Raw genomic sequence first — 72089 nt, forward strand, 5'->3', positions numbered from 1 at the left:
CAAACTATCCAGACCATGCCGCGGGAGAAGGAACGAGAGCAAATGGCTGGGGCACAGAGGCAAGGTAGGCAAAGCAAATTTGTTCCTTCAGGATGCACGTACCCAGGCCCTGTGCCTTCCCCCTCCCAGAACAGCCGCCTCTTAGAACAGGGCCCACTCCACTACTGCCTGTGTTTAGCACCTAAAAGTCCATGACCTAAAGCAGTCTGGGTAGTTAAATAAACTGAGGGTAGCTGGACAGTTCGAGGGCTTAAAAATTCTGGACTCCTGAGGGTCTCGTAAGGCCCCTAAAATCTCACTGTGATCTATCCTTTCTTCAACTAATATTTCTTGGAAGATTATCATGTGCCAGGCCTGTTGAGCAGGCGGGAATGGGATTGGAAGGAGAAACAGACACACTCCCCATACGCATGGCACTTAGAGCCTTGTAAGGGAAATAGAAATTAAGCAAATTATCACACAAATATAAAATCATAACTACAGTGTACAGTGTGAAGAAGTACAAAGTGTGAAGGAGTCTACGAAGGACACCTGCTAGTCATGATGGAACCGGGGAGACTTTCCGTGAAGATGGGGTTAGGAAGGCCTTCTCACAGAGGAAGCCTTTGCAGCCAAAAAGCTGTCGATTTATTTATTAAAAAAAAAAAAAACAACTTAAAAAAATGTTTATTTATTTATTTTGAGAGAGAGAGCTCATGCAGGAGCAGGAGGAGGGGCAGAGAGAGAGAGATAATCCCAAGGAGGCTCCATGCTGTCAGCACAGAGTCTGATACGGGGCATGATCTCACGGACAGGGGGCTGGCTCTTAAGAACGGTGAAATCATGACCTAAGCTGCAATCAGGAGTCAGCCACTTAACCTACTAAGCCATCTAGGTGTCCCAAAAAGCTGTAAATTTAGACTCTTGATTGTATGACCCAGTGAGGCTGTTCATATATCCCCAAAACCCCCTGAAAGGACCAAGAGAAGCTGTGATATGTTCCCGGAAACTTACTTTATGCTCAGTCCTCCCCATTTTCGTTGACGCCAGCTCAAACTTCCAGTGCTCAGGCCCACAGCCTCGGGTCATCCTTGCCCCTCCCTTTCTCACTTCTCACAACAGATCTACATCCATAAACCTTGCTGGTTCCATCTTCAGATTATATCCAGAATCAGGTGTCTTCTTATCACCTCCCCTGTGAGCCCAGTGCGAGCCCCAGAATCCCCCTCCTGGGCTACTCCACTCATCTCTTAACCATGCCTGGTGTCTGCCCTCACTCCCAATGGCCTGTTTCCAAACTAGCAGCTAGCATAATTCTTCTAAAAGCTATATCAGATTATATTCCTCATTTGCTCAAAGCCTTCAATGATTTCCCCATTGCACTCACGAATAAAAGCCAAAGTAAAAAAGTAAAAGCCCACGAGCCACCCCAAGCCACCCTCCCAGCATTTCTCTCCAACTTCATTTCCTCTTAGTCCTCATTCCCCCACCCCCCACACACACCTCAGAATACTGCCTCAGGGCCTTTGCACAAGCTGCTCGTTTCCCCTGTCTGCAATGCTCCTTCTTATACCCACATGGCTAACTCATCAGGAACTGTAAGTCCCTGCTCAAATGCCAGCTCCACAAGGTGTACCATGACTGCCCAACTCAAAACTACAACCTTCAACCCCACACACATTCCCGATCTCCATTCCTTGCACCCTATTTTTTCTATAGCACTTATTTCCCATGCTATATACACAATTAACTTAATCTATCCACTGTGTATCCCCTCCCTCTCCACTAGAACGTATGCTCTAGAGTCAGGGATTTTAGTGTGCTTTGTTCACTGATGTATCCTTGTATTGAGTTAAGGGCTTAGCCCTCTGCTTTAAATTTGCATTCCATGGCAATAGCAATTCATTCTATTGCTATAGTCCTTTATGAATTAATATTGGAAATAAATCTTACACTTACGTAATGGTTAACACAAATTGCATTGTGTTTTTCCATAAGGATGATAATGATATTCCAGTGTAAACATTCCAGATGTACAATTTTGTTAACTCTACTTGGGTATGTCTTCATTTTTTTTTTTTTAATGAACAGGGACCCTTTAAATATGGAAGCAGCAGGGCCCTGATGTCTGGTTTCCCTCACTAATAAATAAACCTATTCACAATGGTGCAGTGTTTAGAATCAACACGCTTCCAAAGAGGGTGGGAATATTTTGTTTTGCTTCAAAGCTGCCTTTTGCACATAACATTTGGTCATCTCAGGAGACCCATGAAGCAATCAGAAAGATCTAAAGCACGGGAACAGTATGTTCTTTGAAATCTCTCTGACAGAAGCAGACAGTCTCACCTCCCCTCAAACCGTCCTGAAGGGGAAGTGTGGCGACTTGGACAGTAATGAGATGGACTGGGAACTCCCCCTTCCCTTTGGTCTACTTTACAGGCGAGCTTCATGAGGGTGAAAGATGGGTCATTTCCATCTACAGATGCTTTAGCTTGAAGCCAAGCTGCCTGGGAAATAAAATATTGGAAAATAAGTGAAACTAATTATAGTCCCCTCCAAAACAGGATTTTGTAAAAACAAGTGGCATTAAAAATTGCCAACACTTAAACTCTGCTGTTTCACAGTATCGCCCATAGATGGCAGCACGTGATCCACCTTTCTTCACCAACTAGCGGATTCAACCTTAATTTTCTCTAGTTAAGTCCACTGAAAATTCTACTAGTTCTTGAACTCCTCTGAAGCTTTCCTTGTCATCAGATGGAGATTTGAGTGTGCAATAAAATCTTGGGGTTTTTGTCCTCCCTCACTAAATTAAGCTTCTTGGTGACCTCAAACCACAATCACCAAGTCAACGGTGGTACTGTGACCTGGAAAAAACAGGGAGGAAATGAGAGACAAAATAAAACAAAAACCACACTGAGCTTTTTAAGGGAGGATGAGATCTTGGCAAGTAGGCTGTTAGCAAACTAAGTTGAAGACGATTATGTTCAGAAAAGTCAAAAGTCAGAAAAACCCATTTTTGTGATTTACCTCTCTAGGGTCCCTATTACCAGACACTGGGAGCTTTCACATGAGCACAAGAATTCGAGTGATGCATACTGACCTGACCACTTCCAGTTCCGAAAATTTCTGATCTGTGGCCAAAAAAGTTTCAGGAGATAAGTGTCCAAGAGGATGAAATCATTTTCTCCAGATTCTAGCCAAGACTAGTATCTATATGTATTTTAACAACACAACAACAGCAAAAACAAAACAAAACAAAAAAAACAAAAACAGAAAAAACCTTCAGGTTAACCAAAATATTTCTTAGCAAAAAGGAAACCAAAGCCTAGTGGACTGGTCCACTAGGACAGTGTTTTTTAAAATATCAGTTGCAATTGACTCCTGTTTTGGAAACCAACTAGGTAAGCCATAACAGGCATTGTAGAAGAATAGAATAGAAAAGAGAAGAGAAGAGAAGAGAATTAGATCAGGGTACATCTCTGTGTACAGAGTTCTAAGGTTAAATTTCTTGCTTTGGATCATGGCCAAAGAAAACTTGCCAAATTCTGCCGCGGAAAGCTGTGTCAGCTGTCAACCTGTGTATTTTCTATAGTCCAACACCGATAAGCTCCTTGCTATCCAAAAATTTAATTTAACAAGTAGATTTTGGTTGAATGTGAGAGGCATTAAACAGCAAGCTAAATTAAGCTCTCCCCAAACCACTGGGGTATAGAAACAGAGAATTGTCATTTATCATTTATCATCACTGTTATACATATATCCATGCTTTTCCAGAACAATCCTAACCTCAGGCATTTTGTCGTATTCATCCATAAGCACATTCATACTCGTGATGTCATATGTCCTAAATTTCATTCTGGGAAAATCTAGCTGCTGGCTAAACCTATAGGCCAAGGATCAAAACTTAAATCTCTAAAGGAGGTAGGCAATGAAATGGGTGAAGCAGGACAGGAGTTGCAAAGGATTAACTGTGGATTTCACAGGAAATGCATAATTTTTAAGTTGATAAGTAGCATCAAAAAAGATATTTTGCTCAGCAGAAATCAGGCCTTCTATGGCCTGAACTCAGTGCCCCCACAGATTCCTATGTTGAAGTCTTGACTCCCAATGTGACTGTATTTGGAGATAGAGTCTTTAGGAGGAGATTAAGATGAAATGAGGTCATATGGGTGGGGCCCTAATCCAACAGGGCTGATGGCCTTATAGGCAAAGGGAGAGAGCTCCCCCCTGCACACACACAGGAAAGACCATGTGAGCACACATCGAGGAGCACACACCAGGAAGAGAGTCCTCACCAGAACCGTATCAGTCAGCACCCTGATCTTGAACCTCCCAGCCTCCAGAACCGTGAAGAACAAATGTCTCTTGCTTAAGCCACCCAGTCTGTAGTATTTTGTTATAAAGGCAGAACATTCTAACACGAGGCCTATGGCCCTGGGTGCTCGAGGCTGCAATACCTGATGTCGCTTTAAGTACCAGTCCTCACAATGGCTTTGAAGTCTCAGGACAACCGGGACAGTTGCTTCATTGAATTACTTCAAGATGCGTGATTACAGCTAGTGTGACTGAGAGTGAGGTGGGCAAAGGAAAAGCCACTCGGAGAGCAAAGAAATAAATGTGACCGTTTCCAGGGGAGGCGATGTCCCCAGTTTCAGAATAAGCACGACGACGCCCACACCCTGGCCGGGAGAGGGATTGGCATCCGGCAGGACAGAGGCTGCAGGACCTGGCTTTCACTTTCTTCATCTCTTCCTCTTCCAACTCACTGTCCCTCCCGTCCTAGTGCAGTTCACACCTTGTTTCACTTTATCGTCATGGTTTTCAGAATTGTATCCGTATTTCCACCTTTAGTTTTTAAGTCTTTACTTTGTACCAGGTGCACGTGCAGGTGCTGAGACACCTTGGTTGAGAAACACAGATGACAAATTCTCTGTTCATGGCACGTCTGTCCCAGTTGGGTGAGACAGACGATAAACAAAATAAAGAGCCAAACCATGAGACCCATTGGAAGGCTGTAAGGTGCATCTGCCATGTTGTTTAGGGTATTCAATTCAGCAGTAGAAGAAAACAACTGATACGGAGGGAACTCATATGTGAGCATATATAAATAAGAAAATTAGTGGTAAGCAAGGTGTGTTAGAAAGATGAAGTAGAACACAGATAGGAAGAAACAGCAGGGCCAGGATACCTGATAGTCACGATACTAAAATACGCGAACGATACTCAGTATTCGTGAGTTCTTAATTTGGCCACACAGCTAGGTAATGTGTTCTGGCCCTAAGTGACCTTTGCCCAAAGAACACAAAATCCTTGCTGCTCAGAAGGCTGGTTGACAAGCAACAGCCAGGGCCATGTAATACTTCCAAACACCCTGTCTGTCTGCTGAGACCCCATGATCAAAGTCAACTCTGGTCCTGGTAACTATCAGGGTACGGTAGTGTGGGAGAGAGAGAGAGAAACAGACATCTTGAGTATCGGTGTCGCTGTGGACCCAGGTACCATGGTTTTTCTAACCATGTGCTGTGTGAAGCATGTAAAGGAACCCCATCATTCTTTGTGTGAGTTTCAATTGATTTAATAAACCATGTGATTCAATCATCCTAATTGGATCTGCGAGCCTTTCCAGGAGAGCTTGCCTAGTTGTGGATTTAGAGGCTGTCGTGGCCCTGAAATAATTTCCCATGTGACAAGGATGAAAAGTCCTACAGCATCAGAAATAGAGCAAAGAGGGGAGGGGGAGGACTTCAAACAGAGTGGTCAGGAAAGGTCTGAGTGAGAATGCGACAGCGGAGCAAAGACTTGAAGGACTCAGGAGAGCAAGACAGGCAGAAATCCTGAGGAAGCGGATTGCAGACACGGGAACCAGACGTGCAAGGAGTCCAGCCGTGAGCTTTACTGGCCAGCTCTGGAAACAGGAGCAGCCAAACATCAAGGAGGCAGGTGTGGCCAGCCAGGAGCGAGCTGGCCTGTGGCGGACAAGGTGACAGGTCGCAGGGGCATCCCTACAAGGCCCGCCATGTCCTTGTAACACTGTTGGCTTTCACTCTAAAATGCTTTCCATTGGAGATTTTTGGATACGGGAGTGGTTCAATGAACATTTTCACAGGATCAGTCTGGCTGCACCGAGTGGACAGGAACAGGGACAGAGCGTGGCGGCCGGTTGGGAGAGAACTGCAGTGACCCAGGCAAAAATGACGGTGGCTCCCACAAGGAGGTAGCAGCAGAGGTGATGAGAAATGACGAGATTCTAGACGTTTTGAAAGTAGAACCGACAGGGTTTGGTACTGGATTGGGGGTGGGAGTGAGAAAGAGAGGAGTCCTTCTTGAATCCCAGGCTTTAGGCCTCGGTCCCTGGGATGGAGATGCCATTAGCTGTGGGAGCAGAAAACTGGGGAGTAGTATCATTTTACTAAGGAAGGGGCTGAAACTTCAATAACCTGCCCGAAGTCACACGGGAAGTGAGCTGTTCCAGCCAGGAATCACTTGAAGCTAGGTCATGTTTCTAAGCTGACGCTGTTTCTTTCACCCCCTGGGAAGAATTTACAGAGAGGAGTATATAGGGAGGGGGGGCGCGCGGAGGGAGGGGGTGCAGGGAGAAGGGGGCATGGGAAAGGGGGGTACACCGGGTGGGGGCGCACGGGGAAGAGCGTGTGAAGAGGGGGTGTGGGGAGTGGGCAGCACGAGGAGGGGGCGGAAGGGAAGGACACGAGGGGAGGGGGATGCCAGCGGGTACCCACCTCATGACATGCTTAGGAGGATAACTAAGCCGAGAGTTGTAAAGTGCTCAGAGCAGTGCTGACAGGGTAAGCGCTGCACAAGCACTTAATAAATACAATTGGGGTTCAGAAACCCTTAGAAGTCCTATGGCCCTATTTGCCAGAATCCACAATTGTCTTTGAAATCTCCCCCTGAACTCCGTGCTCTTGTCAGTTCATCTGGAATCAGCGGGATAACCGCCTTAAAAATTGACTACGGCTATGCTAGTCCGGTACCCTCACGCACACTCGTGTGCTGCACTTGCAAAAGCTCCCAGTAGTTTTTGCGGAGAAGCGCGGCGGGAGATTTGTGGCACCTGCAGCTCACCGTGGGGCAGGCGCGCTGGGCTCCGAAGCCGCGTCTGGCCGGCAGGCAGCTCCCCAGGCAGCTCCGTGGTCACGTAGCAGGCAGACAGGCATCGCGGGTCCCTCTCTGCGCATGCGCATTGCGTAGTGGGAAACGCTGCAGCCGCTCCGTGGTCACGTTGCAGGAGGGCGGGCGGCGCGTGTCCACCTCTGCGCATGCGCATTGCGTAGTTGGAAACGCTGAAGCCTCTCCGTGGTCACGTTGCGGGCGGACGGGCGTCGCGGGGCCCTCTCTGCGCACGCGCATTGCGCAGTTGGAAACCATGTTTCGTTCCTGCTTCTAGCAGTCACTGGATTAGATACCCGCTCGCTACACCTCGCAAAATTGCTGCAGTATGACCCTATCTTCAAGTGAGTAAGACAGCTTTGTGGGGTTATAAAGTGGCATTTAAAACCCTCGCAGAGGGAGCACTGCCCGTACCCTGCTGACGTTCCTGGGTGGGAGCAACGAGGCTGCGTGGGGCAGTGGAAGATGCTGGAGGTTGGAACCAAGGGCCACTGCCTGAGTGAAGAGCCGCTGGTGCTGCCAGGGGCAAGAAGCAAACTGGGGGGACCAAGTCCCTTCGCCCCGCTCCTGCCTTCCCGCCTCTCTCCAGGATCCCTTTGGGCAGAACCCTACAGGGAGGTGGCACAGGGAAAGTAGGGTTTCCAGAATCTCCGGCCAGAATCAGATTACATTAGATATAAAAGTACTTAGAGAATGGGCTATGCATTGAAAAATAACATTATTGAGGAATGCTGTGGGAAATGTTACTTGGTAGTAAAGGGTTAATTTTAAGTCAAGGATTTTCATATTCTTCTCTTTAACCACTAACATGTCTATATGTGAACAAGTAGGTAAAATTAACGTTAGCTTCGTGCCTTAAACTGTTTTGTTCCAGACACTGGTACCCAGAGGAAGAGATGTCCAATGTTCTGGCTATAATGGCTGCATATATAAGAGTACCCCTGACATGTGGGCAATTTTCCTAGGCTAGAAAAATCTCATGTCGTAGGTCTGGGGGGGGGTCGATATCTCACACTTGCTTCTGCTCCACTAGTAGCATGGAGGAAGTTGGATTATGTCACTGGAATGCACACATGTGACATTGCTGGAGCAAATCATCATAAAAATGTTTGTGTTTGTGCTAGATATTGGTATATACATCAACATCTTCTTTTCAAAAATGTTTTATTACTTATTTTTGAGAGAGAGAGAGAGAGGGGCAGAGAGACAAGGAGAGACAGAATCTGAAGCAGGCTCTAGGCTATGAGCTGTCAGCACAGAGCCCAGCACGGGGCTCGAACCCACAAACTGTGAGATCATGACCTGAGTTGAAGTCAGACACTTAACCAACTGAGCCATCCAGGTGCCCCTCGACATCTTTTTTAAAGTGATTTTCCCACATGCTTCCTCAAACATACTAATATTTCCATTACTATTATTCATTTCACAGAAACAAGTCTTGTATTAATGTGTGGGTGGCCCACCAGAGCTCACCACTAAATTATCATTGATCTTTGAGAACCCATGAACTACTTCTTTTGTTTTCCAGAGACACACCCATTTTGTAGTTCATGAGATGTGCATGTATTGCAGATTATGTTGATTTGCTTACTCGACAAATAATAACCAAGGCCTTACCTACCATAGACCTGACCCAATGCTGAGTCATCAACCAAAAGGTTATGGTCCATGACCTCATGGTGGTTACAGTCTGTCGCGAAAAGCCAGAGATAAATACATAAATGTACAAACAAAGGAATTCTATGAAGAATTCTAGGGAAACAAGGGTGAAGAGCATAGGAAGCTAGCGTGTAAGTTTAGAAAGGCCTCTTGAAGGAAGTCATATTTGAGCAAAGACCTAAAGGATGTGATGGGTGTGTAGGTAAGTGGGAGGATTTCTTGCAGAGCCGAAAACAGAAGAGAAGTCTGTGAAATGGAGAAGAACTTGGCCCACTGCAAGAACAGTTGGAAGCTCGGTCTGGCTAGTGTGCAGTGAGAGGTCTCATTGAGGCTGGAGAAAAGCCAGATCCCACATGGATTTGGATGGCATTCTGAGGCCAACCGGACAATGGAGTGGTGCGTGCCACTTTGACTTTGTATGAGGAAAGGATGGCTGAGCAGGAGTGAGCGGCAGGAGTTGAATGAAAGGCCCTGCAGCAGTCCAGGTGGTATCACCAGGTGTCTCCAGGGGTTGACATTCACATGGAGAAATGATGATGGCTGGACTGGAGGAAAGTCGTAAAGAAGAAGGGAAGTAGCTGTGAAATCTACATTGGAGGTCTCATCTGCAGGACTGGTTATTCATTGCATTCAGAAAAAAAATAGTTCCGGGTTCCCAGTCTGAGCAACTGGGTGATGGCAGACGAGGAACAAAAGACAGGAAAAGGAAGAGAGACAAGAGAAAGAGTGGGGAAGAGGCCAAAACGGATGTCAGGAGTGAAGAAAGCAATCTTTAGGTACGATTATGAAATCTTAAGGCACACATAAGGCACACATCCTCTGGTGTGAACTTGCTCGGCACAAAGTCATTGCTCTAATCTCTTGGAGAGGAAAAGCCTTTGTTGGAGATGATCCGTGCCTTTTCTGAGGTCATATTGATTTAGAAAATGGCAGAGCCAGGGGAAGCCACGAGCTGAATTCTTACAGGAATTGGGTCTGACGATCAGAATAATCCGGAGATAAACCACCACCTCTAGGCTTCATGTTCTGTGCTTTACTTTAACTGTTTGGATGTGGTCACAGGCTTTGCCAGAAAGCCTCTGGAATTTAGACAGATTAATAAGATTGTATTTGCAGGCACTCCTTCCACGATCTTTCCTGTAGACTCTTAAACGATGGCGAAAAACTTTCTACTCTAACTTAACTGCTAAGAGAAAGAAAAAGTAATCCCTCCTAACTTGATGTTAAAGGTATTTCCCCAGTTATGGGGATTGGGGCACCTGGCTGGCTTACTTGGTTAAGCGGCCGACTCTTGATTTCGGCTCAGGTCCTGATCTCAGGGTCGTGAGTTTGAGCCCCGCATGGGGCTCTGAGCTCACAGCACGGGGCCTACTTTGGATCCTCTGTCTCCCTCTGTCTACCCTTCCCCTGCTCACACTCACACACTGTCCCCTGCTCTCTCTCAAAAATATAAATAAATAAAGTACTTCCTCAGATTTAATACTGATAGATGAACTCATTAGCTCCTACTGAGGAAGGGGAAATATGGACATTGTCATTCACCGAACTTGACCGTGGAGTCAGTGGCTCTAACACTTTATTTTCATTGTCTCTGGGCTTAGGATAAATTATTTATCACATGTAAATCCTAGCTGAAGATGCCTGCAGGTGGAAAGAAAATAAGGCAATGAGATGTTGGCCTTTGACTTACCAGAGCTCTGTTCATGGGAACAATGCTTAGCAGTTCAGAGCACAGACTCTGGGTTTGGATTCTCACCCCTCTCCTACTGCCACCAGATTTCTAGCTGTGTGATCTTACGCTAGGTACATCCATACTTTGTACCTCAGTTTCGTTATCGGTAATATGGGGATATTAATTTACCCATTCCTAGGGTCTTTTGTGGATGAAGTGAGGTGCTTTTTATACAAATCTGACTATGATGTGCTATTCACGTGTTAGCACAAGCACACATACTGCGCAAGTGGGCTGTAGGTGGTGTGTGTTTGGATCGTAGCACTTCATAAACAAACCACAGGAGGATGTAGTGACTTGATAAATGGGGCAGCCCTAAAAGCAAATGTTTGTACTTAATTCTTTATCAAAGAATTCCTGGGTTGTGCTGGAGCTTCAACATAAAGAATATAAATAAGACTTAGCTTGCAGAAGAGTTGATAATATTTAGATCTTTGACTCTCATTTTTCACTTGTGGAAGGAATGCAAAAATCCGAAAATATGATAGCCTCCGGTGAAGTAGCTTATAGTCTTAGGGAAGAGGTGAGTACACATTCAGAAAGTAAATGAACCAAGCTGAGTGGTGGCAGTGTTGAATGTAAATAACTGCAGGTCACAGACTCAGGTTCCAAACTGTAATCCCAGAGTTACAGCCCACAGCCACTTTTGAGCCCTAAGAATATACCAGAAGCGGAGCATCCTTCCAGGTCCCAGAGCAGTGGGATATAGACAGGAGAACAGGTCTTACAGAAGAAACTGCTTTTGAATTCCATCAGACGGTGTGCCAGTGGTGGAGGGCCTACTTGGTGGGCTTTGTAGTGTAGAATCAGTTACAGGAGTTGTTTCTTTGGTACACACTGTATCTTTTAGGAGTTCATTGTTCCGTAAGAAAGAAGACATATGCCCAAAAAATGTATCCTCTCACTCCCTGCTTAAAACATCAAAGTCCTTAGCAAAGTATATAAGATTGTTCATGATGTGGTTCCTGCTTGTTGGTGTAAGTTAGGAATGCTTTCAGCTGCAAGGAATAGAATGTTCCATCAACAGTGGCTTCAACCAGCGCTTCTCAAGCTGTGATGTATCTTCCAATCACCGGAGCTTCTTATTAAAATGCACATTCTGATTTAGGAGGTCTGAAGTGAGGCCTGAGATTCTGCATTTTTTTTTAAGTTTATTTGTTTTTGAGAGAGAGAGCGAGTGTGTGAGACAGGGCACAAGTGGGGGAGGAGCAGAGAGAGAGAGGGAGACACAGAATCCAAAGCAGGTTCCAGGCTCTGCGCTGTCAGCACACAGCCCAATGTGGATATCAAACCCATGAACCATGAGATCATGACCTGAGCTGAAGCTGGACACTTAACCGACTGAGCCACCCAGGCTCAGATTCTGCATTTCTAACAAGCTCCCAGGTGGTGCTGATTCTATTGGTTTAAAACCTACAATTTCAACAGCAAGACTTTTAAAAAATGCAATTTTCCCGCTTTCATATCACAGGAAAATCTGAAAGTAGTTCCAGATTTGACTCAGATCAATAATGTCAGTGCTCAGGGATTGGCACATCGGGAACTGGCTGAAAAACCATGGCCCACAGGCCAAATCTAACCCACTGGCTATTAGAAATAAAGTCTTATTGGAACACAGCCATGCTCATTTGTTTATGTAGGACGTATGACCTCTTTCATGCTAGAAAGGCTGAGCTGTAACAAAGACCAGATGGCCCATAAAGCCTAAAATGTTTACCTTCACCTGGCCCTTTATGAAACAAGCTTGCTAACTCCTAGCTTATGCATTAGTATTCACTCAGCACCTGGGCCTATCATGTCCCCCAAACTCAGTGAGGACTGTTGACAAGGAAGAAAGGCAGGCAGTAACCGTGTCTGCAACATGGCTCCTCTCCATCACATCCTGCTGTCCCCTAACATGCAACTCATGTGCCCCCCGCCCCCCAAGGCACCAGGCTTCTTCACTGCATCTTCAGAAAATGCCAGATGTGTCTTGAGGACAGCAAGATCGCTGAATGTTTGCTAAAAACAAGGTGGTAAAGGACTGCAGCCTGGGCAGGCTGCTACAAGAGTGACACGGAGGATGGCCTCAGGTTCCAAGCTAAAGAGTTTGGACTTAGAAGTCAATGGGGGACCTTGAAGATTTTTAAAGCATGAGATGAGTTTATTGTTGTACGCATATAATTCTGATAACACGATGTAGGGTGGTCTGTTATATTAGTCTGCTTAGACTGTCATAATAAGTACCACTGACTGGGAGGTTTCAGCAACATAAATGTATTCTGTCACCATTCTGGAGGCTGAAAGTCCAAGATCAAGGTGCTAGAAAATTCAGTTCCTGGTGAGACCTCGCTTTTTCTTGTAGATGACCAATCTTCTTACTGTCTCCTCACATGTCCTTCTCTGTGTTTAAGCAGAGAGAAAAAGAGAGGTGTTGATAAAAATGGTGGGCAGAGAAAGGAGGGTGAGCTGTTGGGTCCCAGCCATGTTGAAATTCCTTATAAATAAACCACGTCACCATCCAGCAAGTGGTTTTGACTCCCCCGCCCAGCAAATCGTCCATTTGCGTTCAAGAAATTCAGGTCCATTGGCACAGCAGATTTCAAGGCTAAGAGAGAAAGACTCTGTTGGATCCCTGCAGGAAAAGTAAGCAGGAAAAAAGTTTCAACATGGAAAATGTCCCCCGGGAAAGAGAAGGAGAAAGGCAGGCTCCAGTGCAGAATGAAGAAGAAGCCCACCCTTTGGGAGGTGGTGAAGGCCAGGAGCCTGGAGGAAATATTAGAGTGGATTTGGCCCCACCTGCCCATGATGGTAGAGAGGATATGCCCAACAAGCTTGTCAATAACGTTGACGTGACAGATGGAGACACAGATGATACGGAACTTTTCACGGATGACATGAGGCGGCTAAGGAGGAAATCAGGGAGCTTCAGTTGAGGTACAGTTTGCCCATTCTTATAGGAGATCCCCCTCACCGTGACCATCATGATGAGTTTTGCCTTATGCCTCCAATGCTGAGATTAGTAATAATAACCCCCCTGCTTCCCGAAGTTGCATTTTCCTGATGTGAACCAATGGTGTTATGTCATTTTTCTGATTAGAGATTCCATTTTGCCTTACTCTGGAAGTTTTTCTGTCAGGGAAGTTTCATCAATTTGCAGGAAAAGATGTTTATTACATGCTGTAAAGGTAATAAAGCAGTTTAAGAAGCAATCTAAAAAAAGAGAGAGAGAGAGAGGTTTATTTCCTCTTCTTATTGCATTAGGGTCCCACCCTTCTATCTTATTGAACCTGAATTACCTCCCTGAATTCTCCGTTTGCAAATAGAGTCACGTTGAGGGTGAGACTTCAACATATAAATTTCAGGGGGACACAATTCAGTCCCTACAACCAATGGAAAGAAAAACTTAAGCAGGGAGACACATTGGAGCCACTTTAAAATGCTCTTTTGACTCAATGCTAAGAATGCCAAACACCTTTAATGATACATTGTGTCTTTTGTGAGCTGCAAGACCACTTACCACTCTGCTTTCCCTTAGTTGGCTTTGGAATTTCCTTTCATGTGTGCTTATTTTCAAGTGTGATAACCCTATCCTAGTGCCTTTTGACTATCTCTACTTCCAAATCAACAAATATTTATTATCTCCACATGATATGCATGACCCTGAGCCAGGTGTTCTGAGTGAAACAACTCATGAGACTTGCACCTTGTTCTTAAATACTGAAACCAGCAAAGAACAAAGACACAACACTTATGTGGCTGTGGCTAAACTCAAACAAACCTGGGGTGGATTCCAGCTTCCCTAACTACCAGCTTCAGCAAATTATTTAAATTCTTCAAGCTCCTATTTTTCATCCACAAATAGGCATGATAATAATATCTGTCTCATAAGCTTGTTGCGAAGATTAATAAAATAATAAATGTACAGTACAGTTCCTGACACATGGAAAGTGCTTGAATACAATTTAGCCTTATTGTTTTTACTGTTTTTAATATTACTATAGGGAAGAGGGTGTTTGGACTTTTCCTTCTGAACTCCCCTCTCTCCACTGCTTTTTTTTTTTTTTCCCACTCTACTTTGGAACTGCAGGAGACTGTCCAGTTTTCTTTTAAAAGCAGAGAGAGGGGCACCTGGGTGGCTCAGTTGGTCAAGTGGCCGACTTTGGTTCAGGTCATGATCTCGAGGTTCATGAGTTTAAGCCCTGCATCAGGCTCTGTGTTGACAGCTCAGAGCCTGGAGCCTGCTTTGGATTCTGGGTCTCCCCCTTTCTCTCTCTGCCCCCCTCCCCGCAAATAAAGATTTTAAAAAGGTGGCGCAGAGAGAAAGAAGCTCTGTGAGGGTTCTCTGAGCAGAACCCTGGGTGCAGATGTACATGTACCATGGGTGACAATGTTGTGCCTTGATTTAATCTGCTTCAATTCCGTTTTCATCTTCTCATTCCTGACCTTTGAGATCCATTTGCTGTAGAAAAGGACAAAGAACTCCATTACACAGCCGCTGATTGCTCTCAAGGCATTCACTCAATAAATATTTATTCTGCAGTTTCTGAGTGCCAGGCACTGAGTCAGTGCTGGGGACAGAGCTGTGGATGTGGCAGCTCCAGGCTCTGACCTTATGCAACACAGCCCAGCTGACAGCAAACACCCAAGGGCAAGCAGAGCTCTGGAAGCCAGTGGAGTGGGACTCAGCCTAGGCTGCTAGACATCACCGTGACCTTCCACCAGGGACATCGGGAGTCTCCTGTGCAAGGTGGCAACTCTTAATTGCCCAAACTGGAAACCCAAGGTGATACGAATAATTGAAAGCATGAAATCTAAACAAAGGATTAAGCAGTAGGATATGGAAATCTAATTATATCATTGATTTTAAATTGCAAAAAAAATGTGAGCTAAGAGACAGTTTTAGCCTCTTCCAACTTTTTCTGGCCAGGAATGTTAGTTCACAAATCACAATCTGATGATGAAGGGGTGATCGTCGATATTTCCTGTGCCGTCTCCCAATGCTCAGGACGACAATTCTCAGGAAACCACCAATGGAGATTAAACTTTGAATTTGGACTCAAAATGATGTGGCATGCTTGGAGAGCACCAATTTCATCAACTGTATGGATGTTTGGAGCTGCTCCAAATTTGCTCAATTAACAAGGTTGAGCTGGCTTCCATGAAAATGGTAGTTCTAATGGTTACAGACTCTGTAGTGATTTTATGCAAAAGTAGCATCCAGCTGCCTCGCCATCTGGCAAAGATCTGATTGCCATCCCCTTGAGACCCAGGAAGTCATGATTCTCAAATCACAGCTGAACTTGGCTGGGGTGGGGGTAGGAGCCGAGGCCTGGCCTTAGAACTACCCTCCCACTGGAATAAGTCAGGTGTTGGGTCAGAGCCCAACCGACCTCAGATTTAGCCCCCCATCCGAGACTCATTCTAGGATGGGGAGGGCTGCCTGAAACCCCAGTTTGAAGATGTCCCAAATGGTGCATGAAGTAAACCTCCAGGATGAGCAAGGCTCAGAGTCAAGCAGGAGTCAAAAGACCTGACACATGTTGAGCACTTGTGTTTTGCAGAGCTCTAAATTCCACTTGAATCACCTGGTAACCACTCTGCCACTGTGCTAAGTGGTTAACGGGAGGGCAGTCCTGCAAGACAGGGAGTGGGAGGAGGTGCTAGAAAAATAAGTGTTCTGGAGGGCTTAGATAAGAATTCAGAAACTGAGGTGATGATAAGAAGGCAGCACAAGTCACACGGAGGGAACAGCAGGATCGAAGACTCAGAGGCACTGGACCTCTCTGCTGTGGGACGTCAGTCTTGGTGTGCCCACCTGGAAGATAGTGGAATAACCGGCATATACCAGGTATTAGGATCAATCCTGACCCTTGCAAGTGAGGGAAAGGAGCATCCTGATGCTTGCATGTTTCTCCTTGCCTGCTTGCAAGGCATCTCCATGCCTCTTTCCCACTGGCCTCGTACCTGTGTTTCTGCCATTAGTGTGTCCTATGAGGATGCTCTTTGGGAACAGGTGCTGGAGGCTGGCATGACTGCCCTGAGCTTGGGGCAGGGAGGGGGACACAAACCATTGTCCCCCACCATTCCTTAGTCACCATGACAGCAGGAAGGCCTGGGGTGGGAGGCCAAAGTTGCCATGCCCCTTCCCTAACCTGGCTAGAATTAGCCCTGAGATGAATTAAACATGAGCCCAGCTGGTCTGGGGGCAGCAGCATTGTCAAAAAAGAAAAAAAAAATCAGAAACTGAGACCCAGGCAAAGGTCGAGCTACGTGAACAGGTGCCCTCGAAGACAGGTTAGCAGTCTGTGGGTCACCTCAACTTAGGGGCCATGTTAAGACAGTCAAGGAAAATAAGAGCTGAGAGGCAGACAAAGAGGGACTTGGAAAATGATGTGGGAGACCAGAGGTGGGTTTGGGTTCCTGGTTCCTGGTTCCCGCTTCCAGGTCCATCTCAGAGCAAGAAAGAGAAAGCAGTTCTCTCCTTACCAGTTGCTGGACAACTGCCAGGTTACGGAGAGGGCTCAGGTTGCTAGAATTCCTTGATTCATGCTGCCAGGGTTAATAACTGGTCAGCAGAGAGAGCAGGAAGGGGATGGGTGGGCAGGCTTTAGAGGACAACAAGTCAAACATTGTCATTTACTTGAAAGGGAACACTGATTCCATGTAGGCACTTCTGAATTAAAAATAGGAAGAGGATGACCTCACGCTTTGGGGGAAAATGCACTTTCGTTTTTACCAATTAACATTCTCCCTCTCTGACTGCAAATAAATGTCCCTCCTTTTCCCATCTAGGACAACCAACTGAAAGCACAGCAAACCTGCTTCACTCTCTGTAGCTTCTTGGAAAGGAAGTGAATGACTCCTGGGTCGTTTATGAAGTTCAGTTGTACATCCAGATAGGGCGACAGGCTGGTTTGCTATCTGACCACTCAAGGGAGTGAGGTGACACCATAGAGAAGTCACAGGGATGCTCCAAGGCCCTTCCTCACTCCACACTGCCCAGGGGGTTTGCCAGGCTGCATAATGGAAGCTGAAGAGAGGGCATCATAGCCAGACGGTATGGCCTGCGATTCTGATACCAGCTCTGCCAGCTCCTGATTTATGAGGCTTGGAGCAGTTGATCTGTTCCCTCTCAGCCTCAGTGTCTGCATCCCTTAAAGGAAGGGGTTGTATTTTGTAATGTTGAGGAATGTTAGGATCAGATGAGCTGATGAGAAATTCTGCTCCTCCCACATCTTCTCAGACAGAAACTGGGGAGTCACGGGAGACACCTTGCTTTCCTTTTCTCACTATTTCCATATCCTAGTTCTCTCTTGAATTCATCCCTTCCTCTTTCTTCCAGTTGCCCCTGCTTTGCACCAGGAGCTCATGCTCTCTCGCCTGGATATGCTGGGTCTCAAGTGTCCAGTTTTACCCTCCATTTATGCACCAGCCCCATTCACTCCAACCCACCGTTAAACAACTGCCAGAGAAGAGCCATTCTGTCTTTTCTTCCTCATCATCAGCGTTAAACGTGGTCATCTGAAAAATGTTTGAAGAATGAAGAACTAAGTAGAGCCATTGATTAGTGTAACCATTTTTACAAAATAGTATATGAATGCGAGCTATTCTTTTTCAGCTCAATAAGCATGAATATTTACCATATATCTGGCACTGGGCTAGGTGCTGAGGATATAAAGATGAGTTGGATATGGTTCCTGACACTTAATGACCACCTAGTGAGCAGGGCAGGCTGTGTAAGAGAAATAGAACCGATAGGAGGTGTATCTACATAGAGATTTATTTTAAGGAACTGGCTCACACAGTTGTGAGGTCTGGCAAGTCCCAAATCTGCAGAGCAGGTCAGCAGGCTGGAGACCAGGGAAGAACTGACATTGGAGCTCTAGTCTGAAAGCAGCCTGCCAGTAGAATTCCTCAATCTTTTCTTCTTAAGGTCTCAACAGATTGGACAACGCCTACACACAATGGGGAGTAAATCTGCTTTCCTCCAAGTCTACTGATATAAAAGCTAAAATATACCTTCACAGTGACATCTAGACTGGTGTTTGGCTTAATGTCTCGGTGTCAAAGCCCAGCCAAGTTGACACATGAACCATGCACGTGGGTAGTCGCTGACAGCACAATAGTTACTACTTACGTCTATAAATGGTGTTAGGTCTTTTTTAAATGAAAAATCTCTCTATGCTCTTTGATGTTTTTACCAGCGTTTGTCAGTTCTTTCTGGTTATGCCGTGCATGCCACTGGGTGCTTGCTTCCAGGTGTGTCATGACAACTTGTGATGTAGTGTGCTATCATCGTTTACAGACAAGAGAGGCTCAAGTAACCTATATGAGGTTCCACAGCTAATATGTGGTAGAGCTGAGATCGAGTGAAGGCCTTTCCAATCCAAGGTCAATGAGCTTTCTACTACATCACAATACCTTTAATAAGCATTGAGCCGGGAGCCTTGGCTTTCCCCAGGGAAGCACTTATTTTGCCAGGAATTCTGTAGTATTATTAGATTTTTGTAACAGGGTCCCTCTGCATATAAGGATGTGAATCAGTTTTCCCAACTCATTTCATATTAGCTCCACATGTGGGAGAGGGCATGATGGGTCACAACCATACTGGATCATGCTGAGTCAATCACCCAAAGAGGAAGATTCTCAGATATCATTATTATGACTGAACTTTCTTCACACAAACACAAAAGTCTCCTTACTCCAGGCCAGACATAGGGCACCTAGCCACAGGTCTTTCTCAATAAGGCAGATAGAATTATCCATGGTAGGGAAATTTGGTATAATTAAGTGTCTGCTCAGCATATAAGGAATATTCTGCTTTAGGGGCACCTGGGTGGCTCAGTTGGTTAAGCATCTGACTTCAGCTCAGGTCATGATCTCACAGTTCGTGAGTTCGAGCCCTGCATCACGCTCTGTGCTGACAGCTCGGAGCTTGGCACCTGCTTCACATTCTGTGTCTCCCACTCTCTCTCGCCCCTCCCCTGCTCACTCTCTGTTTCTCTTTCTCAAAAATAAACATTTAAAAATTAAGACAAAAAGAATATTCTGCTTTAAACTTATCAAAATGGGGGTGCCTGGGTGGCTCAGTCAGTTAAGCATCCTACTCTTGATCTCAGCTCAGGTCTTGATCTCAGTGTCATGAGTTCAAGCCCTGCATTGGGCTCCATACTGGGCAAGGAGCCTACTTAAAAAAATAACAAAGTAAATAAACAAACATACCAAAATTAAGTAGGAAACGGAATGCGGATAAAAAAAAATGCATTGTCTCTGGAGCTCCAACCTTCACAACAAAAAAGGACACATGATATAGACATGGGAATTCAGTGACTATTTACTGATGGCCCATGAAAGGCCAAACTCTGTTGACATTTCAAGGGAAACAAAATAAGTAAGACGTGGTCTTCTACTTCAAAGACACAAGGAATGGGGAAGAATGGAAGAAATAATATTTCTTGAGTGACTCTTATATGGCAGTCTTTTGTTCTAATTGAATCCTTATTACCATGCCACCAAGTAGGTGGTACTATCCCCTTTTTGGAGGAGGAAGTGTGGTCTTTGGCAAATGGAAAGACTCACCCAAGATCTTACAACTAATACAGTAAATAGTACAGCTGGGGTCTTCATCTGGATCTCTCTCTAAATCCAGTGCTCATGTGCCTTAGCCTGAATCACACCACAAAGAGATAAAACAAATATGCAGACCATTGCCGCTAGCAAAGAAACATAACATTAAGAAGTGACCAAATGAAGGTGGATGAATCAGATGTGTTATTTGAGATGGACTTTAATACAATAGACGGTATCTTTCAGGTGGAGATGAAAAAAAAGCATGAGCAAGATTTGGGAGAAAAACTAGAAGGTTGTGGAGGATAAGAGTTACACAAGTTTTCTCAGGGCTTTAAAATCAGGATGAACATTTTAGAAGGGGTAACTAATATGGATTAGAACAGAGCAGATTGGAAGAAAGAGAGACCAGGTGGGAGATCCCTGCAAGTGCTCTCTAGAGAGCCAGCAAGAATGGAAAGGGTATCCCAGAGGGAATCATGGGTGATGCTGAATTGATGTGATAAGCCAATGGGTTCAGGTTGCTGCAATGAAACCAAATCCAGGTGATGGATAGGTAAAGTAGGTAAGCGTCATGAACTAGAAGGTCTCAACGGAGATGAAAGGAAAAGCAGAGGGGGAGAGGGAGAGAGGAAGGAATGGACTTTGAGAAAAAAGGAGGGATTTCAGAATTTGCCATCCTGGAAGTGAAGCATATCTGAGTTGTGGCCAAGTGTAAGACGTGGCCTTGCTGGGGTGTGGCTGAGATAGAATGAAAACAGTGCTCGTCTGACTGGAAGATTATGAATCTGGAAGTCACCGTGAAGTCTGGCAATGAATCATATGGAAAGGAAGTCAGTACTCTAGAGGCTGAGAGCTTTGAAGAAAGTGAGAAAAAGTTCTCAGAATTGGAAGGAACTGGGACCCAGATGCAGAGAGAAAACAGAAAAGCTAAAGGTTTACCAGGAGTCGGGAAAAAAAAATTGTCTAAAAAATGGATAGTGCGTTATCTGTCAATCATATGAAATACTTCCTTAAGAAAAAAAAATGCTCTCACTCCCAACTTAAAATTAGGAAAAAGATTTAAAAATAGGCATTCTCATAAAGAATTATATTTTTTGTATTTGCTGTCAAGGAATGTCAGAAGAGGCAACTAATGCTGTCAGATCAAACTGAAATGTCTTACCGTCATCTTTCCTTGCCTATCCCGTGACCCACCCAGTCACCCTAAACCCAGTGAGAAAGAGAATGATGGAAACTGAGTAAATTCTCTCCCAAGTTTGTTGAATCAGTCACTTGCCATCACTGAAATGGGCTTACATGTTCAAGGACGCCCTACCCGCCCGTATCACTTGTGATGTCAGGTTGAATGGGCAGAGTGTCGGTCCCTGTGCTGTGCAAGAAAACACACAGCCTCAGTGAATAACTTCTAATCTGCATGAGGTATAAAAGGAAAGTCTGCCCAACAGGGTACCATGAGCTGCATTCCAGCCCCATGATACGGTATCAGGTTCCACGACTTGGTCAGCAATTGTGCTCCAGTTGTTGCCTCCATCAACTACAGGGTTTTGCAAGCCTGGAAGTTCCACCCACCCGGAGCACATTGCTGAAGCTTATCTGGCATTTGTTCGTGAAGAGCTCATTGCACTGTCACACGTTCTCTGGTTTAGACTTGATTCAATTGTCACATAACCCAGGCAGGGAAATGAAGAGCTCTGAACACCAGTCTTTGTGTCATTTTAAGTTTTCTATTGTTAGTGCTTTGCCTGCTAGGGAGTTCCAGAAAGTCTGCTTGACGATTATGGGGTGGGGCAGGGCCAAGACGTGAGTGGTAAAGCTGTCGGTTATAGACTGAGGAAGACAGTCCTGGTTGCTGGCAACTGGCCAGATTTGCCTGCTTTGTGCTGACATCAGAGTCTTAGTTGGAAGTAACCTTAGAGGTTAGTGAGTCTAACTGCTTGTTCAAAGCAGCGTAGTTAGAATATGGACTTTCAGGATCAAGGAACTGGCTGCTTCCATGGAACAGCTTAATGGCTGTGTTACCAACCTGAAATCTAAATATTGGCCAATATTTACAGAGTGCCTAGTGTATGGCAGGCACTGTGCTGCTTCTTTATTTATTATTATTTAATTTTTAAATGTTTGTTTATTTTTGAGAGAGAGAGTGAGCATGAGTGGGGGAGGGGCAGAGAGAGGAAGACACAGATTCTGAAGCAGGCTCCAGGCCCTGAGCTGTCAGCACAGAGACGGATGCGGGGCTCGAACCCATGAACCGTGAGATCATGACCTGAGCCGAAGTCAGACGCTTAACTGACTGAGCCACCCAGGCGCCCCATGTGCTGCTTCTTTAAATGCATTCTCTTGAATAGCCCTCTCGGCAAGCCTGCAAGGTAACTTCTCCCATTCCGATTTTCCAGACAGGAAACAGGATTTGAGCACACGTGAGTAGAACAGAGCCCGTGTCCTTACCGCTTATATTCCATGCTGGCTCCCAAGGCCCCTATGTGCTATTTTAGGGCACAACATTCATTTTGAATTATCTGAACTTTTACCCCTCGGCCTTGTGTAACTCAAAAATTCTGCCAGCTGCTGTCTGGGGTGACATAAATCTATAGCTTCTTTCACAATAATATTAGTAATACCAACAATAATAGGTTTTTAAGTAATTTGCAAACATGTTAGTTTCATTTCTTTTCACACAAGCCTTAGAAAATGGATACAACAGGGGCGCGTGGGTGGCTCAGTGGGTTAAGTGTCCACTTCCGCTCAGGTCATGATCTCACGATTAGTGGGTTCGAGCCCATATTGGGCTCTGTGCTGCCAGCTGAGAGCCTGGAGCCTGCTTCGGATTCTGTGTCTCCCTCTCTCTCTGCCCCTCCCCAGCTCAGGCTCTGTTTGTCTGTCTCTCTCTCTCTCAAAAGCAAACAAACAAAATGGATACAACAGGTAGCCTACAGTCAAGGTTACTCATAAGGAGTCAAAACAGATCATTAAATTCCCTAAGCCACAGCTGAGAAAATGAGGAGTCCAGGAGCCAGACTCTGGCCTTCTAATGTTGAGGCTAGTGGTTCAGAGAGTGTTGCGCCTGGATAGGGAGCATGGGCACCATCTGGGAACTTGTTTAAATGCAAATTCTCAGGGCTCATCACAGGCCTGATAGATCAGAGACTGTGGGGGTGGGTCCGGCAATCTGTGTTTGAACAAGCCCTCCAGGAAACTGGGGTGCACATTCGAGCTTGATCCTAGACCCGTGCTTCTTCCATTGCCCAGCATGGTGGCCAGGGCACCACCCCTCATTCTGAGCTCTGCAATGACTAGAAAGAGGAAATGGTGGTCTAGCAGAATCTTTTGTACCTGAAGTGAATTTCCTCAGGATTTTCTTAATATTATGCTTGAGTGTCTCGGTGTCAGAAAAACAGGGCTCAGGCCCTAAAGATGACATCAATCAAAGCCCACCGAATTTAACTTTTTTTCTACACGACCTCAAGGATGGCAATCCTACAAAAGAGACATTGTGGGGTTTTTTTTCTACTACTTACAAAATGACTTTTTCTTAAAATTTTTTTTTAAGTTTATTTATTTGAGAGAGAGAGTGAGCATGAGCAAGAGTGGGGGGGGGGAGGGGAGAGAGAGAGAGAGAGAGAGAGAGAGAGAGAGAGAGAGAATCCCAAGCAGGCTCCACACTGTCAATGAAGAGCCTGACTTGGGGCCTGATCTTACAAACCGTGAGATCATGACCAGAGCTGAAATCAAGAGATCAAGAGTCAGATGCTTAACCCACTGAGCCACCCAGGCGCCCCGAAAATGAATTTATCTTACCTCCGCAATATTGCGTTTGTGAAATACAACCACATCATAATCACAAGTGGCTCTTAGAGCATTTGGGTTTTGATAGGATTTTGCCTATAATCATTAAATAAAGGAAATATTTTTCCAATGGACTGTTTATTACACCAAACAATATTCATCAAAATGTTAGATCCAGGATAGTCATTTGATGACTAGTGGAGTATATGGGGCCCAGGGAAGTGGACAATTTGGACAGAAAGTTGAGAACTGACAACTGACCAAGCAAATGACCACCGGTAGAAATATCACTTATTCAAAATCCATATTCACTGGGACGAAAGCACTGCACAGAGCATAAGAGCATGGCTTTTGATGGCAAAGGAAGCTGGGGTCCAGCCATAGCTTTGCCGCGTACTCTTTATAGCACATAGGGCACATTACCTTCCTGCCCTCAGCCTCACTCTATGCATCTGAAAAATGGGGATCATAGTCCCACACAGAGTGATATCCTGAGTATTAAATGAGCTTAAACATAAAAAGCACTTAAAATCCACTGACTAAAACAGAGTGAATACTCAAAAACTATTATCAATTAACCTTATGCAGTAAGTATGTATATGTTCCAGGCACGTACTAGATCAGATGACAGAGGTGTAACAATGACTGTCACACGATCCTTGCTTGCTGATCCTTAAGTCTGATCCTGTCACTTTATTCTGGAAAAGTCGGTTTTTGGTTTGTTTTTAATGTAGCATTCGGAACATACCCAGAATTTACCATATAGATTCTGGCTGGCTTGGCCCCTGGTACAGCTTTTTCCATAAGTACAATATTTTAACAAATCTAAGAAGCCATCATTGAAAGATGCATCATTTTGGGTCTGATTCCAAAAAGCACTGCCAATCATAGCTGTAAGATGCCATCGATTGGCAAAAACTCCCTAATTTCAATTCAAAAGGTGAAAAAAAAATCTGTTTTAGAACTAATGCAATATGGTATTTTCATTTCCCCATCCACAAAGAAACCTTCTGCCTGGACTATGTGTGTATATGTGTTAACACGATGGAGGGGGAAGCGGCTCATGAGAAAGACATTTCACAATAGACTGGAACTGGCTTTAAGGGAAATGTACCGAGCCAGAAAATAAATAAAATATTGGTGTGATAGATCCTGTACTCAGAGAACAGTAAGCTCCTGCCCTGCCTGTGTGCCCCATGATAAGGACTGCAGCCAGTCAGTCAGTGAAACATACATTTATTTGGTCCCTACTATTTGCCTTTCACTATTAGGAAAGATACCATCTATTCTCCGTAGGGGTTCACACTCTAGTGTGAGAGACATGAAAACAAGGTAGATCAATGGTTTCAGTAGAGTGAGATATGCACAAAGTCTAGAAATAGTGCAAGGAAAGTGATTCCTTGGGGGTGAGGGTGGGACAATAGCGAATATGTATGAAAGAAGGATTTCTGAGAAGGCCGTGTTTGAGCACGCATTTGAAAGATAGCCTAGAGCTGAAGGAGTAGCTAGTGACAGTAATGGAACTCGCAAGAAGGTGTGAGCGTCATTATGCCTCTCCTAACAGTATGCCCTTCCTCAGCTGGACAGGACCAACCTAGGGAAGAGCAGTACAAGTTTCCTTCTGCCCAATACGGTGACTTTGCAAGCCCGCACAAAGTACCTCACTATTAAACACATCCACAAAGACGACAAAACTAAAACAAAAACTTGCACAGGCTGGGTACTTTTTTTTTTTTTTTTCCACGCTTGCCTTTTTCAAGAGCAGCATTAGGACTGCATCTGAAGGAAAAGTGGAGATACTCCTTTTCTTTCTAATTCTCCATATTTTTCTCTGCCAGAGAAATAAAGGAGAAAAATACATTGTGTTACAAGACGAAGAAACCAAACTCGTCATGAAGTTGGTAGAAGATACAAGTAAGTCGGAGAGGTAGAGGCGCAGGTGTGATTTTTCTCAAGCAGGGGGCTGGCTATGCATTCAGGGATGGTCTGTGTTAGCCAAGAGTGTGTACAGAATTGATTCTGCTTTTCTCTGGGCACTGACTCAACTCAACGTCTCCTTTCTGTCTCCATTGAGCACTGACGGTACAGTAAAGATTTTATTATTCGGAGGGAACTCTGGCCAACCTTGACACTTCCAAAGGACTTCATTTCCTTGACCCTGCCAGCTTGTCACTGCCAACACAGCGTCCCTCCTCACATGGCGGTATAGATTGGCCCACAGTTGAGAGCTGCTCCTCCCTGGTTTCAATTTAATAGCTGTCATTCGTCAAATCGCCTTCTTCCTCCATCTGCCACCTACACCTCATCTACACTCTGATAACACACCAGATAACATGACTTTGATCACAGTTTCGTGTACCAGGGCAACCGTATTGCCGATGACTCATCTCTGGACTTTCTGGGATTTCAGGGCCAATGTGTCCACAAAGAATATATGCATAGCCCCGGCTCTCTCTGAAATAAAATCCTGGATCGGTTGCACAATTCCCTGGAAACGAATTGTGGCTAATCAGAGATAGGAAAGAACATAAGATTATGGTTTCAATCAAGGAGACCTCACCCCATAGAAATATCTTTGCATGGTGATCATGAATGCACCACCAAAAAGGTGGTTTCCTCTGTGTAGGGCGTTCTCAAGGCATCTTACCCTATTCTGAGATGATAGGTATTTTGGAAGGATCCAAGCTATGAAAGAGGAGAAACATAGGGGCACCTGGGTGGCTCAGTCAGTTAAGTGTTCGAATCTCGGTTTCGGCCCAGGTCATTATCTCATGGTTTCATGAGTTTGAGCCCCCATATCAGGCTCCATGCTGACAGTGGGGAGCCTGCTTGGGATTCTGCCTTTTTCTCTCCCTGCCTCTCCCCCACTTGCACTGTCTCTGTCTCTCTCAAAAATAAATAAACTTTAAAAAAAAAAAAAAGAAGAGAAACACAGAGGAGGGAAGTTTGGTTTGTCTTTATCAGAAACTGTTTTAATTTAAACCAGAGGAAAGCCAGCCCTTACCACCTTCCTCATTATTAAACCCACTTAGAAAGTTGCAAAATCTCATTTTTTAACACACTTTTGCTGAACCAAAGAATGTAGCCTGTGATGCATCGATGGGATTTAATGCTCAAGTCAGACCATAAAGAATTATTTTATATACATAATTAATATACTTTTGTAAAGCAAAAAGAATTCTATTTTCATCAGGAGCTTTAAGCTGGTGCCAAAATTCTTCTGGGTCTGATGTAAGGTCACCCCATTTCACAACTGGGAGCGCTGGGGAAATAATTGGAGCCAGAAAGGATAGGGCAACCGTTGGTTTCCAGTTTGTGTGTAATACATAAGTAAGTCACCTCTGTCTCGTTCGTGCTTCCTCTGGCTCCACAGAAGTGGTGGTAGGAAGAAAATTACTGTGGAAGGAGTCGAATATGAGGGATGACTCTTCCCCTCCCATCCCTTCCCTACTTATGCTCTGTGATGTGCATATCACTTTTCCCATCAGGCAGCTTCTATGACTCCAGCACTGTGGGAGTAACCCCCTCCTATCAACCCTAACAAAATGTCATTCAGCAGACTGTAAGGGGAATATCATCATGATGTGGAGTTTCAAGTAGAAAGTATTTTTGTTTTGTTTTTGAGAAAAATGCAGATATTGTGTTAAGAAAGAGCCCAAGGGAGCCTGGGTGGCTCAGTTGGTTAAGCATCTGACTTCAGCTCAAGTCGTGGTCTCACAATTCGTGGGCTCCAGCCCCTCATTGGGCTCTCTGCTGTCAGCAAAGCCCCTACTTCAGATCCTGTGTCTCCCTCTCTCTTTCTGCCCTTCCCCTGCTCTTTCTCAAAAGTAGGTAAACATTAAAAAAAACAAACAAACATGTTTTTGGGTACCTGGGTAGCTTAGTCGGTTAAGCATCCGACTTTTGGTTTCAGCTCAGGTCATGATCTCACCGTTAGTGGGATCAGGCCCTACATTGGGCTCTGCACTGACAGCACAGAGACTGCTTGAGATCCTCTCTCTGCCTCTCTCCCCATTCCGTCTCAAAAATAAACTTAAAAAAAGGTTAAAAATTAATTAAATGGTTCATACATTTTGAGATTTAATTAACATATTCTTTATTAAAATATTAATATTTTCAAATGAATCATTGAACATATACCATATTACATTGAAATATTTAAATTATATTCACGGAAAAGAGTATGTATGGATCTTTTTTTTTCCCCATAAAGAGCACTCTGAATAATTGTGTCTTTTTCAAAACCACCTGAAAGTATAAAATTGTAACATTTTAGAGATTGGAAAGATCATAGGCATCACTTAGCCTATTCTGTTTGTTTTCTATACAAAAATTGATCTATAATTTAAATGCCTCATTCAAAAGCAACCAACCAGACAATGGTAGAGGGGCACGTTGAGGAATCATTCTATCACATCATGACATTCCTGGATCAACCACATGGATACGCGATCCTGAGTCATAACAATTTTACAATATATTTGGAATAATAGAGTCTAGGGATCTGATCCCACATAAATACAATTTGCTAACATTTTCACGGACATTCTAAAGCAGCAGGATCCCAACTAGCAATTATTTCTTCATTTTGTACTTTTTAAAGTGTCTAGTCTCCCTCATTACTAACTCTGGCATTACCCCTTATTATCTAAACAAATACCTAAGCTTGACTCACAGTAATGTTTCTTTCCATCATCTGTTTTCATGCTTCCTCTGGCCATCACTCAGTTACCACAACACCTTCCAAATGCAGTACTTTGATGAGTACAGAGAAGCTTGAGAACCAAGAAGAATACTTTTCTGTCCAACTAGGAGCAAAAATTTTGGGGGTGCCTGGGTGGCTCAGGTCTGACTTCAGCTCAGGTCATGTCACAGTTTTTGAGTTTGAGCCCCGTGTCAGGCTCTGTGCTGACAGCTCAGAGTCTGGAACCTGCTTCAGATTCTGTGGCTCCCTCTCTCTCTCTTCCTCTGTTCGCACTCTCTCTCAAAAATAAATATTTAAAAATACTTAAAAAAGAAGCAAAATTTTTGATGAATTCCCTTCCAGAGTGATAAATTCAATTATTTACCCATTGATTCATTTAAGAATTCTTTCTGGGACACATCTCAACCCTCAGGTGCTGGATTACCTGCTGTGGAGAATCAGAGCTAAATAAGACATTGTCCTTGGACTTGTGGGGCCCATAGTCTGGTGAGGCCAAGATGTATACAGTAGGCACTGTGGATACAGGGCAGAGAAAGCAATAAACAGATATTAGCCAGGTGCTTTGGGGAGTAGAGGAGAAGGAGCCATATCTGGGAATCATAAGGAAAAGCTTTGTCTAAATATGCAAAATCCAATAAGTGAGGACATCAGGTCCTAAAACTCTTCCAAGAACAATTTCATCCCCTACAATGGAGAAGACACAGCTGAGAACCAGCATCTGGGCATTCTGACCAGAAGAATATCAACTGTCATTGCCACATCCCCAAACAGAATAGAGAGGTGGGTCTCAAGATCCCTGGAGTAGGGATAGAAGGTCAGAATTAGGGAGAATGCTCCAGAGAGAATCTACCAGAGGACCAACCCAGACATCTGTAAGCCACTTGAGCAATAGTCACTAGACAGCTTTGAAAATACATTCTCAGCTGCTCACATAGGCAGGCAGACCAGCCTAGACTGACTCTGGGAGATGCATCAGGCACAGGTGCTTTCTAACATTCTAGATACATTTTGGTCAGAGGAGTAAACTGTCACTTTACACAGCTGAGGTTGAGGCATAGCAACCAGCATTTTCTCTTTACTGGAGCTCTTGCAGCACCCAAGCCAGTGTGCTCTCCCAGATCTGCACGTGCCTGGGAGATGCCCGAATGGTTATATTGACTAACTCTCAGACCCCTCAGACCTTGTCGGGTGCCTCTCAGGGCTAACACTAGGGTGAGGACAGAGAGGCACGTAAGAGGCAAAATACAAGGAGATGCTCACTGCCAAGAACCCACCCTGCACTTGCACCATCTGAGAGAGTGCTGAGACCCACCTCTCCCCAGAGTGGCATCCAAATTCTAACAGGTGGAGGAAATTCTATGACAGGTAGATACTTGACATCTACTGTGGGACAATGAGTAGTCTGGTCAATTTCCCAAGGATCTATGATTAAAATTTCCCATTGACTGAGCACCAAAGGCTATAGTATTCCTAATGCCTGGTCCAAACATGGATTTTCTGATTTATTTTTTTTTAAAGGAAAGATTTAATTCATCCCTTAACTAGCCACCTTCCACAAGCCCCTTTCCCTCTCCCCAACTGAAAATGCATTTCACAGCCCCTGCTTGCTCTGTTCATTGAAAACAGAGATTCAAAATATATGCCTCTGAGAAAAGATTTCCATGTAAGGATAGTTTTCTAATTCTGTTGTGGCTTAAGCCTTGGTTGTAACACCTGAGTCCTGCTAAGGAGAACCAGCTCTCATGTTCAAACACAGTTTTAGGATTAGCGCGCACCTATCCCAATGCCCTCTGGCTCATTCTCCGGAATGAGGCTTGAAATTGGCAATCATTTTTATAAACAGAGTGATAACCGCAAAATAGTCAACAAATGAAATATATGGTTTAACAACTACATAATCCAGAGAGAAAACATAAATGTTATTATTTTCATAATACATCTGATTTTTTCTTTGTGATCCAATTTGCTTTAACTTCATTATTTTTCCTTTTTTAAAAAAAAAAAAAGAAGGTGAGTATGATCATAAATTTGAATCCATGTTTGTCTTTTCATTAAACTCTTTTTCTTCTATCTTCATTCCCACTAAAAAAGTCCTGTTTGGGAAAGAGGAACAAAATAATGGGAAAAAATTGTTTACAAGGCAAGAAAGACGCGTTTCCTTTATATAGTAGTGCTACTTCAGAAGAAATGGGTAGACTTTCCTCAAAGGACAAAAGAGAGAGAGAGAAATAAGTATGCTGTATTTCATAGAATCATGCATTTTTAGATACAAGATGAATTACACCTGAGACAGAGTACATTCTTTCCTTAACATGTAAGTCATAGCTTCTCACGGAACGTTTTTTTCAACACAGCTGAGGATGAGCCCCGTGACAAGAAGTCCCTTCTTCTTCGCTCCCAAGCGAAGTCCATTTGCCACCATTTGCAATATCTCCTTTCACTGAATCCCCACAAAAATTTTGTGAGGTGGGGTAGATATTTTAATCCTATTTTGCAGATGAGAACACCGAGACTCAGAGGGTTAAGGAAACTCGTTCCAGGGCCCAATTTTTGTTAGTAGCAGCGCTGGGCTTTGAACCAGGGGATGTTCTGAATGCAGGTCCACACTTGTCTTCATACAAACGAGGCTGCTTAATCCAGATGATGACTGCGTTTATTATGATGATTATGCTCAATGGTGACAAACCAAAATTATGCGTAGCCAACACGTTATTTCTGCGTGGTTGCAAGAGCAACCTCATCCTAGAAGCATTTACCACTTTGAAAAGACGGCTTTGTGAAGATATCGATGTTGTGGCCAATTCTGTAAGAATTTCTCTTCTGTCAGGAGAGAAAACTGGGGTGTGGGCAGATGTGGTTGTGCTGGCAATTCTGTCTGCTTCCAGTTCTATCTCCTATCTTTCTCACCTATTCTGTGCCCTGGGAGGCTGACCTCTATGAACTACATGAAGGCTGACCCTTCCTCCCCCTCTGGGAATTGGTTCAGCCACAGAAGTCGCTGGCAGGGGGCAGTGGGTGGCAGGCGATTGTACTTTGTATTTTTCCTCCCAGCTGCCCACTGGCCTGAGGGTTGGCAGAGACCGTATTCCTGCTCAGAGGACTACAGTTTGCCTTCTTTGGCTTCAGCTCTCTTTCTGTCTCTCTCCTCTCCCTCCCCCTCCCTCTCTCTTCCTCTCTTCCTCCTCTGTTCTCCCTTTCTCTCTCTCCATCCTTCCCTCCCATCCCACCCCCCTTTTCTCTCACTGTTTCCAAGAAATCCCTCAACCCCCTTGAATTCGCTGGCTGACAGTGGTTGCTCAGCTAGGGGTTCCCTTAGAGAAGAGCCTGAAATGAAGGCTGCGTACCTGTGTGTTTGCTTGAACATGTATCTCAGGGGGCAGTTGTGAGAGGCGGGGAGAGTGAAGGCGAAGGAAGTAAACCCCAACACAAGGATGAATTCTTGAATTGGCCACGGCTGTCGTCAGTTGGTGCTCAATCCCTCAGAATCTTCTGAGGAATCTTATGGAATGTATCCCAGAGCAGTCAGCTAGGGAAGAAATAGAGAAGTGGGCATCAACTGGCTTCCACTCCCCCCTCCTCAAGGGTGGCACCCTGGCACTAACTCCCCATCTCCAGGCTGGGCATACCTGAGTGCCAGGCAGCCCAGCCGCTGCATCAGAGAAACCCCAGCACAGGATAAGAGAGGCATCGCAGAGCAGGTCAGCGGCAGAGAAGCTGGTAGAAGCCCGCGTGGAACCCTTCTCTGTGGTAGTGGGAGGAAGGAGGAGGGCAAGAGGGCTAGTGGAAATGGCGTCCTGCTTGTGCTAGCTCTGGAGCTCTTCGTCACCCTCTTGTTTTGTTTGTTTGTTTTTACTTAACCCCACCGCTGACTGTAAATGGTTCCTTCTTTAAAATCTCCACTGCCCCATATGGTACATGTGCTTCCTGTTATAACCCTGTCCCGCTTCACTGGTATTCTGTGTCCTTTCAAGCCTTCCTTCAGAGACTCCTTCTTTTCCTTTCCTCTCTGTTCTCTCACAGACAGTAACTCCTAATGGTTTTATGCTCCCCTCTTGTAAGGGCTGGAACATTTATATTCTTTTTTGGAATCTCAGAATGTCACCCTATTTTGAAATAGGTTTTTTTGCAGATATAGATCATTGTTAAGATGAGATCATTATGGAGTAGGACAGGGCTTTAATCCAATATCGCTGATGTCCTTGTAAGAAGAGAGGAAACGACACAGACACAGAGATGCGGGAGAAACAGCCTTGGAATATGAAGGCAGAGAGATACACCTATAAGCCAAGGGAAACCAAAGATTTCCAGCCATCCACCAGCAGATAGGAGAGAGGCATGGAACAGATTCTCTCTCCGAATGCCCAGAAGGAACCCACCCTGCCGACACCTGATCTCACATTTCTAGCCTCCTCCAGAACTGTGAGAGAATAAATTTCTGTAGGTTAGGTCACCCAGTTGTGGTCTTTTGTTATGACAGCCTTGGGAAACTAGTACACACCTTGATCAAGGCTCTCCTTCCAAGTCCCACGGAGCTCTACAAAGTTTCATGTTCCGTTTTCCCTCGGCCCATCAAAACATACCTGTCATGTGTTTATCCTTCAAGGCCATGGCCTTTACCCACTGAGATAAGTGGGGAGACTGAGCGTCTAGCTTCACAATTAGCTAACATGATGCCCAGGGGCACAGCGTATCTCTTCCAGTTAGACTCTACTCTCTGCTTAAGGAAGCACTTTAAGAACCCTTAATGGCCAATGAGAGGAGAGAGATATAAGCCACTCCTTGAACCATACCCTGCAGGGCACCAGTCACCCATGTTCTGCCAGCTTGAGTTGAGAGGCTCAACTAGTCTGGAGACATCCTAAAATCCAAATACCTGCCGCCCCCCCCCCATTAGTTACCCCAACAGGAGCCACACAGCCACCAGGACTACAGGTACACTGTCCACTGCAGAGTAAATGGGTGGATCAGCCAGGTTGGGAAATAGACACCACGGTGTTTGTCTCCTGTAAGCACCCGTTTATACACACTTGCTGCTCATTTCCAGCTGTCCTCCTTCCGTGCCTTCCCTGGAACTCTGCTCCACCATATGATTAACCCTACCAGAAGAAGAAAAGGTCCAGGGTAAGAATATGCCACAGGCCTCCCTTGGGTTTGTTTCTTAGATGTCGTTCTTTAGAGGAAATATCAGGCTAAAATGAAGCTTTGCTTGCCACAGGTTTTGTTTTGTTGTCTTGTTAGTGTTTGCACATGGCGGAGAGTGGAGACATAGCCCCGTACCTCTCTGCTGCTCCACTCTGTCTCCGCAAGCGTGGATTTGAGAGATGAGCTCACTCACTCCTGTTAACCGGGGACCTGGAGGAAGGTATGAGCCTACTAGAGTGTTGGTATTCTTACCCTTGGGCTGGGGAGAATGCCTCATCACAGTGTGGTATGAGGACCAACCAAGGACATGTGGCTATGGTTTTACAGAGTAGCAGGTGCACAGCAAGCCCAGGGGACCCTTTTCACCGCTCTTCCTCCTTTCAGTCCTGTTGGAAGTATCACTTTCCCTGGTTACTTTGGTTCTATTCATTTATGCTTATTTAATTTTTTTGTGTCTTATCCCCCCAACTTCATTGTAAATTCAAGGCCAAACATTACATAGATCATTGTAAAAAAAAAACATTAATAATAGCATTTATGAGGCATCCTTATGTCAGATGCCATGCTAAGCACTTCCCTTACCCAGTCCTGACAATGACCACGGTAGGATATGAACCTCACTTTGCAAATCTGAAGTAAGGCTTACGTCAGATCACTAGTAAGTAGTGACACTGAAATGTACAACAAAGTCTGTCTTTTTTTTTTTTTTAATTTTTTTTTTCAACGTTTATTTATTTTTGGGACAGAGAGAGACAGAGCATGAACGGGGAAGGGGAAGAGAGAGAGGGAGACACAGAATCGGAAACAGGCTCCAGGCTCTGAGCCATCAGCCCAGAGCCCGACGCGGGGCTCGAACTCACGGACCGCGAGATCGCGACCTGGCTGAAGTCGGACGCTTAACCAACTGCGCCACCCAGGCGCCCCCAAAGTCTGTCTTAATTGTAGAATCTGCTCCCTTAAACAGTGCTTCTGCCCCACAGTCAGTCCTTTAGGAGGGACTCCATAGCGATACTAAAAATTGTAAGCAGAACTTGATCTATGAGACACCATACAAAACATAAATGTGCATGTTAGTGGCAGAACTCACTTGAAAAAGACTTGTGTTAAAATCAAATAAAATTTATTTCATGATTATTCAAAAAATATATTCTCTCCAGTTAGGATTTTCCCCACTCTGCCACCAGATTACTAAATTCAGTGGTGACTTCTCAGTCAGTGCTCTTGTTTCTTGATTTCTCTGCGGCCCTGGATGCAATTGATTAGACCTTTCCTTGAAACACTGCCTTCACTTGGCTTCTAGAACACCATGTCTCTTGAGTTTCTTCCTATCTCACAAAATGGTTCCTTCACTGGCTCCTCCTTTCTATCTGTTAAGGCTGGAGTGCCCCTGGACTCAACCCTTGCCCTCTACTCACCCACTGGATGATCTCATCCATTATCACAGTTTTAAATACCATACACTCAGTTCTGCTATGACACAACATGGCATTCCTAAAAATCACCGTGCCCTGCAAAATCCCACAGTGACAACCACGGGGCTTAAATGACAAATGTGACTGGGGCGCAAAACTCACACACGTCATTGGTGCATTTACAAAAAGGAGAGCCTGCTAAAAACAGTAGCACAGTTTCACACACGTGAAATGGGTAAGACACGCATGAATACTACAATAAACACGGTACTTTACCTTGACAAAGATGAACTTTGCTTGTGAAAGGGGTTGTAGCTTGAGAGTTAGTGTCATGTTATAGAAAGAAAGTTTTCTGAAATCAGTCAGGTAAGGTGCAATGACAGACACGAATGAGGACGGATCCTAATACACAGTGAACTGATGTGGCTCAGGTAGGTGTCTGAGGTGCGTGCCTGTAGTTTGAGTTTTCTTACGCAGTTCGATTCTGCCAGTGCAGTTTTATGCGCTCTTTTAGTGTTTCTTCCAGAATAAATTGTACATAATCAAATGTGAAATCCCCATTATGTTTAAATTGTTCCCTACTGTATCAACCTATGTTAGGTCTGCAAAGACACTATATATAAATACGGTCACATTCATAAGTCTTGGGGGTTAGGGCTTCAATGCATATTTTTGAGGAGTACAATTCAACCCATAACTCAGAGTTTGCCCCTAAATTTCTGGAAGCCTCATGTAATGTCACACCAGGATCTTTTTTTTTTTTAATTTTTATTGACAGTTTCCCATAGTAAAAACTATATTTTACATCATGCCCCAGCACACGCAAGCACACACACACCTGAAACTCAAGTTCACAGAACTTACTTTGTGTGATATAATCCGATATCTTCTACTTTACTCTATCAGAGAGAAAAGTTGCTACGCATGACCCACTAATTGATTTTATGACACACTTGTGAGTGTGACCTATATTTTGAATAAACACCATTCTAGAATGAGAACAAAAGGTCCTGTTCTATGATTAGATTATGTTCTAAAGGATCCTTCTTAAGTCTATTTATTTGTAAGTAGAAAACATGTGATCACCGTTGATTGCTTGGCATGGGACACTGATAAGCTTGTGTTCTATGATAAATCTTTCTTCTCCATAATTCTTCTATTTTATTTTGAAAGGTTTATTGATTTTTTGAAAGAGAGAGAGAGAGAGAGAGAACAGGTGGGGAAGGGGTAGAGAGAGAAGGGGACAGAGGATCTGAAGCAGGCTCTGTGCTGATAGCAGTCGGATGCAGGGCTTGAACCCATGAACTGTGAGATCATGATCTGAGCTGAAGTCAGACCTGAGCCAAAGTCAGACGCTTAACGGACTGAGCCACACAGGTACCCCTCTTCGCTATTTTAAGATTCATTCCATTTGCATATGTAGATTCCACACGCCCCTCCTACTTTCAGTTTGTTATATTTTCTCACATTTTGGCCACTTTGCAATCTTAAAACTCTCCTTGCCCACTGCTCTATCACATAGCAGACTGGATGAGGTTAACATGCTTACTGGTGCCTCAGAGCAAACCATGAAGACAGGATAGGCAGGAAACTAAGGCTTAAAGGCAGAGACAAACTGACCACTTGGCTTTCACCACCTGTCCTTGTCACGCAGTTTGGAAAGGGAGGTGCTTCACTACTTTCAGCCTCTGCTAGTTTTTTTTTTCTTTCTTTTAATGTTTATATTTGAGAGAGAGAGAGAGAGAGCGCGAGGGGCAGAGAGCAAGGGAGACAGAGATTCCCAAGCAGGCTCTATGCTGGCAGCGCAGAGCTCCATGCAGGGCTCGAACTCACAAATGGTGAGACGGTGACCTGAACCGAAATCAGGAGTTGGATGCTTAACCGACTGAGCCGCCCAGGCGCCCCCAGCCTCTGCTAGTCTTCATGGTCTTCCCGGGGTTTTTCCCTCACTCCTCATCAGCCCCTTTGCCTGGTGGGCTGTGTTTAAGGAGGTCGAAGATTGGTGGTGGGTGTCTGGTGCCATCTCCTGCCCCCAGCACCTGCTGCCCACTGGCCCCAGTAGTTGCATTTCACCAGCCAAGGCCCTGAGGCCACTCTGTTGCAATGAGGGGACCTCCCCCGTCTCACTCCAGCCCATAACTCACTGGATAATCCCGAAGAAATCCATCTCTACGCTCCCGGTGGCTCCGATATTTTGTGGGAGACCAAAGGTCCATTGTGTTAACTTTCCAAAAGAATATTGTAGGCCAGGAAGCTTAAATAATGTGCTCCTGTCACACCATAAATTAGTTGTAAAGTTAGAACCCAAACTAACATTCCTGATTTTCCTGGGTGTTTTCCCATGAGCCATAAAAGGTCTTCATCTTTTCACAATATTGCCAAGGGCAGGCCCTGTTTCATCTTCAAATGAACCAGGATAAGTAAAACCTGTTCAGGAAATTCTATTGTTCTCTGAAGACAACCAAGTTTTACATTTGTTGTAAGTATCTACCAAGTTGGGATCTGATCTTTTTTTCTCTTAATTCTCCTGGCCTTTCTCCCTAGCAACCCCCCAACACCCCACCCCCATTCCTCACATTCCAAGTGAGGAATCTGAGCTTGGATCTCTCCTGAAGGAGCCAAAAGAATGACTTTCCTTCAAAGACCAAAATCTTTGCTTTGCATACTTTAAGTCTCTCTGAAAGTAGTCTGTGTAAGAATTGGTTTGTCCATTCAATGTGATTTGCTTTTTTTCCTTACACACACAAAAGCTGCATTTAAATTGATGGTGCTTTATAAAATCTACAGTATCTTAAAATTACACACACACACACACACACACACACACACATAGGTATATGTATATATGTATGTATTTCAGGGTGGAAATACTTAAAATTACAGAATTTTCTACAAGTTTTCTAGCATTAAAGAATTACATTGGGAACAGTTCTAATAATTTAACTAACGTGTTTTACTTTATTTATTTACTTACTTTTAATTTTTTTTTTTAAAGATAAAGAGTGAGCACAAGTGGAGGAGAGGGGCAGAGGAAGAAAGAGAGAATCTTAAGAGGGCTCCACACTATGCGGGACTCAGTCCCACAACCCTAGGACCATGGCCCAAGCCGAAATCAAGAGTTGTGAGCCCAACCCACTGAGTCATCCAGATGCACCACTAATGTGTTTTAGATAAGACTGTAGAGTTTTCTATAAAGGCTAAATCTTCTGCTAAGACCGGCTAACAATTGAACCTCTCTCTCTTACCTTCTCTCTACTTTTTCTGGTTCTCACTAAGCATCCCACATTCCACATAATCCTACATACATGCTGCTGATTATGCATCCTTCTGGCTTATTGTCTGTGTCTTCAGAGGTCAGAAGATGGGCACATACTTTTATGGAGTCTGTAATCAATGCTTCATGGAAACTGGCTGCCATTGGGGGATGAGAGAAGCTAAGGGGTTTCCCTCTAATTTGCACTCCTGAGTACACCACTCAGTTCTTCTGGAAAACCCCTCTGAGATAAGTATTTTAGCCTTTAAAAACAAAGGTTTTTGCTTCTGCAGTGATACAGAACCTTGACGTTTCAGAACTGAAAGGAACAAAATTCAATGACCCCCCCCAAAAAAAACACTAGTGAGAAAATAAGTAAACCAAGTCTAGTATAAACAGAGGCAGAAAATTATTATTTATTACAGAAATAAGGAGTTTAAGGACAAGCAGGAGCTAAGATTAAAAGCAAGAATGGGAGATGTTTTTGAAAAGAAAAATACTTGGCAAGGTCTCCTTAGCCAGCTTACATTAGCCAACAATTTGATTCTGGTTCTGTGAAGTTATTCGTTTCACTCAAAAGAGGGGTTTTCCATTAATAAGTCTAAAAATTATCATCTAATAGCATAAGTTCATTATCCATTATAATATTATTAGTGTTTATTTCCACTGTTGTCAGGTTTCCATATGGCTTCTGCAGGATGAGGCATTTATGGTTAGGCTAGGTAATTTTTTTAAGCTGGTATTATGTTTAGTCAACCACGAGTAACAGAGAACCTAAATACAGTGGCTAGACAAAATATGAGTTGACTTATTCTTACATAACAGAAGTTGCTAGTGTGGTTACTGAAGTTGTGTCAGTAATGCAACAATGGAAGGGCCAATGTCTCTGTGATTCCCTAGCCCTGCCTTTTCCTCATGATTACAAGATGGCTGCTGAAGCTCCAACTATCAGATTTACATCCCCCAAAAGGGAAGATATATGTCCTTTTTAATGATGCAAGCAAAGTTTCTCAAAATTCACAACAGATTTTTACTTATATCTGATTGGCAAAAACTGTGCTGCTTGGCCATTCCAAGGAAGTATGGACTTTTTAAAAAATATTTATTTATTATTTTTTAGAGAGAGAGAGAGAGAGAGAGAGAGAGCATGAAATGGGACAGAGTATATGGAGTGGGCTCCATGCTGACAGCAGAGAGTCTGATGCAGGGCTCAAACTCACAAACCATGAGATCATGACCTGAGCTGAGATTAAGAGTTGGATGCTTAACCAACTGAGCCACCCAGGTACCCCTAGACTTTTGAGTAGAGGAAATAAAAGGATAAAAGTGTTAGAAATGGGTGATGGATCAGCCAACTCACAACATCTGCCAGAGTTCTTGTCTGGATCTTTCTGATACCTGATAATGTGTAAACAACCCTAGCAAGGAATGGCTTTGAGAGTTGAGTTGGCTGAGTTCAACACTTCAGTGTCACCTAGTATTTGTGTTATATTAAAAATGAGAAATCAGATTAAATCTGAAAAGTGGCACTAGTAGGTGGAATAATGGACCCCCAATTATGGCTACATCCTCATGTTCCAAACCTGTGATCTTGTGATAGAGAGATGGGGTGATTATCATGCTATCAAGGTGGGCCCAGTGTTCCTGGGAAGAGAAAAGCAGCAGTGTCAGGGTCATAGGTCAAGAGATAGGATCATGGTAGCAGGTGCACAGAGACAAAGGAGGACATGTGAAGATGCTGTGCTGTTGGCTTTGAAGATGAAGGAAGGGGCCACAAACCAAGGAAGATCACGGCTTCTAGAAGCTGAACAAGGAAGGGAAATGGGCTCTTCCCTCGAGCCTTCTGGAGGAACGCAGCCCTACTGGCTCCTGGATTGTAGGACTTCTGACCTCCAGACTATAAGGTAATCAATCCATGCTATTTTAAGCCACCAAATTTATGGTAATTTGTTACAGCAGCTGCAGGAAACTGATACAGTGGCCCAGGTCAGATTAGAATGGAGGCTTCAAAGGCTCTTGAAAAGTGAAAGTTAATGTCTCCTAAGAGTAGGGCTTCAAGCCTCAGAATTATCCTCTATGGGGCAATAAGTGCTAACACTGAATAATTACTGTGTGTTTGCAAAACACAAAGTGCGCTGTAGGCATTTCATTACCCCCTTGAAACAACCCTATGAGGTACACACTAATAGTATCTTCCATTTTTCTCAGTACAGATGAATAAATTGCCAAGGGCCAGGGATGGGGGGAACTAGGGAGTCGAGCATGGGTGAATTTGGGGCACATGCTGACACGGGTGTCAGGTTACTGCTAAGGAGGGTCTGGGGACAGTGGTACAGGTTCACCAGACTCCTTGAAAATAGTTGGCTGCTACATCCGTGGCTGGGAACCCGCAAGACCATGTGGGACACAAAGGGTCACTTAGGGGATTCTCCTTGCTCTTTTCATGAAAGCTGGGAAGAACTGGACCAAGGATCAGAATTCTAGCTGAACAACTTGGTGGGAACATTGAGCTGCACAGAGATCCTTTTGTGTTTGTCCTGCACTGGAAGCATCGCCAGCGGCTGGTACTAACAGAGGAAATATACGTCTGTAAAAGGCAATCTCAATAATTTCTCAATAATTTTAGAGAAAAACGACACTACTATCAGAATACCAAGGTGTTCTAGTCTCCCAAAAGTGATGTTTGAACCCTGATGAGGTTCAAACAAACAAACAAACAAACAAACATAAAGCAGCCCTCACTCCTCACGGTTCTGATACAAATGAGTTTCAGTTAACACAACACATATAACGCATGGGTTGCCTGTATAAATTCTCAAAGGAATGAAAGGGAAATAATCCAGAAAATTACTCCACAAGAATTCAGATGTTAAAAACACGTTAGGTGCTACTGCCTTGAATACGATATCTATCAAAAGCAACTATTTTAATAGTATTCTGAAAATCCTAAAGGGATGTATATATGAAAGCAATTATTTAAAGTTTAATGACATTTATGAAGGAAACTTCAAAACCTTCAATTTATTAACTTGATGGTTAGTGAAAGATGTTCCAAATGTAAGGGAAAATATGTTTTTAAAAAGTGGTTGATGAAATTATGCATAAGAATAGCTAACAAACACCAACTATTTAAATGTATTACATGTACAAACATCAGCATCAAAGTGAGGGCATAAGAGTCGCCAACTTTTACGTTATCAGAATGAACATGATCTGAAAGGGATCTCTTAAGTCCATTGTTTAGCTTACCTTGATGTATTCTATTTTTGTAAAAAAGGAAACCAAACAAAAATACTTGTTTTCTAAGACCTTCCCTTTTTCTGTGTTTAAACTGGATTTAGAACCATTCAAAAATAACTCGGGGTCCTCGAAGACTAGCTGGGGAAAAAGAGTGTGTCTCATTCTCAGGGCACAGAAGGGGATATACAGGCAAGGAAATCACACAATGAGATGTTCAGGTTTAAAAAGTAAATCAGATGAAGGGTCAAGCGGTAAGTTTACGTGACTTATGGATGATCATCTGCAATCTTTATGTTTCAGACTCTTTTTACATCATCATCCTTTGTCCTAAAAGATGACAGTCCTGGCTGTTACTTCCTGTGTACGTAAGGGGGGCTGGAAGGGAATGAGGCATAACCGGCCTCCTCATCCCCGTTTCCTCCCGTGTTCATGGCATATTCAGACTATGACCACAGCTTCCAGGCCCCACAGCTATTTCTGGTGACGCCTCAGAGCTGGCACAATGGGAAGATTAGAATTAACCCATGGTTTTTCCACTTGACACGCTTCCTTGTTATTTTCAATTCGTGTCACCTGCATTGTGGGACTTCCAATCATGCTTAATATATACTTGAAGGATCTCTCCTGCCCATTTTTAGAATCTTCCAGCGGCAAGCTTTTTTTTTTTTCTCATTCAGCACAAGACTTTAAGCACATATATGAAGGATTCATAGGCTCTAACCAAGGTGAAACAAGTCAGAAATGAGAACCAGTCGCTAAAAGACGTTACACAAAGAAACTGATTTTGCAATCAATAAATTCGGAAATTGGATCACAACTTGCTGGCCCACCTGTGAAGCATTCTTAGCACACCTTCCTCAATCTCCCAGCTTTCGTGAGATATAGAATTGACATATAATGTGTAAGTGTAAGGTGTTCAGTATTATGATCTGATACCCATGTATGCTGCAAAATGACGACCATGGTAAGATTTAGTTAGCACATCCATCACCTGACAGTATTACAATTTTTTTTTTCTGTGTGGTAAGAACGTTTAAGATCTCTCTTAGCAACTTTTCAAGTATACGATACATATTATTAACTATAGTCACCACAATGAATACTGAGCCCCAGAACTTAATCATCTTAAAGCTAAACATTTGTACACTTTGACCAATGTCTCTCCATTTCCCCCACCCTCAGGCCCTGGCAACCACCATTCTATTCTGTTTCTATGAATTTGTCAGCATTCAGTTTTCTGTGGTCCACCTCTTGAGAGTTATATAATACACTGAATTTTGACATACTTTTCCCAGCCTCGTCTTACCTCACATTGAGCCTGGAACATGAGACTAAAAGAGATACAGCTCAAAGCAAGCCCTTTCTACACATGAAATGCTCCCTTTAACAAACACCCATTAGAGCCCTATTGTGTACAATTCAGAAGTCAATATTTCTTTTTAGGACCTTGTTTTATTTATTTATTTTTTATTTTTATTTTTTTTTTAATATTTGTTTTTGAGACAGAGAGAGACAGAGTGTGAATGGGGGAGGGTGAGAGGGAGACACAGAATCTGAAGCAGGCTCCAGGCTCTGAGCTGGCAACAACAGAGCCCCATACGGGGCTTGAACTCACGGATAAGATCATGACCTGAGCCTAAGTCGGACGTTTAGCCGACTGAGCCACCCAGGCGCCCCTAGGACCTTGTTTTAAATAAGATAAAAGGGGGGGCGCCTGGGTGGCGCAGTCGGTTGAGCGTCCGACTTCAGCCAGGTCACGATCTTGCGGTCCGTGAGTTCGAGCCCCGCGTCAGGCTCTGGGCTGACGGCTCAGAGCCTGGAGCCTGTTTCCGATTCTGTGCCTCCCTCTCTCTCTGCCCCTCCCCTGTTCATGCTCTGTCTCTCTCTGTCCCAAAAATAAATAAACGTTGAAAAAAAAAAGTTAAATAAGATAAAAGGGAAATACGATTGACTGCTGGCTCTGAATTTGGCAGGAGGGCTGTTGGGCCATTTGTGATGTCTTAGAAAGAGAAGCAGCAGTCCAAGAACTTTCCCCTGCCTCACTTTGTCTGTCCCTGTAGTGGGACTTCAAGGAAAGAGCAGCCTGAATTTCATCCCTGGTGATAACAGAGCTTGGAGAGAAATTTGCTAAGATAATAAAGCTAAGATGCATTAAACACTTAAGTATGGAGCTAAGATGCATTAAACACTGAAGTATAGAGCAACTTTCTGAGCTGTTTGCGCATGTTAATTTACTGCCATCTCCTAACTCTAGGAGGCAAGTACTGTTATTATCTCCACATAACGATGCAGTAGAGGCACAGAGAGGCAGGGTGACAGGACAACAGAGTAAAGAGGAGTCAGGATTAGAAGGGATGATTCCTAACAGGAGGAGCTGGCCCTCATCACGGGCATGGGGCAAGTACTTACAGAATGGATACAGTTGCAGACACTAGAAGAGAGCTCTGCTTTTCAGAGAAATGACATTTGGAGAAGGAACCCTAGCATACAGGAGTTGATTACAGTGATGGAGGCACTGTGAAGAAACTCCCAGGTCTGGGAGGCAGACAGAGTTAGTAGGTATCCAGAAGCTCTTGGCAGAGAGCAGGAACCAGGTGCCAGGTCAGGATCCAGTTCTGGGGGTGGAACGTGAAAGCCCAACATGGACTGTGGTGCTGAAACAAGTCTAGGTTGTTAAGATTCTGATTCCAACTGATTTTAGCGTGTGGCTTTCTTCCCCATGTCACCGAGCAGCTCTCTGTAGGACACCAGCTAGGTGTCCTACGATTCAACTCAAGTCTGATGCTGTCTGCCTGGAAGCGGTGTCAGATTGCACAGGTTAAAGGTTCAGTTCTACAAGACTCCGCCCATCCCCACTCGGGTGCCAGATGCAAGTCAGGTTGTCACCTGTGCTTCTGTCTGGCCACAGATTGGGGGTTCCAACAACCTCATCCTTGGGTTCAATTGATTTGCTAGAGCAGGTCACAGAACTCAGAAATATCTTACTAGACTACTGGTTTCTTATGAAAGAATATAACTCAGGGATGGCCAGATGGAACAGACGCATAAAGCAAGGTATGGGGAAAGGGCATAGAGCTTCCATGAACTCTCCAGGCACACCACTCTCCTCAAATCTATGTGTGTTCACCAACACCGACACTTTCTGAGCCACGTCCTTTTGGGTGTTTAAGGAGGCTTCGTTACAAAGGCACGATTGATTAAATCATTGGCCATTGGTTCTAGCCTCTCTCCCCTCCCTGGAGGTCAGAGCCAATAGGACTGAGTCCCAAACTTCTCATTGCTAGGTTGGTTGGTTCCCCAGGCAACCTGCTCCCATCCTGAGGTGCTTGCCAAACACCCCCGCATTAACATAACAAACGACAACTCTATCACTTTCACGCTTTAAAAATTCCTAGAGTTTTATGAGCTCTGTGTCTGGAATGGGGTCAAAGACTAAATGTCCATTTCTTATTATAAATCACAATATCACAGTTGTCTATGCAGCTACTTGAAGAGAAATTTGAGAACTGGAACTAAAAGAAACCATCTGGTACTATCAAACGGTAGTACCAGATGAGGACTGATCTAAGGAAGAAGGGGGAGAATTGTTACCCAATGGGAAAAGAAGGCCCAGAGCTGAAGAATAATCAAGGAAACTAGCTGGACCTCCCCTCCAGCTTGTCCTTGGCCACTCAGAGCCCAGCTGTTCCTGTTTCTACCCATCCTGACCCAGTTGTGGTCAGATGGCCCAGATCTTAGCCAGGAAGAAAAGAAGCAGTAGGCTAAATCTGTCAGGAAGTCTAAAACCCCCAAACTCCCCATGCCATCCAGAAGACAAACACGGACTGAAAGGACTGAAGCATCCAGCAGTAGACTTTAAACTTGGTCTTGGGGCGCCTGAGTGGCTCAGTGGGTTGAATGTCTGACTTCAGCTCATGTCAAGATCTTGCAGTTTGCGGCTTCGAGCCCCGTATCGCTCTCTGTGCTGACAGCTCAGAGCCTGGAGCCTGCTTCTGATTCTGTGTCTCCCTCTCTCTGCCCCTCACCCTGCTCAGGCTCTGTCTCTCTGTCTCTCAAAAAGATATAAACGTTAAAAAAGAAGTCAAGAAATCATAATGCTATTTTTTTTAATATGGAAAGATAAGAAACAACCCAAATCTCATGAGACAGCAACAAAATCAGGAACAGTGTTTAATCACATAGTATACAGTCATCACACATCAGGTTTTCAAGGAATATTTACTGTCCTAGGAAAATGCTCATCAAGGTATGACAAAAAGCAGACTAACCTACCAGAATGTTCTCTGGACTTGCTGGGGGCAATTATATTTATGCTTAATAGAGATATTACTCTGGAAAATATAGCCTTGTTTTACATAACAAATAGATTGCTTCCAATCATGCAATATGATACACTGTTACACTGTAAAAATAATCAAGATTCATGAAATATAAAAATATTCTTTCACAACACTTTTATGACATTTTTTTTAAAAAGCCTGTCACCCGAAATGTCTAGAAATATTGAAAATAACTTACTTAGGGTGAATTTACCCTTTCTATTAACTTTTAGACAACTTGTTTTTTTTTTTCCTTTTGGAACTAAAAAATTATACAATTTAAAGTTACTACATAGGAACTATAATTATTCGCATACACTCTTTAACACAGCAGATCAATACACATTGGCGTTTACTTTCAATAGATAAAAATGAAAGTAGTTAAATATTTTTGTTAGGTTATTATCTGACCTAACTACCTGGAGGGAAAAAGAAAAACCTCTTTGAGCAGAATTTCACGGTTTGGAACACTTTTCGATGGTGCAGAGTTTCTGTCAGTATAGACTGAGCACCAAATATAGGCAAATTTTAACTTCTTGAGGCTTTGAAACTGTAAAGTAGAGATAGGGAACTACCCACACTCTTTTTTTTTTTTTCTTTTTGCATCATACCCTATGCATGAAATAAAATTTCTTTGGCAAAGGGCGCTGAAACCCCACTTCAGTAGACCTTTAATATTTGCTGATCGGGGAGGTGCGTAAGCGTTGTTGATGGTAGGGAACTAGTTTTTATGTTTTTAAAACCTAATGGTGAGGATGGGAGTGGCATGGTGTAAAAGGAAGGTGGGCTTCACTGAAAAAGTGCAGATGGGCAGGCTGATTTCCTTTCATGCACTGACAGAAAGAGACAAGGCTGGAGATACGAGGTCCCAAGCGACAGGAACCTGAGAGAGTCAGGACAGGCTGATGGGTGGGTGGGTTGGGACAGGGCGAGGGTAGCTCACAGGAGCCTCAGGAAGCACAGGGAAAGGAGTGCGATCTGGTCCCAAGAAGATGACCTTAAAGAAGGAAGGCAGATGGCAAAGGAAATGGGTCAGCTGTATGGTCAAGAAGCTGGAGTGAGGGTACCTGGGGAGCCCATGGTGTGGCCTCATAGTTTTATTCAAACTAAAGACTGAGTCTTAGGTCTTGCATATTTCCTCATTCTATGTTTTCTGGTGCCCCTTCCCCTCAAGAGATAACAACAACTAATTCAGGCACCACTGGGCAGCTGGGACCCGGGCTCCCGGGTATCGTCCCCCGGCTTGTGGCAGAAAGCAGTAAACTGAGAAGATACTGGGGAGTCTATGGGTATTTGAAGGCAGGGAGAGGGGCAGGAGGAGGTCTGTGGACCGAAATTTGCACTTTGCCCCACCAATCTCGGGTCATTCTCGGCAGCGTCTGGATTTGCCCCACCTCGTAGGGATGTAAAGGTACACCTGGTACACGAAACCCCAGTCAGGAACGCCTGCCCTCGGTCCAGTCAGCCCTGTGCTCACTGTCCTCCTGACTCACCACAGGCATTTCTCCCACCGTTGTTGTTTGTCTTTACGACGTTCAGAATGACATCTCTCGATTGCCAGGACGCTTCCAAATGCATGTGCTCATTTTGGTTGATACTCTTACCTCCTCTCACTACCCACACCCATTTTTTTTTTAAAAAAAAGGACCTGACGTCTATAAGTTGATGCTCTGTATGCATTGAAATTGAAAATTAAAAACTACGTGGAGAAAGGAGGAAGCAAGTATACAAGCTGATATCCTCTCTGTAAAAGAGCCAGCCCCAAAGAAATCGATTAAGGAAGATAAATTACAATTATTAATATCTACTAATATCTCAGAAAAAAATTCATTTCCATACAAGTTAACATCAGTGTCATTGTATTTGATTAAAAATTGTCTTGTACCTTTGAAGGCAAATAATCCAAAAGATGCACAAATGTATTCGTATCAATCTTAGCCAAAATGACACCAGATAGCAGTAGCTGTATAAAGGCAATCATTTGGCAAAATCAAATATGAAAAACAAACACAAGGATGCTTGGTCACCAATGTGGAACCTGAAAATCAAGTAGAGTGAAGCAATGTTGAATTTAAAAAAATTGTTTTTAAAGCATGGAGTTTGAAATCAGATAGACCTGGATTCAACTTAGTTTAACACTAACTGTGTCACATCACTTCTCTGTGCTTCAACTTATTCACATTTAAATCTTTGAAAGCTTGCTTTGAGAAATAGGGATAGATGTCTAAGGAAACTACAACAGTGCCGGGTACACAGAAGTCACTCAATAAATGGTATTTACAATGAGCACCTACAATGCTCCAGACACTATTCTAGGTGCTAAAATTACAGTGACGAATGGAAGAGATCTTTGTTTTGGTGACATGTGCGTTGTGGTGGGAGCAAATAGCCAATGAAGAAGTAGGAGAAGAAGGAAGGCAGGAAGACAGGGAGAGAGGGAAGAAGGAGAGGTAGGAGGGAGATTCAGGGAGTGATATTTCCTATTAAAAAAATATCAGAGTAATAGAAGGTATCTTGCAGCAAAGGGTAGTTAGTCTAGCTAAGTAGTCAGGGAAGGATTCTCTAAAGAGGTCACCTCGTCTCTGAGTCTTTTCTGATGAAAAAGAAGCTGGAGTACGTTGAGATCTTGAGAAAAAGCATTCCAACCAAAGGAAATGGCAAAAAGAAAAGCTGTGAAACGAGAACAAATTTTGCATTCTCCAGAGACAAATTAAAGGCCAATGAGTGATGGGACAAGGGGTACAAGATTAGATCCAAGATATTGGCAGGACCATCTCAGGGAAGTCCTTGGGCCCTAACAAAGTTTGTATTTTATTCTAATTATAGTAGGAAATTATGGGAGGGACTTAAATGGGAGGGTGAGTGATATTATTAAATATAGTCTTTAAAAAGAGGATTCTGTATGATGTATGAAGAATGAAGGGGAGTGTCTGTGGGTGGAGAGAGGGTGAAAGCAAGCAGACCAGTTAGGAGGCTATTGGAGCAGTTCAGTTAAGACACAGTGGCTTCTTGGACTAGCCTAGTAGCAGTAGAGGGGGTGAGATGTGGTTGGATTAAGGCTCTATTTGGGAGGGAGAGCTGACTTCCAAGGAATTGATGTGAAGGAATGAAAGAGATCTGGGTTGATTCCCAGATCCTAGACTTGAGCCACAGACTGAACAGTAATGCCATTATTATGACAGTAAAGAGGAGGGTTGGCATGGTTGATGTCAGGATCGTCGAACATATAAGTAGAGATGCCAAGCAGACAGGTAGACACACAGGCTGGAGATCAAGAGCACTCCTGGGAGATAATATTTGTATCAGGTATAATGTAAAGTGCATCATGTGAAGTGTCCAATTCAGTTTTGCTAAATTGAAAAAAAAGTTTGAGCCCAATAACAAGAGATATTCACTGTTTTTCAGGAAATTAGATCTTGAAAACTTTTATTTAACTGACACTTAAGCTACTTTTACTGACACACAAGGGTTGGCTCAGTAAAAACTATGATTTGCCTGTGGTCAGCAAAATGTGATACAAGCAAGTGATGATTCCGTTGCAGTATCAGAAACACGGTTTCCATACCGACAAAACCCATACAGCAAGCACAGTGTCCTTGATTCTAGATAAAGTGCTGCTTCACTGGTTCACATCTTGGGATAGGTGTAGTTAAAATCCCTTCTTCTGGAAGGAAAAAAAGAGAGAGAGAAACACCCACGGAGTTTTATTTTTCTTGACACATCCAATGCTATCCAAGCTGGCCTGGCAGGCATCATGACAAACTGATTTGAGTTAGACTCCTCTGTTCTTCTCTGGTAGGATCCCGGTGCTGCCATCAGGGAGCATCTAGTTTATGAGCGACTCGCTTAACACACATGAGACACAGGCAAAGGCAATATAACTGACTGCGTGAAAGGGACAACAGTGTGTGTGCGTTTTGATCTGTGCTCTTGGCTGCTTTTCTCCTACATGTTGCCAGCACTGGTGACACTTTCTAGATGAACTACTCTCAGGGGAGAACACATCATCCCAAGTCAAAGGAGTTTGTGAAATTTCTAACTGGGTTTCTTAACTGCAGAGCATGCACAATCATCTGAAAGCCAAAGGGCTACTTACTTCTAAGAACTAGATTTCTCAAGATAAACAAACAAACAAACAAACAAACAAATGGGTTCCATGGAATTCTAAGAGCTGAGCTTTAGGGATCAAGAACCCAGTTTGGTGGAACGAACACTTGGTTTGGACTAACTTCCACAGAATAGTAAGGAATACCAGTCGATGTATCTACCTTTCCATCCAAAAAGGAAACGAAGATTTACCAGTGAGCCAGAGGAAGAGATTCAGAGATGATTAAGACAGGGTACTTAATAAGAATAACGTAACTGATGGCAAAATCTGGTCCCTCTGGCGGTCAGACCTTATGTGGAACGTGGTAAAGACACTCGTTAGGTTTAGGAGACTTCTAACAGCACCTTCCAAGGCAGAGCCCAAGAGGACAGGGAGTCTCATAGAAAAGCTTTGAATTTGAAAGATGTTGGAGCAGTTTGGCTCTTGGATCCAGATTGGCAATGATGGGGGGATGTGTCTGAGCAGACAGGCCTCAGCACAGCCTTGCAAAGTCCTGCATGGCACTGAAGAATAAGGAGAGGCAATTGAGAGTTTTGAATACCCAGGCAGGGGTGTAGAGGGAGTATGGGAGCTGGTAAGTCACGAGAGGTCTAGGAGCAGGGCAGGAGGACACAGCAGTGTTGGCTTCATGATTGATGGGGGTCAGGTCAGAGCCCAGAGTCTTCAACAGCACAGCTAGCCTTCCACATCAAAGGCCAGGCAGGAGGGGAGATGCCTTAAGGATGCCAGCCATAGTTCTCCAGAGCCCAGAGCATGACTGCACAGTGGCCATCAAAGGCAAAGGACTGCATAAAATCCCAGATTATTATTATTATTATTATTATTACTTTTAATGTTCATTTATCTTTGACCGAGAGAGACAGAGAGAGCATGAGCAGCGGGGGAGGGACAGAGAGAGAGGGAGACCCAGAATCTGAAGCAGGCTCCAGGCTCTGAGCTGTCAGCACAGAGCCCGACGTGGGGCTCGAACTCACGGACCGCAAGATCATGACCTGAGCCAAAGTCAGATGCTTAACCGACTGCACCACCCAGGCACACCCAAACCCAGATTATTTCTAAGCCCCCTACACACTGAGGTCACTCCTAGGGCATAAAAGGGGGGGAAACTCTGACTATGACTGCCTCCTTACAAAAAGAGGCAACATCTTAAACTGGAAGTAAGGAGCTACCTTAATGTGGAACTATTAAGAGCTTTAGGTTATCAGTTATCAGGACAAATGACGTTGACAAGTGGAACTGAGCTGAGTTTACTCACACAAGAATTCAAAATGTTACACGTCTTCATATTTGATTTGCGGCTGTACATTTGGAAATGGCTGCGTGGCCTCAGTTATGATACACCGGCTGAAAGCTGCACGGCATTTCAAAGTTGAGCGACAACGAGTGAGGCCGGGAATGATGAGGCAATGGTTAGGGAGGAGGGGAGGTGAGCTGGCCTCCACAGCAGAGAGGGGAGGGTGGGATGCTGGGCCAGAGGCAGTGCCAGAGCCACATAAGCAGAAACCTGCTGAGTGAGACCTGAGGTCAGCAGAGGGCTCCTGTGAAAGGAGAAATTGCATGCTGGGAACGGGGAGCCCCACAGCAGAGAAGTTCACAGAGTCACCTTTCTTGCCCCGCCCATGCTCCCTAGAGAGATTACTCCTAAGGTCACTGATGGGAGGTCAGTGCCGTGGGCCCTGAGCCCACCTGCCTTCTAATGGCACCCTTGACTGATTGGACTGAGGGTTATACATACAGAACCCAAACAGGCCAACCTGGAGCCCTCTCCCATGGGTCTGGAACTGGGACACAAGGACTCTAGTTCATTGGCTCTCAAAGTTTAATGTACACAAGAATCATGTGAGATTCCCAAGCTCTAAAACCATATCTTTGGGTCTGGAGCTGAAAAATATTTGATCTTCAGGATCTGTGATCTTCAGGGTGTATCTGCAGCAGGTTTGAAGCACAGGATACTTTTAAAAAATTTTTTATTTTTAATGTTTATTCATTTTTGAGACAGAGAGGACAGAGCATGAGAGGGGGAGGGGCAGAGAGAGAGAGGGAGACACAGAATCCGAAACAGGCTCCAGGCTCTGAGCTGTCAGCACAGAACCTGACACGGGGCTCGAACTCATGGACCGAGAGATGGTGACCTGAGCCAGTCGGAAGCTCAACCGACTGAGCCACCCAGATGCCCCTACAGGATACTTTTAACAAGTATCCCCAGTGAGTCTAAGATGGGAATGCCACAGATCACAAACTGAGAAGCAGGCCTCTGGGCTGGGGGCTTCTCTAGAGCTAAGGTGGACATTTTTAGCCAAACAAATGATGAAGCAGAAGAAGGAGGTCTGTCTATAGAGAGAAGCATAAAGCCAACATGCACAGAGAAGTTGTGCGGCAGGTGGGAAGCTGGCTAACCCATCACGTTTCCCAACCCTTCCCTCCTTGCTTACCTCACTCAAGTAGAGACTAGAAACTCTAAACACCTGTGCCCGGTCTCCTTTGAAACCAGCAGGTCATATGACAAACTCTTGGCCAGTGAGAGGTACACAGAAGTCTGCTTTTTTGGGGGAGCACATTTTGGGAAAGCTTTTGCCTTCATGACGGAGGGGTAGCCACAGGGCACAGTTGCCCATTGTTGCGCTTCTTCCTGCACAACATCTGGAGCAAGACATCTGTAATCCATGAGGCAAGACCCACAAGCAGAGTCCACACACTGAGAATGCAAAGCAGGAGAAAGGCCTCCAGTCACAGACCCAATCCCCCCCGCCCCTTGCGGGTGGCGCCTATATACAGTGGAGTATGTTTACATCTTTAGTGACTTCGTAGGAGGGTAACGAGGACCAGGAGGATAAAACTGTAGACCTTCCAGGGAGTCCTGGAGCTGTATCAGTGGCAGGAAGAGGATCACTCACTGCCCCTGGTCTCACCCAACCGCTAGGTAGAAATAGTTGAGAGCAAGGAGGCATGTATAATAATCAGCTCAGGAACAATCTCAACGGGGGCAAGGGGTGCCTGTTGGCTCAGCTGGCTGAGCGTCCGGCTTCAGCTCGGGTCATGATCTCACGGTTGACGGGTTTGAGCCCCATTTCAGGCTCTGTGCCGACAGCTCAAAGCCTGGAGCCTGCTTCGGATTCTGTGTCTCCCTCTCTCTCTGCCCCTGCCCTGCCTGCGCTCTCTCTCTCCCTCAACAATAAATAAACATTAAAAAAAAGTTGAAACAAAAAGCAAAAAACAAAAAACAGGGGCATTCTCAGATCATTAAAAAGAGAGCTCACTGCCTATCCAAGAAAATGAATCTGCTGGATTTTCCTTACTAGTATAATGAAGTACCTGTAAGACATATATAGTTACCCTATAGATGATGTCACTATATTATAGTTATAGGCAATAAGAATTTAAAGACCTCAAGTTGCAAAAAAGAAAAAGAAAGAAAGAAAGAAAGAAAGAAAAGAAAGGAAGGAAGGAAGAAAGAAAGAAAGAGAAAGAAAGAGAGAAAAGAGAAAGAGAAAGGAAAGAATAGGAACCCCCTCCCACTAAACTCAATAGGAAAGGTGATTAAGCTCCTCGGATGAAACCAGAGAGCACTGCCACAGAAGGATCTCAGTCTGAACAGTGGCTCAGGTTTGAATCACCATGGGCAGTACACCCAGGTTCAAGGACCCACCCAAGTGAAGAAAGTTTCCATTGATCTGAAAATCTTTGGGACAGTACAATGGCTGAAAACCTAGGAAGGCAGACTTCTTAAAAACCTTAAATAATAAGATTAAGAAGCAACATCAAATCTACTGAACTTTTTAAATCCGGAATGACGAGAAGGTTTTTAAATAGTTTTGTAACCACAGTGACATTTTGCGTTGTGCTGTTTGCTTCCTAAGGTGGTAAATAGTATATTAGTTTCCTGTGTCTGCATGACAAATCGCCACAAACTTAAAACAATAGAAGTGGATTCGCTTACAGTTCTGGAGGAGGACAGAAGTCTGAAATCAAGGTCTGGCTGCCTCCAGGACCTCTAGGAGACGATGTAGCCCTTGCCCCCTCCAGCTTCTGGTGGCTCTAGGCATTCCTTGACACGTGACCACATCACTCCAATCTCTGCCGCTGTGGTCACATGGGCTCCTCCTCTTCTGTGTGTCTGTCCGCTCTCCCACTGTCTTTCCCCTATAAGGACACTTGTGATTGGATTAAGTCCCAGCCAGATAATCCATGATAATCTCCCTGTATCAAGACATTCAACTAAATCAGCAAAGATCCTTTTTCTTTGCAAGGTTACATTTAGGTTCTAGGAATTAGGACCTGAAATCTTTGGGTGGTCAAAAATACGCCTACTACAAAGAGTTACTAAGAAAATTTGATAGACCTGACATGTGATTTTAAATTTTTTTTTTTCAACGTTTATTTATTTTTGGGACAGAGAGAGACAGAGCACGAACGGGTGAGGGGCAGAGAGAGAGGGAGACACAGAATCGGAAACAGGCTCCAGGCTCCGAGCCATCAGCCCAGAGCCTGATGCGGGGCTCGAACTCACGGACGGCGAGATCGTGACCTGGCTGAAGTCGGACGCTTAACCGACTGCGCCACCCAGGCGCCCCGACATGTGATTTTAGATACATTTAAGCTTATAATCAATGTGTAACAGCTGAGGGAGTTATATTTTTATTTATTTGGACAGTAAGTATGTGAATATTTTTTTTTTAATTTTTTTAACGTTTATTTATTTTTGAGACAGAGAGAGACAGAGCATGAATGGGAGAGAGCCAGAAAGAGAGGGAGACACACAATCCGAAACAGGCTCCAGGCTCTGAACTGTCAGCAGAGAGCCCGACACGGGGCTCAAACTCACGGACCGCTAGATTGTGACCTGAGCCGAAGTCGGATGCTTAACCGACTGAGCCACCCAGGCGCCCCAGTATGTGAATATTTAAAGGAATGCTACTTGTTAATTTTAGGGGCACCTGGGTGGCTCTGTCGGTGGCTAGTGTCCAACTCTTGATTTCCACTCAGGTCATTATCCCAGGGTCATGGCCTCGAGCCCTGCCTTGGGCTGGGCACTGAGCCTGGAGCTTAAGATTCTCTCCCTGCTTGCACTCTCTCTCTCTAAAAAGAACACAAAGAAGTTAATTTGAAATAAATAAGATGAATACATTAGACCCTCAACAAAGTGCAAATGGTAATGAATATGCTTCTCCACACAAGTCTCTTGGATTTTAACAAGTATTAATATTTTATACTTGATGTCTCTCTTGATTTACTCTGTATGTGTGTGTGGGGGGGGGGCAGAGTTGGGTTTCAGGAACGCTTCCTAGACTATTTCTCATTCCTGACGTACAGCATGAGGAAGAAATTGGAATTAATACACAAAGCAAACATATGTGCACACCCACATGCTTTCCCCACTCATGACAAGAGGTAGGGAAGCAAGAACAGTCACTGAGCACATTGGGTCATTCACAGCAGCGGGCAGTGGGCCAGCTGCCTCTACACAAGAATAGCTTCTGAGGTCACCGACCGTTGTTTGCCTCATAATGACTCGTGTCTTGTGCTTGTGGGTTTTGGTTCCCTTAACAGTGGGTCACAGGGCTGCTACAGAACACTTTGTGTTGTTTGTTTTCACTCACCATGCTCAATGCGTTCTGGGTTTTAAATCTCCTTTTTGAAGAAGAATCGTTGCCTAGATGCAAGAGTACAGGATATTCGGGTCCATGGGGCATGCGACTGAGTTCAGGGGTTGCTCGTCATGAACTTGATGGATGAACTTGATGGATACCTCAAGCTCTGAAGAAAGAAAACAAAACAAAAGTTTTGCCCTAAGGCATCAGCTCCTCTCCTCAGCATATTGGATTCCTGAAATCATTTCCTTTCCTGGTCCCTGGCACTTCTCTTCCCCCAAAGATTTCCCACCCATGCCTCCTCAGGGTTTTCTGCGTGTCCGAGCACATAAGCTGGTCCACCTCATAGAACTTGCATAAGTTGGGCAAAGTGGGGTTCTCCGAGGAAGTGGAGTCTCGGAGGCACTTAGAATGTCTTCCCTGCCTATTGCCCTTTTGGTTATTTTGTGTCTACTGAAACCACATCCACCACTGAAGAAGATTTTTCCTTTAGTCCTCTTTCAGTTTGCTATGTGGTCAAAATGTTGGGCCAACGCTTTATTTCATGTTACTTTCATTTTTGAGAATGACTTTACTGAAAACAATGCAGCAGATGAGTCATAATAATTCAAGGTCATTAATTCGCTAGGTTACACCAAATGCTACAGAGTATTACTAATTATGTTGTACGTATATGGCTTTTGAGATTCAGGATATGTTATACCCAAGAACTCAGTCACCTTCCTTATCACATAATCAATTCAACATGCCTGGCACCTTTTTTTTTTTTCTTTTTTTTTTTTTTTTGCAGCTGAGGACTTTGGAGGGAGATACTTTGGAGGGTGATTTACTCTGGGTCACAAAGAGGCGTCCTTGTCAGAGAAGAAACATGCTCTTTTATGGTGACTAAATAATGTATAAATCACTTCAAACAAAAAACACGTAATACTGAATTAGTATTTATTTAGTAACTAAAACAGCATTTCCTGAATTCTCTGGAAGTTTCCTTGGACATCTTCCACTGGAGTACAAATGAGCCCCAATCCAATGAATTCTTGGAAAAGAAATGACGTTATGAAAGGACTACATGGCATTTTTGTTTGTTTGTTTTTTCAGGAATATGTGGATGGACGTGAGACAAAACGTAGGCAGCCAAGCGCATTTCGTAAAATTGAGGGGGGTGAGGGGAAAGATCAGTTAATGATCAAGACACTGCCAACTGGGAAGGTAACAACATTTGCTTTTTCATCCCTAACAATATGTGTGCTTTCTAATATTAAGCCTTCCAGCTTTTTAACGAAAATGATCATAGCAAATTGGAGGGGTGTGCTGAAATAGCACAGACATGGAAGTCTCCAGGGAGTTTCAAGTTCCTGCTTGAAGATTATATTTTAAACACATCTTGACTGCTTAGTCACTCGCATGCCCAGGCATTGCAGGCATTTGCCGTCTGGCTGCAGGCTTCCTCTGTGGAAATTTCTCTTAGTGCTATTGAGAACAATGTATATGCAATCACAAAAGTCAATGCACAGGGTAGTGACTAACCTGAAATGCCTTGAGAGAAAATGGGGAAATTTCACAAAGGTCCCACCAGGGCTGCAAAATAATGCGCCTTGCAATTGGGGGAAATGGTCACATAAGCACATAAGATGAATGACTAGGTGGAGTGGGGAATTTCACTTCCTGGTGGGTCCTGATGGCAACAACGTCAAATCACCCCAAAGCCAGTGTCACCAACAAGTCCCCACAGGCTGGACCTGCGTTACCCCCCAAAACATGACAAAACTCACCCAGAGATCCTCACTTATGTTCTTCAAAACTACAGTTTTCAATCAAAATAAAATTTAAAACGCTCATATAGTCGCGTGTACACATACCCATCAGTATTGATGTCCTTACAGAATATAGTATAAAGAACATAGAATTAAGAACCAGAACACCAGGACTGAGAACTACCTTGACCTTGACCTCTTGTCCCTCTGGAAATTCTCTGAGCTTCAGTTTCCTGTTTGTAATGTGGCAGAAGAATGCTCTCCTTACCTAGGTTGTTATGAAAGTTCAAATGCGGAAATCAGTGTGAAGGCACTTTGGAGACTCAGTAGTTATTTATACAGAACTATTATGTCCAGCAGTGTAAGAAAACTGAGTGTAAGGGGGGAAACCTCTATATTCACTGATGCTATGGCCGTGCTTACAAAACATGAAAGCAAGACCAAGTCTGGAGCTACAAGTAAGGGAGTGAGGGAAAGAGGTACAGTCCCACATGCCTCCTTATTGTATTCTCTTTGCCGGACAACTTAGAATAAGGCAGGAGTCCTCGGGGATTATCCACATTCCTCCCCACTTATTTCACCAGAGGCTCCTCTGGGTTAATGATGCCCTTACTAAGACGGAGATACGCTCTTGATAACCCAGGCAATTAAGCCTGTAGGCGTTTGAGCCAGACTACCTAGGTTCAAATTAGGGTTCTGCTGTTTTCTAGCTGCGTAACCTTTAGAAAATTGCTTGGTCTCTTTGCATCTCGTTTTCCCCAGGTGTGAAATGGTGATGACAATGGTACCTATGTAGAAAATTCTTAGTAAATGTTACCAAAGCCTAATCTGAATGACCTCAGCCAGCTAAGAAGAAGGCAGTGTGTAGGGAATGTTTTCCGTCTTTTTAATACTTGAATAAGCTGATGTTTTTTTCCCCCGGAGCAACACAGCTTCTAGTCCCCACGGTGTCCCCAGGCACACCAGGCAGAGGCTTCCCTTCCTCAGGACACTGTCCTAAACCCCAGTGGGGGGAAAAAAGAAAGTCTCTAATGACCCTAGAACTGAGCAGTCAACAACCTGTTCAGCCTTATGTGACAGTCCTTTCTCTGAGATTCAATCCCTTTTGTGAAAAAAAAAAAATAAAAATCAGTCGTTGGTTTAGAACTTTCCAAAACCCCTCATAAAAGTGAAATATTAGCGGGTTTTTTTTCTTTTTCTTCTACGGCTTCAGACTGGCTTCAGGGTCAGAGACCTCATCGCAGCCTAGGGCCTTATACGGGGCCAAGGAGAAATAATGAACCAAACACAGTGCAATCTCAGGTTCCCAGGGACGGGGACGGATAACAAAGCCCTTGTCAAACACAGAGCCGGTGAGGCTTGCACTTTCTGGACGAGTTAGCGCTCTTCCAACAACCTCTCCCCACCCAGAGAACCCAAAGGTGGTAACACGCAGCGTGAGCCTTCTTCGCAGTAGAGCCTCCATTTGGAGCAAGGATGCTTCTGCTTGCCTCCCATCCCACTAGCCACAAAAAAAAAAAATATATATATCAATTTTTATACGGTTGAAACATGACACCTAAAGGCAGAAAAAGCAGTGAGAGGAAGTCCCTACTAACGGGAATCGGGAGTAAAACAGGCACAAGCAGAACCCGAGCAGCCACGCTCCCTTCTCGGACACTGACTGCTCCCAGGATCCCGGCCCAGACAGGCCCCACGACACCACCAAGCCTCCCTCCTGGCTCGCCGTCCTCGTCCTCTCTCTCCTCTCGCTTCCTGCCCCTTCTCTAGCCTCCCGGGCCCTTTCTTCCAGGCCCCTTCGCCCCGCGCGCTGTCGTAAAGGAATTGCTTTCTCTGCTCCCAAATCACTGAACGGCAATGCAGCCACCTGCTCTTTTGCATGTGTGTTACCGGGGTGACCCACCTTGGTTAGCCCCATCATGTACCTCTGGGGGTGGTTTAGCAGTTTACGCCTCAGCGAGAACAGGAACCAAGAAGTTCCCTTCTCACAGGAGTTGTAACTTGACCTCCTTCTCAGAACAGACATAAGAGGGATGTGGTTTTTACTTACAGGCCTAGAGGCACATCAGACGCTCATTTTACGGATGCCAAAAACTGGAAGCCTCAGAGAGACAGATTTTAGAAGAGGCTTTACATAAGGAGAATCTCCTAGGGTGTCTTAGAACCCGGGGACAAGTAAATGGCACCTGAGTACCAGGTCTGGCAGGAATCTCCTGAGATGTACCAGAGGTGCGTCTGTGCACCTAAATCACCCTGGGAAGACTGAGTGTGCAGATGGGGATAATACCTTAGACAAGCAGAGCGCGTTGGTTTACAAAGGACTTTCATTTTTACAGTCTTTTCTCATCTGTAGAACCTGATGGGGTAGGCAGGCTGTATCTGACAATTTCCACTGTAGAGGTGACAGAATGAATGCTCAGGGAAGCACACAGTGACCTCTAATTTCCCACAGCTATCCAGGGGTGTGTGGGTAGGCTTTTCTTTCTGGACTCCTACTATTATGCTCTTTCTACAGAAGGAAGAGGGTCCGACGGTGGTGGGGAAGCCAGAGAGCAGGAGAAGGCCGGCACCTGCCCTGCCCGAGGAGTTGCTCTGGGACACAAAACAGCCATGAGACCCCTTCTGTTTGCGCGGCTGCACCAGCGTCAGGCCCCTACAAGGAGGCTTCCTGCCCGCTTTTCTAGAGAACTCCTCTCTGAGGCGGGAGAGGACCGGAGATGCCCCAGGGTCCAAGGTTTTCCCTTGACACATCACCCTCAGTCCCTCCTCTAGTTTATCATGTTTATGACCACGGCCGGTATCTGGGAGGGCAACACGTGATCCACTGTCATTCCTTCTTCGGTCACCAGCCGCGTCCTCAGAGCACGCTCTGTGCCAGGCTGTGCTAGGCGCCTGGAACACAAGACTCAGTAGGGCTTAAGTCAGGAGCTCAGTGGAAGGATGTCAAGATGGAAACAAGCAAGTACAGATCGTTTATAGAGGACAACGGGGGGAGGGGTGGCAAAGGAGAACAACCCGTAGCAAACACATCATCAGTTTCCTAAGCTGAGAGGAGGAAGGGGGTAGTATCATGCTTAAGATGGCTGCCATTTCCAAGTCTGGAAGGACATCACCACAAGAAGGGCTGAGGCTTCTCACGGAGGGGCAGTGCGGAGCTGACAAGAAGGAAGCGGGTTCTGGAGTCTGGCATACCTGAGTTCCACCCTGCGGTTCCCTGCACAGGACTGGTCACAGTCCTGCAAGTTTGCCCTGTTGACCGGTGCCCACAAAGGGGCTGTAAATAGTGCCCGTGACACCATGCTCTGGGAGCCTTACCTGCCTGGGCTTTCACGCAGGGACCATCAGGGTTCTAAGCCTAGCACCATACCCAGCGCTGGACCCTGGACAAATGAATTCATTTGCAGCTCCAGGGGCTCATCCACAAAAAGAATTGAGAACAGTACTGCCTTCAAGGGTTATTTTGAGGATTAAGTGATCTAATGCGTATCAAGTCCTGAGTACAGGCCCTGGCAAGTGGCAAACGTTCGGTGAATGCTAGTCAGCGTCATGCTGTCTACATGGCCTGCCAACACAAGAGCAGAAATCTTCAAGGCAACACCTTCATTTCCTTTTCCCACTGGAGTTTGTGCTTCTCGCGTAAAACTCAGAACAAAACAGAACTGTCCTTACGCTGTTTGCCTCCTCCTCGGTGGTGCAGGAAATCAGAATATGCCGTCCCCAAATCTGCCACTTTGACCTAAGGACTATTTTAAGCTGAAAGCAGCTGGGAAGAAGCAGACACAAGAAAAAACTTACCTCACCACAGTTTGCCACCCCTAATCGCCTAAACCCTTTTTCCTTCATCCTATCTCTTCTCTACAAAGTTATTGCTCTTTATGAAGATGCTAGAGAAGCCCCAGTTCCAACCACCCCTCTGAGTGACTCATCACGGATGCTCCCACATGTAGGTGCCATGCACACCTCAATAAACTCTGTTTTTGTCTTAGTGTCACTCTAATTTGCAGGTGTGGGGCCAGAAAACCTAGGAGGACTGAGAAAAGGTGTTTTGTTTTGTTTCTTCCCCCTCCACCACAGTTGACCGGTCATCCAAGACAACTCTAGGTCTGAACTATCGTCAGGAGACAGATACTCCCTACACCTGAAGTGATATGGGTCCCAAAGGTCGGTAGCATACGTGTCCAAATCCGGGGCTTCCTTCACCTGTTTGCTTCTACATCTCCTGTGGATTCAACATGAGGCTGTCTAAGGAGGAGTGTTCAGCCGCAGTGGACCCTGGTCTCATGACAGCCGAACAACAGCCATAACAGTGGCCACCATCACCAACACTAATATCACTGTGATCAGCGGGGAGTCCACAGAGCTTCCCTGAAGATGACACTGAAGCAAGCTCAGTGTTTGAGAAAATAAGGACAGTGACATTTAGAGTTCTCATGGGAGGTCAAATTGAGCGCTTCTTAAGTTTGGCAAGTGGTAAAGTCAGCGTTGGGTGAGGAACAGACAATTAGAGTCGGCATTCTCTGGCATACAAAGCAGTGAGCTGTGAAGAGTGAGTGTACTCGACAGAATTGACAAAGAGTCTCAAAAAGGAAAGCGATTTATGATGACTGCAAAACATCAGCAATCCCAACATGGCTTCCAGAAGACAGAGCTCACCCAGGGCCTATGGGCTGAGATTATTCTGTATTTGGTGCAGTGGATCAGAGATCTGAGGTCAAAGAACTACAAATATGTATTGACCCAGGGGCGCCTGGGTGGCTCAACCTGTTAAGCATCCGACTTCGGCTCAGTTCATGATCTCATGGCTCATGAGTTCAAGCCCTGCATCGGGCTCTGTACTAACAGCTCAGAGCCTGGAGCCTGCTTCGGATTCTGTATCTCCACCCCCCCCGCCCCTCCCCTGCTCGCACTCTGTCTCTCCCTCTCAAAAATAAGTAAACATTAAAAAAAAAATTTAAAAATAAAAAAAAATGCATTGACCCAAATTCCATGAGAATAAGCCAATGTCCAACTAGAATACATTCTCCTGGATCACGGGGTTTCCGCCCTTTCCATCTTTGGCTCAGAGAGTGGATTCTCATAAATGTGAGAGGATGATGACAGATATTCCATGTTTTCAAATAAGAAAGATTTCTGAATTACTGTTTTTATATGGAGAGACAGTTGTCTATGTGATATATATGAACATATGTGGATATAATCAATAAAGATAAATTTGTATATATTTTATAGGACCGGGACTGAGCTTGTTGGTTCAGCATGAGCTACTGAGGAACTAGTACTTTTGTGTCTCTGTCTACCATTAATGGTAAGAAGCATAAAAAAAAAAAAAAAATGGTATGAACCATTAGCCACGGACTTCCTCTGAGAATGAGTCCCACATGTATATTCTACATGAAGAGACAGCCAAGCACTTATTTCCAGGATGACTAAGTGTGTATGTGTGCGTGTATAAAAGTTTATTTTAGGGGCGCCTGGGTGGCGCAGTCGGTTGAGCGTCCGACTTCAGCCAGGTCACGATCTCGCGTTCCGTGAGTTCGAGCCCCGCGTCAGGCTCTGGGCTGATGGCTCGGAGCCTGGAGCCTGTTTCCGATTCTGTGTCTCCCTCTCTCTCTGCCCCTCCCCCGTTCATGCTCTGTCTCTCTCTGTCCCAAAAATAAATAAACGTTGAAAAAAAAATTTTTTTTAAGTTTATTTTATAAGGTCACATAATTCATAGGAAATTAAATCTGGGTTAATACTGATTATGTTACACTGAAGAATCATATACTGTCTCAATTATGTATTTCCATTGTCACAACCTTTTTTTTTTTTCCTGTCAAATTCTATAAGGAGTCATTTAACCTGTATATACGGACAGAATTGTCTGAGGATGTGCTGTCATAGCTCCTGCCCACAGCCAAAAACTGCTGTCCCATGGTCACAATATCTGCCCTGGCTTGAGAGGAAAAGAAAAAGATACACTCCAGAAATCTTAGAGCCTTCTCAACACATTGCATCTAAATTCATACTTCTTCTGAGTAGTCAAAAGCTCATGGAAATTCATACTTCTTGAGAATATAATTTGCCTTTTGAGAATCCATATAATATTAAAAGTACTGTTTCACACTTTTTTTTTTGGTGTTAGGGGCAATAGGAGGAGTTGAAAAAAGTTGAAGTATTAAAATGTGTGTTTTCTTTTTTGAATGTAGAGAAGGTAGAAACTGAGTTATACAGATGAGTGAGTTAATGTTTACTCTTGGCAAATTTCCTAAACCTATTATTAAGCATGTGGTTTGAAAGCAGATTTTTTTAAATGCAGTTATCCCTAGGGGCCACTATGGGTTTATAGAAGCATAAAGTCCCAAAATAAAAGTGATACTTTTTTTGATGGTGGTTCAAAATGATTTCCTTTTATGCCAATGTATTTATAAAGATATTGCATTATTCAAGCTCACAGGTGGTGTCCCAGAGAGTGCTTTAGCTGTCCTTGTTCAAGCAACCTTCTCATCTATTTTCTGGTTTCCACATTTTCTCTCTTCAACGGGCTGTGTTTTTCAGTGATGGTTTCTGCTTTTGAGAACCCCAACATCCTATACAAGAGTGATGATATTTTGAAGCTACTACATCAATGGGTTTTTCATTCCCTTTCTCCATATGTCATGCATAGAACGACCATTCTGTCATGACAGTTCAGGGGAAAAAGGGGGAGAGTGAGTGACACTTCAGAGGGCACAGTATGGGGGAAGGGTCTATCAAACAGCAAGAGGAAGTAGAATGCCTGTTCATTTGGTCTTCATGGATGATAGGAAGGGGAAGAAAGACAGAGGAAGGGCAGAAGGTTCAGACTTAGACGTCAATGCTTTAATGGTAGAAATACACACATGAGAATAGGAAAGACTGAGATCATTCTGGGTCTGGGATATAGTCATGTCAGCATGGAGAAGGAACCACACCACAGAACTGGTGTTCCATAAAGGATGGCACTCCACATTTCTCACGGACTACCGAAACATGCACTGCAACTAGAAGTTTCCATGTGCCATGTAGAGGGACACAAAGACCTGCGTTAAGGATGAAGACAGACTTTACGACTGGGTCCACAGTCTTCTGTGAGAGATGACAGGATGGTGGACAAATGACCACACAGACACCACGTGGCCCTCAGATCTTGTCTCTCCTCCCCCACCACAAGTCATATGTGCCTTGTCCCCCTCACATCAAGATGATGTGCTTTCAAGATGGCAAGGAGCAAGAGGTGGAACGTGATATAAAAAAAGACTGAGCAGCTGCCTAAAACAGCCTAAGCCAGAAGAAATAGCAATGTCATAAAACACCAAGCTTAGTCAGTTTTCCTTTATAAGATTATTTTTAAAGGATAAAACTATGATTCTCCCATGTGAAAGATTTTATTAACTCAAGTTATGAGGAAACTGGTAAGATTTTACAGCTGATTTAAAAGAGAATTCACACACACAAGTACAGGCCATCAGGAAGACTGATGAATATGAATACCGAATGAAACGAATGCCAAAAATTGGTCAACATCTACAGGGCAATAGGTAAGTGCCTCTCCACCAGACACAACTTGCAAAAAACATAAGCATTGTCATCGGTGTTCTACAGTTTGCCAGAGTTGTAAAGTAGCTCAAGGTCAACGAAAGGCAGATGTAACCCAGAAGAGTTTACTAAATAGGATACTTATCTTTTTTGCCCTTTTCAAAGACTTTCACAATTTTTCCCGGTATCTGCTACCAAGGAGCGGGGACTCTTGTGAAAGTTCAAATCAGTTCTAGAAATGGAAGTTATATGTTCTTTGCATATTTTGGAAGTAATGTGTACATTTTGCAACTCTGTGAAGTCACCTTCCAGGGACACTACGACCACCTGCCAGTAATGGCCCTCTGATTTATCCCTCATCAATGCTCTGTAGAAGAAAAGGTGACAAACTGAGCCAAAGACTCTAAGAACCTGCAGTGTTCGTGTGCAGGGAACGCTAAGCCAAAGTTGCCAGGGTCTGAACATTGATAAAATGAGAAAAACCCTTCTCCCCAACTTGAGTGCCAGCCTCATTCACATGAAAAGATACAAAGCCATGTTCTCCAGGCCTGCATCATTTTTGAGAACTGAGATTTTATTTGGAGTCCCTTTCCCCAGGATGCTTACTAAAGATCTGTGGCTCGGTCCAAAGGGCTATCTGAGTGATGGGAAATGATCATTAAGTCCATATTTTAATTCTTTGACAATCTTAAAAGCCTTAAAAGACATCCTTAAAAGGATGGATACTATCCTTCCATCCATCCATCCAGTTGCTCATACCAGGCCAGGCACTGAGCCAGGCTTATTGCAAATCAGTAGACGTTTCCTAAATCCTGTCAACTGATGCCTTTCCAGGGTGTTCTGACTCCTGTTCCAGGAAAATAGCATGACATCTCAGGGAAGCAATAAAGCGCAAGAGTCAAAGAAGTCCCACCTTAACAGCTTTCTCTCTCTCTTTCTCTCTCTCTCGCTTCAAGCAAATTATTATCATCTGTGAAATATGAGGACGTAACTCTCATCATCTCATAACCTGCTAATGTCCATCATGCAGCTAGACGTCAGGTTCAGGCCGACTGCTGCTAACACCTACTCTTTCTCCCACTTAGGCTCTATTTTACTTCCACATCAGTCATTCATGCAGATTTTACACTTCAGCTCTTTCTCACTCATTTGCTAGCATAACACCATCCTTCATCTTATTACATATCCTTTATCTCATTAACTAATATAATGTCATAACCCTGTTAACTTATTTGTAACCTATTAACATGACTGCAGTTGGACTAAAATTCTCTCATTTTTCTCTCCTATCACTATAGTCTTGTCGTGAATGATTTAATCTGTTCCTTAGTTTTTGTCCCTTTCTTCTCAATCCTCATAGCCTACTGGATTTTTCCAGTTTGTGATTCATAACTGGGAATACCAATGTTATCAAACCCAAACTTTTCAGCCTCCCCCACAATCTGCACCTCTTGTTCTAAGCATCATCTCTGTGACTGGTACAGCATCCCAACTTCCCCGCTTATTCATAACCTGGACCCTTTCCAGCTTTCCACTGTTCCACAAACATTGTTTTTTGTCAGGCCAGTACTCAGGGCTAGAGATATAAAGCAGAGGGGCACCTGGGTAGCCCAGTTGGTTAAGCATCTGATTCTTGATTTCGGCTCAGGTCATGATCTCATAGTTTGGGGGATCGAGCCTCGTGTCATGCTTTGCGCTGACCGTGCACAGCCTGCTTGGGATTCTCTGTCTCTCCCCCCCCCCCAAATAAACAAACATTTATAAGAGAAAGATATAAAGGATATAGAATGCCCTCCAGAAGTTGAAAGCCAGTGTATAGGAATTAAAAAGAGAGACAGATATTTAATTCAACATATGGAATAAATCTCTTAAAAAATGTTTATTTCAAAAGTTGAATAGGCTATTCTAGGAAATGGTGAGTTATCTTTTCCTGTACTGGTTAAGCCAAAGCTAAAAGACGATCCTATTGGGGTGGGAGAGGATGGATAAAACAGCTTCTAAGCATTGATGTTTCCAGTTACCTCTTTGGACAACGAAGACCCAACTCCAGGTTGGAGTAACCCTGCAGCGACCTCTTCCTCCCTTGCCATCTAAAGGGAGGGACCCTGAGCAGAGGGAGATAGTGACTGGAGAAGGCTGATGAAAGAAGACATCATTCATTCTGGTGACATTTACTTACTGATTTCTACAGGACTAAAAGAGCCCAGAGGCTCCTGAGTGGCTCAGTCCATTAAGCTTCAGACTCTTGATTTTGGCCCAGGTTGTGATCCCAGGGTCATGGGATCAAGCCCTGTGTCGGGCTCTGCACTGGGCATGGAGCCTGCTTAGGATTCTTTCTCTCTTTCTCCCTCTGCCCCTCTCCCCCACTCATGCGCGCGCTCTCTCTCTCTCTCTCTCTCCTTCAAATAAAATAAACAAAAAATAAAATAAAATAGCCCAAATGACATTTCTATTTGAGAACACAGGATTTAAATTTGTATTCTTTACCATTAAACAGATATCAATTCAGTGCCAGTGATGCGACCTGTTTAGTACAGACTAAATCGGAGACTGTTCGCAAGGACATAGCGCAAAGCACTACGTAAGCGATGAATAGGAGTTCCCCTCGGCCATCAGTGCTGTGTTCTCACTTAGGTCACTCGGACGTCTCGTTGCTTAATTTGAACATTAGCAAAATCGCAGTCCCTGTCATGCTCCTTCAGATTCAAACTAAAAGCTCATTTGATCTTCAGTGCATTATGTTTGTAGCGTAATAGATTTCTATAACACCACTCCCGGGTATTCTGTATCTGCAGTTGACAGCTTCCCCTCAGCAGTGAGGAGGTATTTGTGTGTGTTCTCCTGTGTGTTCTAGATATAATATTTCTGCCCTGAGGACAAGGATTATCTTCAGATTTGCTTTAAGTCTAGCACAGAATCCAAATACATTAAAGGCTTATAAAGATGTTCATAAAAATGACAAAGAGGGGACTTTCCTTTGGGCAAGGCTTGTCATTTTCTAGTTTAACTCTAGCTATAGATGAAGAATGCGGCATTCAATCAGTTTTCGGTCCAGGCTGTACTGAAGGAAAGAAAAAAAGACACATAAAGACATAAATGTCTGACGAGTTGTACATGAAGAACTCTTACCTGGAAAGGAAGATGATAACGCCAATGATGAATTCACTGAGGAAATGCATTAGATACATCAGATTGTCATCTTTCGTCTCAAATTATGCAAAAGGGATAGGGGCCCACTCCTGACCATAGTGTGTCAACCAGGAGGGTGTTTTACAGGTTCTCAGATATGCTAGTAATGATTGCGACTGTTTTCTCAGCAGGCTGTAACCACTGATTATTCAAAAAACAAAAAAAATGAAGATGCCCGGCTTAATGATTAATTTATCATATGATCTCCAGCATCACTCCTGCCACTGTTTCGTGATATACACTCCAGTCTTTAGAACCTTTGTGTCTGGCTACCTCCTCGAGTGTCACTAAGGTCACTGATAATGACAGCACACGACATCCGACTCTTGGGTGTCCTTCAAAGGAAGGAAGCCTGAGCCACCAGTGATACAACCTGGAAGGTGTCACGGAAGTGCCACCACAGGAAAAGGGGCTATAAACCCAGGACCAAATGAAGCAAGTGAGAGAGTCCCATGGGTTCTGATGGCTCAGAAGCCCACCTCTAAGTAGGAGACACATGAAACACTGGTGGGTGGCCACTCAAGTTTCTCTGCCGCTTCAGCCCTCCTGGCCATCTCACTGGCTGGTAGCTTGACCTCAGGCCATGAAGGTGGAATAACGCCTCTTATGCCTCTTCTCGTCTTCTCTCTCTGTGCTCTTTCCTTCCATTTGGTATCCCTCAACCAGGACCAGATACGTAATTTAGGGGGTCCAATGCAGAATGAAAACACAATGTCCTTTGTTTAAAAATTATTAAGTATTGGGGGCGCCCGGGTGGCTCAGTCGGTTGAGCGTCCGACTTCAGCTCAGGTCATGATCTCCCGGTTCGTGAGTTCGAGCCCCGCGTCGGGCTCTGTGCTGACCGCTCAGAGCCTGAAGCCTGCTTCGGATTCTGTGTTTCCTTCTCTCTCTGTGCCTCCCCTGCTCGTGCTCTGTCTCTGTCTCTCAAATATACGTCAAAAAAAATTTTTTTAAGTAAAAATTATTAAGTATTTCGAAATGGACGTAGTAAAGGATTAAAGCAAGATGGGGTCTCTTAAGTGTGGGGGCCTGTGCAAATGTATTGGTCACATGTCCATGAAGCCATCCTTCCCCCACCTCCCACTCCCTACCAGTCGCTTCAGTTTCTTCACGCTGCCCTGAGCTTCCTTAAGCAGCCTTACCCTGGCTGCTCCAGAGAAACCGTCTTCCCTTCAGTGCCCCATAGAGCCCCTTTTCATTTATTTCCTTCCTGTGGAGCCCTGGTCTCCAGCCCTACTCAGCTGAATTTATTTGTGATAAGGCACTATCACACTTAACAATGGAATAATGAGCACTAAGGAGTTTGCCCTATAACTCAGTGCAGAGTTTCCGGCAGAAGAATCTTAGGTCCTGGGACAAGTTTCCAGAGGAAGGTATTTAGGTCTTTTTCAGTCACCCAGCAGACACGTTGTGCTAGGTTCTGGGAATGCAAGGGTGAGTGAGATCTTTTTCCAGCCTTTGAAGAACGGACTACCACTGTGGGTAGCAGACGCAGATCACAGAGTGGTGACACCGGTCAACCAAAGACAATGGTAGGCAGCAGTTTAGTGATACTGGAGACTAAAGGACAGGTGGTAAGAAGCACTACATCACAAAGAGTGCTTTGCTTGTGTTATTTTTGACCTTTATAATAGGTAAAAATCGAGCAGTTACAAGGCAGATACATGCAGAAACATAATTGATTTTATTTCTAAAATTGACTCACTGCCGTAAGTCTCACATTCGACCTGGAGCAGAGACTTTGTTCCATAATATTCAATGTACCTGAAGGGGATCAGAATACCCCAAAATATCCCACTTTGGCATAGTGACTATTTTGAGCTGAAGGCAATTTAGAAACAGCAGGTGCAGGAAGGACTCTCTGACCCCACCTCACCTGGCTAAAATCCAAGTCTAAATTTCCAGCAAAAAAGGTACCCTTGCTGTACCAGGAAGAGAACATTCTTGTGACTGGAGATGGGGAGTCCATGCCAAGATACGTCCGTACAAATAAACCTAACTAAAATAACCCTGATTTTCCATTAGTTATCCTCAGATACTTCCTAGTCACTTTCTCACAATTTACCACCCCCAGAAGCCCAAAACTTCTTTCCTTTGTTTTGTCCCATCTCCACCACTTTACTGTTCTTTGTTAAGATGATATGTAAGCTCCAGGACCTATTTCTTTTTTTTTTTTTTTTTTTATTTTTTTTCAACGTTTATTTATTTTTGGGACAGAGAGAGACAGAGCATGAACAGGGGAGGGGCAGAGAGAGAGAGAGGGAGACACAGAATCGGAAACAGGCTCCAGGCTCTGAGCCATCAGCCCAGAGCCTGACGCGGGGCTCGAACCCACGGACCGTGAGATCGTGACCTGGCTGAAGTCGGACGCTGAACCAACTGCGCCACCCAGGCGCCCCTCCAGGACCTATTTCTTTCTCTGGGTCTTTGTTTGTCTTCTGGGAAGGCTCCTATGGCAGGTAAAATTTGCATGAACTGTTGGTGTCTTTTGTCAGTCTGATTTGTCTTTTGTTGGTGTTTTTTGTTAGTCTAATTTGCAAGAAGAGCTAAAAACTTAAGAGGGTGGAGGAAGAGTCTTTCCTTTTCCACATTGCTCAGCTCAATATAAGGTTTTTTCATCCAAAGTCACATATTTTATCTCCGTCACTGTCCAGCTCAGACATAATCCTCTTAAGAGTAAATACCTGGTTACTGAGAGATTCTTCTCCACATCCCTCTTCGCCGACTCTTTTCTAATTTTTAGGGGGAGGGACAGGAATCATATGTTGTCCTGTATTAAGGAAGGTGACTCTCCTGTCCCCTACACACTGCAGACTCACCTGCATCCTCTCCAGGTTTAAACCTCTTTACTGGTGGCTTTTGCTGCTGTGCAACATGACGGTCCTTGTCACAGGGTGCCAAGATCTATGAAGGTATTGGGGTCTGACGCCCTGAGCATTATCAGACTCTAGCAGCCGACACTTTTGGTGACTTCACACTCTTCTACCTCGGAACCTGGGTACTGCTCTCTGACTTTGCCCAAGTGTGCAGAGCTCCATAAGGCTGTTATGAGGTTCACTCTCCTCGCCCTTCCCTCAGTCACCCAGTCATGCAGGTAGAACATCAGTCCCACTACCTGCTTGTCTGGAAGGACTGCATTCTCTCTAGGTATCCCTAGGAAAACAAAGTTCTAGAACATTCTCCCGTTCCCTCACAACTGCCTGCATTCCCTTACCCCCACTACCACCCCAGGTTCTGACCCTGATGCAAGAAGCCAGAGGATTCTCCTCTTTCCTGGCCTTCTCCCCATTATCCCCCGACCCAACCTCAACAGGGCTTTTCTTCTACTGTGAAGAGGGAACTTCCTCCTATCCCACATTTTCCCCAGATCTATGATCTACTTTGTAGTAAACCCTCTAAGTTTAGTTCTTGACAAGTAGAGAGCAAACTGTGGGATTTCTCAGGAAACTCTGTCTCTTGAAAGCCTGATTTCTAAGACTCTTGTCTTCTAGCCAAGTTTAGCATCTAAATTCAATGCTGAGCAAAGTTTTTATTTGTTATTTATTTTTTACTTCAACTGTTTATGTTTTCTTCTTCCCTGGGGTTGGGTCTTCATAATATAAGGGCTACTGAGGAAAAAGTCTGAAACACTGGGGAGGAAAAATAAATCTACTTACGATGCCACTATGTAAAGGAGCTAGAACTTTATCCTATAAATATTAGATGCCACTGAGAGAAAAGAAACAAACCAGGTGACCCTCTGATTCTTCCAGATTTTTGCATGGAAGCAATTTCCAAACCACAGGAAGGGGGAATTCAGGCAGTGGTCTCTCTGAATAGAGGAGACAGATGTAGGAGATTGGGAAGACTGAGGTATCTGTCAAAGCTCCAGAGAAAAAGAGGTTCAACTAGAGCTTCAAGGACGCCCTTAAGCCTGAATACTAACACCCCTTGTCTGAATACTAATCTATGCAGGGTAGGTTGGATTGCTATTAGAACAGCTGCTTGAATACTATAAGCTGAACAATTTC

At 44.3% G+C, this 72089-nt stretch overlaps 1 long non-coding RNA gene and 1 pseudogene across 4 annotated transcripts; one reads left to right on the forward strand and one right to left on the reverse strand.

Annotated features, from left to right (window-relative positions):
* The first annotated feature begins 12469 nt into the window (after positions 1-12469).
* LOC125166512 (protein BEX5-like) lies at positions 12470-13544 on the forward strand (annotated as a pseudogene).
* Positions 13545-27982: 14438 nt separating this feature from the next.
* LOC125166554 (uncharacterized) lies at positions 27983-54109 on the reverse strand. 4 transcript variants are annotated; one of them, XR_007152460.1, is made up of 4 exons: positions 53953-54109; positions 33569-33637; positions 31886-32067; positions 27983-31361 (listed from the first exon to the last, which is right to left on the reverse strand). It is a non-coding gene; the product is annotated as an uncharacterized LOC125166554 (long non-coding RNA). The 4 variants fall into 4 exon arrangements; XR_007152462.1 differs by lacking the exon at positions 33569-33637; XR_007152461.1 differs by lacking the exon at positions 53953-54109 and having other exon boundaries at positions 31886-32283; positions 33569-33849.
* Positions 54110-72089: the final 17980 nt, after the last annotated feature.

Source organism: Prionailurus viverrinus, chromosome B2, assembly GCF_022837055.1.
Source record: "Prionailurus viverrinus isolate Anna chromosome B2, UM_Priviv_1.0, whole genome shotgun sequence".
Taxonomy (NCBI): domain Eukaryota; kingdom Metazoa; phylum Chordata; class Mammalia; order Carnivora; family Felidae; genus Prionailurus; species Prionailurus viverrinus.